Genomic DNA, 72,089 nt, shown 5'->3' on the forward strand with positions numbered 1-72,089 from the left:
TCACTGTTTCTTACATCTAGGGAGAATAAGAATTATTAAATATTTTAGTCTCCCACTAACCTCCAAATTGCCTGTAGTACACTCATTTCAGACCGTAAGCCAGGTGAAAAACAAGATCGCTTTTAACTGCATTGCCCAGTCTTTCACTATAAAGCATCAAATGTAGTCTTTGTATAGAAAAGTGCCCTCCTGAGTGGCCTAGATAATGGAAAATAGTAGGTACCCAACATTTCAGTTTCCTTTGAAAGTCTTACATTTTTCAAGTAACAGGAAATAAAAAAATACCCTTTTTCCTTACAAATATTTAGTGCAATGTAAAATGCTGTTTGTCTGCATTCTCACTGAAGGCTGGATCAGAGTCATTAAGTCTTCCTGGCTAATAAATACAAAGGCTGGATAATTTCATATCCATATTAAACAAAGGGCTCCTGACTTTAACTGAGTTCTTAGCACTGTGACAATGAAGCAATAAATGCCTTCTTTTATTTTCATTCCTCTAAGCTACTTTCTCTCTTCTTATATATCCATAATAAAAATGAGAACAAGTTTTCAGCATTTAAACTTTTCCAGATATGTTAGTGTCACAAAGAATGTGGCACAATCAACGTGCATTTGATGCTGAGCCAAATCCTCAACTAAGAAAAGCAGTAGATGGGGTTAGAGGCAGCCCATTTATTTTGTGGGCAATTCATTCCATAGTAAACAAGCTCTATTCACCAGCCCATGAACATCACATACATTTACACTCCCATTTCACACTGCAGTACATCAATCTAACACCATCTCTCAAGGGGAACTGTCTATATGCAGTCCAAATGGCTTTTCAGATGAAAAACAAGGGCAACAGCCTTCTATCTCGGGAGACTTGGTTCAAACCCTTGTTTAGGTCACAAATTAAAATTAGTTTGGTGCTCTTGTCTTTCCTCACATTTGTGCTCCTGACACAACTGCTACCCATTCAGGCACAATCAGGTGTGACTGGCAGTCCTGGCTCCAAGGCAGGCTGCCCATGGCTACAAAGGAAGAGGATACTGCCTGTGATGTGTGTTGGCATGGAGAAAAAAGGGAACCTGAAAGAGGAGGAGAAAAAAGAGGGAAGAATGGAGTTCTCGTTGGTTTGGGCAATATGCAAAGCCAGTTTCTTTCTACTATCTTGGACTATTTTTTCAAATGGGCAGTAAGCACACTGAGGCATAGCTGTCTTTCTGACTTTTGAAAGTGAAGGGCCTTCTTATGTGCCTTGGTTACCTCCAGACCACACATAACATCTGCAGTTTCTCACTGCCTACTCACACAACAAAGTGAATGGGTAAAATCATACTTTAAACATTCTTGTGACCATGATTAAAGAACCATTGTTTTTCAGACCTATATACTGAATCCTTGACATTGAGAACTACCCGACAAGGAATTACCACCTGTCAGGAATTGTGCAACAAAAACACTGTCTTGGACTATTTACCTCAGGCTCTCCCTGGTCTCCAGCTTTGAAGATTCAGTCATCTAGGAGGAAAGACAGTCTAGAATCTTGTTACTCCTGCCCAGAGCTGTCAATCCACACTAACAATGAAAAACTTCCTTTACTTTGTTGAACATAGCAGTAAATCAGTGCCATCTGCATAGAACACAGCAGCACCATCTGCATTATGAATGTCTCACTGAAGTTCATTATTGCATTATGCCAATTCAATAGCAAGAAATTGCCAGAAACTCTGTTGTACACCCAAGTACATGTTAATTTTTAGCTTATCCTACTTTCCACTGTACCAAACACTTTTCCTAGACATATGGATATATAAAACACCAACGTGCAATTATAAGCAAAGTGTGTTTTACACCTAAATCCACATAACAAGCTTATCTTAACAATATCTCCAAAGTGAAGAATTTAACCACAACATAAACCCTAATGTGTTTATTCACAACCATATTCCTCTGAGATAAAGCAGGGTTATCCCCACATTACAGATGAAAATTTAAGTGCAAGACAGAATAACTTGCCCAAACCTGACAACAGCAGTTCTATGACAAAGCACAAATTTCAACAAACTAAATTCTAGACTAGCTTCTTTTCCACATTTCTGAGATAAGCTCCTACTAAAAAATACTAAATACCTTGTTCTCAAATATTATATCATGAACAAGAAAGAAGACATGGATGACTAAATTATTTTAAATGGCAATTCAAAAGCATGCGAAATGAAAAAGAATCTGATGGCTACCATGAAGGAAAGGACAATCTCCAAGTAAATAATTTTTACAAATATTTGTGCTCTTCTCTATGATGGACATGACTTTTGGGAAGCAGGCTGTGATGGAAATATGGCATAGATATAATTTTTCCCCAAAACACATTTCCTTCAACAACTGATTTTTTTTTCACTTATATTCCCACTTGACTGGTTCGTGTCAATATATTTTTTCCTGAACAGAAGTTAGAAAAAGAATGGATGTTTGGCAGATTGGCTGACACTCAACTTTGGTAATGCTCCTACATCTAGCCAGCTGATGACTGAATGCTTAACTATTCACTGCAGGTTTGTGCATACCACTATCGAAAACATTGATATTTTAATGTGTAATCTGCAATTAATTACATGAACCACTGGATATGCCACTTACACTAATTAAACTTCAATAGGCACTACTTTGCAATACATGGCTAGGTCACATGCATTACACTTTCTTAAAGAAGGCACTACACTAAAGGATACTGCCAGGATCAGTGAAGGGTTTCATCATCAGTACTGGCTGCAATTCATAGCAAAGGGAATACCCCATGTTAATGGTTGAATACCTGGGAATGCACTCAGACTGTACAGTTGGTTACTCTCTTTATCTAGCCTGGCCTGTTAAGCACACTCAGACAAATACAAAATTCATTTGGGGCATCTAGACTGAGGTGGCAGAATTATTCCATGTACTGGGGCTTACAAAAGTTTAGGAATTCACAGTCATCCTTCATATGCTTTTGTAAGATCAGCTTGGACTTCTCTGAAACACTCTTCTGATCCTGCTTTGAAACTAAACTTCCATATTTTGATGTGTCATTTTTCTTTATTATGAACATTCAGGGACAAATTTTCCAAAAGCGTTTAGGCACCTAGTGATGCAAATAGGCAGCTTGTTATTTTTCAAAATCACTTAGGCAGGTTAGACAGCTAAATCCCTCTGAAATTAGAGAGAGTTATGCATCTGACTTAGGCACTTAGAAAAATTTAGCCAATGCTTATTTGCATTTTCAGGCTTCTAATCATTTTTGAACATCTGTGTGATAGGTTTTGATTTATTTAGGCAGGTTCCCAGTACATTACTTTCTCTCACCTGACTGAAAGAGCATACCTCATTAAGCAAGTTGCAGATTTTTCTTGCAGACCCTGTTAAGAAGACAAACAAGTGAAAGAGATGACAAGTTTTTTTCTATAATTTCATACTTTTATTATTCTTTAAATAGGTAAGGAGTCGTTGTGGAATAGTGGATAATGTAAAATGACTGTTTTATTCTAAAACCTACTCATTCACTCAATGAGTTTTTAAAGAACATTTAATTTTGTTTAGCACAAACTAGAATGAGGGTTTAAAAGCTGCCAAAATACAAAACAATCTGTGAATAACTTGATCAGATTATTTTGCTTATCTTAAAACAATAAGAAAATCAACCCCAAAACAATTCCTCCACAGCTAAATGGAGAAATAGTCAAATTTGAGTAAAATTGAAAATAAATTTGTGAAGGACATAAAAAAGACGTCATTTTATTGTGAAATATTTATCTCTCCATATCCTTGGTTTATAGTTTTCATTGAATGAGGAACTTTAGGTTATGAAACATTTCACCCCTGAATTTTTTCAAGACTGAGATGCATATGATTTCACCATGAAATTATTCATGTTCATACTTCTCACTAGAAAACAACAAAATATTTTGGCTTGTTTAGTTTTTTGGTTTTAAGATGATGTTCTATGGAAAAGGGATTAATCAGAGGGATTAATGCCACACTACGATAGGTCCTTTACACCAGTTTAACAGCTTTTAAATCCACTACCAAGTTTCTACAATATCTGATAAAACAGGTGAGATCTCAAAGAGAGGAAGTTCTGAAAGTGCCATAAAAATGTTCATCTGATTTTCTTGAGAGACTATTTTTGGTTTCAGATGTATGTTTTTTAGTCTGTGACAATTTTGATTTTTTAATTTTCATTTTCAATCAAAAATACCCTCGAGCATTTTTAAAATACCCTAAAGAATATCTGAGATTTTTTTTTCCCAAAACTGTTATTTTGCCTCTTTTATAAGAGGATTTTTTCCAGTATACAGTTCTTTTCATTAGAGAAAAGGAAATGAAAGAATTGGCTGCCTCTGATGATTCATAATTGTACATTTTGTGGCTTCAGTGACAGGATTTTTTTCTATTTTAACAGGCATTAATTTATCAAAGGAACATAAGTCTAAAGCTGTCTTCCTACACATACATGGTGCAGTTTAACTGAAGGTACAAATTTAATCTTTTCCTATCTTATGTTTACATGAAGGGAACAGTGAGGTCCAAATGGAAGACGTTATATATCATAAAATAATAATCACTCTAATGTGTGGGTGCTGAAGTTGATTACTAGCTTAGAGATTGTAGAATAGATGTACTAGAAGAGGGGAAGAAGCAAGGAAAGATACATAGAATACATCACATTTAATCAGGCAAATGCACCCCTCCAGGCTATTTAGCCCGACCTAAGCTTTCCATTGGGAAACCAGAGTTTAGAATAGGATTTCTGCAATGCAATTTCATGTGCGACAAAGTCATATTATAAAAAAAGCTTAGAAGCTATTTCTCATGCTGTGATTTGCATGGCTAGAGAAGCAAAGGGCAGGAAATATTGTCCACAACAAATCTATAGTAACATAACTTGTTTCATTCTGCTCAAAAGCCTCTAATTCCATTTGCCCACAGCTGTATAGTGTGGTCTCAAGATCCATCTTTAATTGAGTCATGTCTTTGACAGGGACAGGAAAAGCTGTCTGAAAAATTACATCATCTAGGTTTCCCCTGAAAGAGTTTAATTTGCTGGAGCCAAAGTATTTGGGTTGAAAACAAGTTTCCATATGATTTATAAAACTGCTCTCCTTCACTGCCTCTTTTCACAGGGATCCCACTTCACTAATACAAAGAGTAGAGGGACAAACCACAATTAATGCATCATTGAGGCATTATTAACTAATGTATACGAGCACGTACACGTGTATTTTTATAGATATTTATGTACACACACACATATATGTGCACGTGTGAAAAGCTGTCCCAGAACACTTCAGTGTAAAACTCCATACAAACCACTGTAAGCAGTAGGCAGGACAAATAACAGAAGACATCCTGAATTTACAGACAAGGCTTAGGAAAGGATATTCAGTGCAATAAAAGGTTGTCTTGGAGTCAGAAGTCCATGGGGTTTTCTCTTGAAAACTTGGACTGCAAAAGATCAAGACAAACTGTCCATCCAGTTTATATCTGGCAAACAGATGAGAAACCCTCACCTTATGACACAGGCATTGACAGGAACAATTCACCTCAAAGTATGAGGCACCAAGGTATTACAATGAAAGATATAAAAAACCCCATGGTGTCAGGAACTGCAGATGCCTGATGAGAAGATTCTGACAGTTCTTTTCAGTGATGAAGATTTATTTGGAAGTTCAGGTATCCATAAGTTTGGATGCTTGTCTGGACCTCCTCACTTGTGAATAAATACAGGATTTCTATCATCACATGAAAGATAACACAAAAGGATGGAGGTAAGGGAGCTGTGGTGAAGATGAGAATCTGATGCTATTTTGATATTCTGCTATTTATTTCACAAAAAATGCAGGAAACAAAGGCTGGCAGCTTGTTAAGGAAGCAGAACTTAGCAAAGACAAATTGCATTCCCTGTTGAGATTGATGAAGATTCTAAATTCAATACAAGGTTTTGGTGGAAAAATTAATTTGGCACTTATTTACTACCATCTGTTTCAGATTCCAAGTGTGAACTAACAACCTATCACTGACATGTGAAGGATTTGAAGCTGTAGAAGTAAACAGTATGGAAGATGATTCCTGCCTTCAGGAAAGACAATCTCTCTCAATATACCACATTCTAGGCCTCAACCATGAATTAAATATAGGATAAGCTGGTTAAAAACCATATCAACTAAAATTGTATAATTTCAAACTTCAGCTACAATTCTAATACTATTTGATTGCATTTGACATATTATAGTAAAATATTTTAAAATAAAGAGATTGGAAGAATGGGAATCAAGTACAGAGGAAGCATGCTTAGCTTGCCATAGGAAAAAAAATCCACATTGTGAACCTGTTTGGCTATCATGTTTAAAATTGCTATTTTCATTGAGGTTCACAGAAATTGAGAAAATGCATAATTTATCCCAGTGACAACTTCTTCAACAGATTAGAGAGCAGCACCACATTCTCCACACTAGTCTGGCTTGGTATCATGAAAAATGACAAGTCCCAGCCCAGTGTTGTGCTACGTATCAGGCACAAGAGCTTTAGTCCCACAAGGGTGAAGAAGGGAAAAGGGCTGGACACATTCTTGTCCTCCTGAGTGCTAGTGCTCCTCTTTCTCCCCCAGTACTTTACAAGCATCCCCTTAAAAAAAAAATAAAAATCCCCCCCCCAAAAAAAAACCAAAACAAACAAAAAAACCCCAAACCAAAACAACCAACAAAACAAACAAACAAACAAATAAAACAAAACAAAAACCCAAAAAACCAAAGAACCAAACTTTGCTTTGGATTCATTGGGTGTCTAACAGGTTATTGGGGTGCCAACTGCTGCTCTGGGTGCACAGAGAAGTGGTTGTCTGGAACAGGTAAGGCAGTGAGAGAAGACAAAGAAAACCCTGAGAAAGATTTCTTCCAAGGACTTCACTGACCTTCACCTTAAACATTAAATGGTATTACAAGTGGCACTTCTGTATCATGAAAAATTCAGCTGGCAAAGCCTTATCATCACACTCACTATCAGCAATTTTCATTTAAATTAGGTATCCAGGTTGATGAAATATATAAAAGCTATCCAATTTTAAAAGGAGCAGTTTTATAATTTCAGAAGACAAATTAGAGATTGCATTTGAGACTGCCTGGTGGGAGCTTGGGGAAAGGTCTTGATTGGGTAAAGGTTTTGTAGATAGCTAAAATTTTGTGTAGTGCTTGACTTAGGGCCAGAAAAAGGAAAATGAACTCTAACTACCACATGTGTGGACAGATTTCCTACTCACAGTTGGGCCTGCTTCTCAAGAAAATGCTACTTAAAGTGAGTCACAAATTTAAGAGTTGGTGTGAGTTTTGGTTTAAGAGCTCTCTGCTCTATGAGAGATAATATGTGTGCTTACTCTATTTCAGTGACCAGTACCAAAATTACACGGAGTGTAAATAGGCTGCAGTCCCATGGATTTAGAAATGAGTGTAATGAATCTGCCAACAAAGCTGAAGTTAACTGCCCGGCACATACTTAACAGGGATCTAGAGGTAACCAGATATCATATAAACCTGACAGCAATAGTCACAAGTGCCATATCTTGTAAAAGCAGCTCACAGATCACAAAAGTGAATCAAAAATTGACTTTGTTAGAATTAAGGGGGGGAATTAAAGTGGGGATATTATGATGACACTGGAAAGGCAGCTCAGAAAGTTACTTCAGATCTTATCTTACTGTCCTACTAGTAAGGCAACTTCTATTTCATTTATTTTGTTGCTTTTTTTCACTGTGTCTCACCTATTTCTTTTTACAGCACTTCCAAAAGGAGAAAGAATAAATCACCTAAAATGTCATCACTATCTGATTTTTTTGGTAAAAGACTTCTAAAAGGACGTCATTGAAGATAGACATTTTAAGACTAATAAAAATTTTGCTGCATTTAATACAATTTGATTCATGACATACACAGCATGCCTGATTGAAATATCAGGTGTTTCTATCCCTTCAGCTGAGGGGTGTCTTGTCTGTTATAGGACTACTTTTGTCCTTCAATTTTACAAGTTCCAGACACAGCTCATAGATCACATTCACTAAGGCATTCAGCCATTTAGGACTTTGCCAAACTGCACTGCTTCAATGCAGAAGTTGCTTGGTTTAGATATATCTTAGAAGTTAAGGTTCCATTGTCACATTTTTCTTTTTCACCTACAAGTAGTTTATTCCCAACTCAGCAGCCAAGCTATTGATTAAGTTGGCTTAGGTCAGTCCACCCTGCAGTTCCAGCCTCAATCCTTGCATTGTTTTCCAATAGCTTGCTTTATTGATTTAATGTTCTTGGTTTTGACTTTAGAATCTTGCTTTTAGCTTTAACTCTGTCCTGTGTTCTTTGCTCAAGTTTTATTTTAATGTTACCTCAAACTATCCAAAGAAATTGCAGTCAAATGTAAAGATATGTCTGCTGGGCTGAAAGAAAACAAACTAAATTAGGCAGTAGTAAAGAGGCACACAGGGCCTGTCACACACTAGTTTCAGAGTACATATTTTTCAATCTAAGTGCATATTATGCAATATCAAAAGCCATTTTCATAACAACCATTGAACTATCTCTTCTGCTCTACTAAAACTTTCAGGAGCCACTGATCCCCTCTGCATATCTCACTTGGTGGCCTTTGATATCTGAATTCTTAATATGTTTTTTACTTATGTGTCTTAATTAAAGACAGCAGTCCAATTTTTACCATCTCAAATTTTGTTGAATTACATTTGTCCTGAAAAAGTAGTAAAATCTCAATATTCCTCTTGGGTAGAACTTCTACTCGCTTTGTCCTGTGGGGAATCAGGCAAACAAATGAGACTTGAGGTGTTTCTGTGAGACTCCTCCCTGTGAATCTGAGGGCAGAATGGGTCCTCTACAACACAGATAGTTTCAATATATGAATTTGCATTTTGCAAAAAATCCAGTGGTAGTTACTTTTGCAGTTTTGTATTATGCTTCTGCAGCTGAAATTAACATTCTGTCAGTGCATTTACTTAGTTCTATTTATTTTACTGAAAAAACATGAGAGATTTGTATGTGAATGGTTCTAAATATATATTTTTTCATTGAACTAAAATATTGTTTGGGTTGGTCAGTAAAAGCTTTCAAGACATGTATGCTTATGAAAATGTTTACTTCTGCAAAAAGAAATATTCCATTATTTGCATAGTTGACAGTCAGCTTTGTTGTAGTTCCAAATGAAAAAGGGAGTATGTTGATTAGAGAAAATACAGCTATGTTCCATCTTCCTCCCCTGCTTCAGTAAGAGAAGAGCATTTGCATATTAATTCTAGGACTGAACAGCTGCATTCCCTAGAAAGCTCCATTCATTGCAGCACTGAGCCCCTGAAACCAGGCAGGAGGGAAAAAAAAATAAAAAGAGAAAGAAAAAAAAATAAAAGAAAGAAATGGGCATAAAGCTTAAGGTAGATAGAGACTAATTTTGCAGTTCTTTATTTCCAAAAGGAGTACTTTTCATTTTAAGGACTGAACATAGACATTTCCATATGGCCTATCACAAGAGTATTCCAGCCATCTGATGGGCAACAGGAATACTCTTATTTCCATTTCACAAAAAGGCAAACAGAGGCATAATGGGATTATTTACTAGGTTTAGAAAACTATTTACCTATAAATTTGAGTCTCTATTTTATGTGAGAGCCAGGTGATTTGCCCAGGCTTACACAAGAGCCATGGCACAGTCAGAAATAATTCCCATCTCTAGCTCTCACTTCCCTGTCTTATCCTTCACAATACAGATTCACGCTTTTGTCTTCTCTCCTGTTTTGTTATGTTACATAACTTTAAGATACACTGAAAGCAGAGACAGAGTTGTTTTGACGAGAACTGCAACCAAGGCTTTGGTTTGTTCTGCTCATCTGCAAAAATTGTGAAGACAAAGCCTTCTGTGAGGCACTGAGCATTAACAGTACCATAAGTCGCTATGTTTGAAGCACAGAATAATATTGCCAGCAAGAAAAAAAGTTATAAATTCTTGTCTTAGATGGATGCCATTCATGTGCTATGTGAACTGTGACTGCAGCTGGTGATTGGCTCTCTGATCAAGAGGTGTGAACGAAAATAGGTAGCCTCCCACAATGCTTCAGAGAGAAGGATTAGCAGGAAGCAAGAAAACCTCTCTTCACTCACAGGATATGTCATACTTTACACTTGTGATGCCAGGAAGATTAAGTCAAACCAGAAATGTTACCTTAGAACAGACTGGCAGAACTTTTCTGGATGAGGATCTATTAAAATAGTAATACTTGACATTAGAAAGCACAAAATTACTCAGCTGAAGGTCTGTCCTGGAAACACTTCAGTACCAACATCAATATGTCCAAGCAGATAAACAGGGACTGCTTTTATGAGCATTGAAGCTGCAAAATCTCACAGCATATTTATTGAGTTTAAGAAGGTCTCCTGCTTCCAAGTTACTTTGGCCACTGATATCTATTCCTACACGTACAAATGTTTCAGAGTCACTTGGAAAATTCAATTAATGCAATTAAGCAATCTAAAAATTGCTTTAAGATTAAGCAATCTAAATTTTAGATTGCTTTAAAATTAAGCAATCTAAAAATCAAAACCCTCCAAAACATTGGTTTTGATTCAGTCTGCTTGAATTCAATCATCAATGTTCTGCTTAATATCTACTAGCAATGCAAGCAATGACAAAATGCTTCATCACAATGTTTCAAAGGACTGCCATTTATCAATGGTTTAAGGAGAAAAATAAGCATTATTTGTCTTATTAAATATAATAAATGCCTCCTGACCTTAAAGTCAAGGAATTAGGAGACAGCTGTTGTCCACAAAAAGTAAGCAAAATGTCTAGCAGGTTACACGGCCTCCTCCTCAGCAGGTTCACAGCCACCAACTGTATTTGCCTAGTCTCCCAGCCAGCCCTGGAGAACTCTGTGTGCTTCACAGCCTGCAATGCATGGTAGAAAGCCATCCTTTCTACAGCTCACAGAGTCCCATGCACAGTATGTGATTATTTGTTCTCTTCAAAAATGTGTGCTATGTACTAGCAATAAAAACTAGGAGCTTGCTCAGCTGCCTTCTGGAACTTCCAACAGTGTTTTGATACAGACTTTTGCTTAGTCCTCCTCCCCCATATATTTTTCTTCTTCTAAATTAGAACTTAATGGAACTTTTGAAAGATAGAATCCTAAGTTAAAGGCAAAGTAACATTTTTAAAGCTTATTCAGCTGCAGCTATGAGATCACACGGTAAACTACCAGCAACTGAAATCATGCAGAGGAGAGATGTCAACTCTTAACAGAAAATGTATTTGAAAGAATTGTGGTTAAAAAGAAAAAGAGAGGAAGGTAAATATAAAAAGAACTCTAGCATTTCTAGAAATGCTACCATTTTATGTCAGCCTTCTAAAGACTCAGATGAGCTTCTGTCCCACAACAGATTACATGATTTGTAAAGAAAACATACTTTGTCTTGGCTTTTTTTCCTTTCCTCCCATTTTCTAACAGTTCCTGCTCAACTGGCAATTAGCAAGAGCATTAACAATGTATCATACTGTGTTTAGGAAAGCAAAACCAGCCATAGAAGAGAAAAAGCATACCTTCTGCAGCGTTCTTTCACAAATGGTTTTCATATTTGCTGGTTTTCACAATGCAGCATTCCATCTCCTGGAGCATTTTATTGTGAATAAGAATGGTTGCTGTGGAACTTCTGCCTTGTTAACCAAAGCGACCAGGAGTCAGCGGGCCTCAGCTCACTGCACCCAACAGCCATGGTGACATTTCCACAGCTCTGTTCTTCTTCAGCATTACCCCTGTAGATTTAAAAAGAGCTGTAATGATTGTGACTGTCACATTTCAAAATAATTTCTGCAAAATTCTATATTTCTGCAAAGCTCTTCCATGAATTTTCTGTACAAAACCATTTCAACAACTTCAGCCTAAGTATGACAAGTGCAGGAACTTTCATCAACACAAAACCATTTCAACAACTTGAAATGTTGTTGAGGCATCCCTAAAGTATGCCTAAGTATGACAAGTGCAGGAACTTTCATCAAAATGCCTCAGTTCTGTAGTATAAGCCCAGCTTGAAAAACTTCAGCATCAATTACACTCTAAACACACAGAATTTTAATGTCTGAAGCAAGCTTGAATTTTCATCAAACATAAGGCTCAAGTGATGTCTGACTGAGCAGTTCAAGAAGGTTTCTTTTAACTCAAATACCAAAAACATATGTTGCCAGAAATTTGGCTAGAAATACACATTTCCTACGACATTTAAATCAAAGATTTTTCTTGCCCAAAGTACCCTTTTCACAGTCACAATACCAGCCTAGGTCTAATTAACAGCATTATTTCACTATGCATTTATTGTATAACACTTTGAAGGTAAACTAATACAAAGAAAACCAGACTGATTATTTTAAATCAGATATAATGATAAAATTTTATGTATAATCAGGTTTCTACAACTACACTGATAATAGAAATTTTAAAAATACACTAATATTTAAGATCTTGAAGTAAATCTTGAAGTATTCTTCATTGGTATTAGCTTCTAGAAGTATTAATTTTACTTAGGAAGCCAAAAGGTCATAGGCAAGTTCCCAGAAGTTAATTTAGTTTGTTTTTGGGGTTTGTTATGCTTGGATTTTTTTTTTTTCTTGGAGGGGAGGACTTTCCTTATTGCCCTAAGGAAAAAAGATGTGCCACCTATTTCACAGTTCCACATCTTAAGCTTCCTGACACCTTGCAGGTATACCCTACTCCTAAAAGACAATATCAAATTTTTATGCTTTTAAATTTTTTATGGTTTTATACCTCTTCTTTCCTGGGCAATTCATGTTTAATATATGTTCCAGGTGGTTGAAAAAGAAGTATGTAGTTTGGCATAGACCTACCACACACTTTTGTCTTGCTGAAGACAAGCATACTATGTTTGTGTCCTTAGCTTAGCTGAATGGCAGATCTATATTGATGTCAGAGAATGAGCAATTAAGAGAGTTATCCTTATCAGCAGCCTTATCTGAAAGATATTAGAGAGGACCAATCACATAAACCAGGACTAAATTCCTGCCAGGCTTTTGAACTGAAGCCATTGAGCTGACTGGCTTTACGCACAGAGAAATAACTACAAACTAAACACCACTTTGCTGTTACAAAACAATATTTTACTGCTTTCCCCCAACCAATCCAGATGTCCTGTATTTACCTGTTTTGGCAGAGAGGAAAGGAACTGCTTGAAGCACTACCTTTTTCTCTGCTCTATTGCCCACTTTCATATGCAGGACAGTGTCACACAGTCCTCAAGCTAAGGGATGACTTCTGGTCAAACAAGTATAATCACACTTGCAGTTTCCACATTAAGATAGCTGGCCATAAAACAACTTGGATCTGGAAACAGCACAATTGCCAGGAGGCAGAGAGTGTTAGCTCCATCTCAGTGCTGCTCTGCTAGTTACCTGGTAACCGCAGGGTAAACATGCATCTCTCTTCAAGAAACTGCACACATACACTTGGGGTTTCTTGGTTTTTTGTTTTCCAGGCTTGAATGACAGAGTTTACACTCCTAAAACTTTGGAAAAAGGGCTTAAAAAAACTCAAACAAACCTGAAGAATCAGGAAACTATCATATATACACATACAGACATATTAGATGATAAGTAGAGCCATGGCAAAGTTTTCAATGCCAGAGTAAAGACACTCTGGGGAGCTATAAAGTCAGGAGAGATGCAGAGTCCTCAGTGTCCACATGAATAAGCCCATTCTGTTCCAAGTCTGTGTGTCAGGTACCTCACCTGTTTAACCATGCTTCATGGTACCTTAGCTGTACTGAGGAGTAAGTGCCAGGAAATCAGTTCCTGGGTTGACATGCAGATCAAACACACCCCCAGCTGACTTTATCCACCTCATTTCTGGGCTATTTGGCTCAAATTAGGGTTCTAAAGGACTCATATACTTAAATATGAAATTAATAGCAAATATCATCTGTCTTATCACAGTTTTCATCATTACACATAATTTAGTTTAATGTGTGTGTACCACAGAAATAACTGTGGTACACACACGTTAAACTAAAACCGTTCTTCTACAGGAGGCTAAGGGAAGATATGTAAAGCAAAAACTACATACAATCATATAAAGATTATAATCATATTAAGTTATATAAAGATTATAAAGTCCTGGTACTACTCATTGCATTTGTGCCACAGTCAGCAAGTCAAGGTTATGGTTGTGTAGCCCAAACTCAGATGAAACATAAAAACAAGAAAATTTACAAATATACTGGAAACTCAGACAGCTCTTGAGTTTTGATCCTGGTATGATAAAGAGATTTTAAAGTGCCGTAGAAATATAAAGGACTTTAGAGTACAGCCACACTCAGTTTACATGCTACAAATGCAAAAAAAAAAAAAAAAAAATTGGAATCCCTAGATTAGAAGAATTGTTAGCTTTGAATTTATGAAAATAATGAAGCTTGCTTAGTGCTTTAGAAGCAATCAGCCACAGCAGCAGAATTCTGACTCAGTGACTTCTGAGTCGCAAAGTGCAAAAGAGATTATATGCTGGGGCAGTGCAGAGAGGTGTTTCTCAGTGTTAATTCACTTGTAAACACTGGATATTTCTGTAAAATTTACATATTCTGATCCCTTCCAACTGATTCATTACAGCCTCAGATTGTTAAAGTTTAAGAAAAAAAACCCCAAAACTATAGCATCTATAGTTACCTCCCCCAGTTAGTTTTGTAAGGGTAGGAATATTTACTTGGAAGCAGAAATTGTCACAGGCTATATGCCTGTAAAATCAATGTGCTGTGTCTTCTCCCCAGTCACAAGTTTCAAAACCCCTATGTTCCTATTTTTCACAAATTCTTATTTACTAGAAATGAAAGATCAAACCAAACTTGCAACTGAGCAAATTACCCGGATTCTGTGTACAAGATGTAAAATTGCAAAAGGCATTCTACAGGTGAATGAATATTCTCCCTGTTATTCCACAGAGATGTGTTGAACTGTGTATGAAACTTTACATCTAACTCAGATTTTGTTTCTTAGTTTCCCTACAGCCTTTGCCAAAACATGATCAGATTTTCTTACTAGATTACATATGCTTTACATTACTGAAAGTCTCATAGAATTCTTTTTAAGCATATGAGAGTATTTTCATGCTAAATTACAGTCTCATTTAAAGTGGAAGGATTAGAACACAAAACATGGCGCAGATGCTATATAAAATTACTAAGATACATCTCAAGACAAGAATGCTTTTTCTCTTTTTCTTTTCTCCTTAAGAAAAGTGTAAGATCTCAACCTGATTTTAGGGATGCCTCAAGAATACATTTTCTGTCTGCACTCAGGTCCAGCTGCTGGGATAAATGAAAGCTGTCTAGTGCTATACTCCATTGTCCTTCCTTCTCATTTTTCCCAACATATTTTTTCCATTTCAGATAGAGAAAATGTAAAGTTAATAATTTATTTTCAATGAACTAAGTACAGATGTTTGTGGAAAAACAAAACAAATTTAAAGTCAGACTTTCAGAGCCTAATGAAACAAGGAGTAATAGAAGTTAGATGTGGGTGTTTCCCAGGTATACCATGTTATTCCTGCCTGCTTGGCTACTTATCCTCTCCTCCTGCCTGGTGTGCTGGCCTTGCCAATCCACTCCAAGTTTAAATTCAGGATCTCTTTTGCAAGAAAGATTTTAAAAATGCAAAACAGTTTATGTTTATTATTTTTATTAAAAGACAACATGTGATAAGCATTTTTCATGATACTTTGACCCAGGATTAGTTGATTTCCAATACAATAGGAGAATAAGGCAACAACATAATAAGGAACACAAAAAAGGTGAAATATAGAAGTCCTCAACATATCTGAATGTCATTGCAAGAATATATCTGCATTCCTACAGTAGGTAAGATTTAATTCTAGAATTCCTTATCAGTCACATAGTGTAGAAAGTTTAGTGATACTAAAGGAAGTCTATTACACTGAAGGGATATTACTACCTTCTGAGAACTCAAATCCAGCCTGAAAGAAGAGACAGGTCTAACTAATTTAATTCTTTTTGCCCTTACAAAGCAAGAAACTGTGATATCAAAAGGGGTAAACAGGACTCCCATGCTCTGAATTAAATCTCAGGAAGCAAAGCTGAGGGTATCTTATCACAGCTGTCAGTGACAAGGCAGAGAGAAAGCCTGTAGGCCTGGTTGTACTGCTGCTATCAACTGCAAAATATCAGCAATTTTAAATATCTGAAGTGCATGGTGTTTGTACTTTAGTACTGCATATACTACTCCTCTATAACCATTTTAGAATAAGTCTTTTATCTTTATTTACCTATCTGTAATCTGAAACAAACAATGTTGTTTGCTGTTGTATAAATAAAAAACCAAAAAAATAAAAGACCATTTAAAAAACTAATTCTTCCATCCCTAAACTTCAGGGGATGTTTACAGAAAACTCTGTATTTATATCCCTTCATAGTCCTCTGACCTAACCTGTCACAAGATAGTAACACAAATGACACTTTTTACCAAGCTTCTGAACCAAGTGATCTGTGTCACAAATAAAACTTACACTTTTCCTTCTGTCAGAACACATTTGATTGCACTCATGTGGGGCTTCCCAGGTCAATCTACATCTCTCAACATAACTAATCTAAATACCAGTGGCTTCACTGTCACCCTGTAAAGCTAATGCAAAGCAGAAAAAGAAAAAAACCTCTTGTAAGCCTGCATATAGGTTTGTAAAGGCGTCAGAGGAGTAAGATGTGCGATTCCATCACCACACAGCAGGACAACAATTCCCGCCAAGCATTCCCCACCATGGTTCCCCTCAGAAGGATACCTCATTTCCTCTTGCCATGTGGCAAAGGACAACATGATGGCAGGTGTCAGGGTGGCTCAGGACTGGGGAACAAGCTTAGACCACAACTACTTTGTGGAAATCTTGGGGAGGTCCCCCTGTCCCGAGGCCAGGCCGCGACGCGTGGTCAGCGCCACAGGTAATGGCAGCTGCCCCTCACGCCAGCCCCACCTGCAGCAGTGCCAGGGTCACCTCAGAGAGCCGTCTGGCACTTACGGGAGGAGCTATTTCCTACAGGATATTCACAATGCAGAGCTGCACTTTACTGCTGTACACTGAGGCAATTATTTGCACGCTGCACTATTATTTTCTGAAGGAACACATGGGGCTACAGCACGGCAGCATCACTTTCCCTTACATTTCAGGAAAACTTTTCCTTCTTTTTTACTAATTGATGCTCAGGCTTCTTACATTCCTTCTTATTTTTTTATTCTTCTGTTGAAGAGCACTGAGCTGGCCTTACCATCATTTCTAAAGTAGGTTTTCCTGTGTGCAATGTGGTCTAAATTACCATGCAGGGGTGGGGGAGCTGTGTGCTGGTACAGTCCTGGGCCAGCACAGCTTCAAAGGCCAGAACCAAGCGCTTCCTTTCTCTGCCCCAGAGAAAAGGGGGGAAAGACAAAAGTTGCAAAACTTGTTAAGAAACCTCTCAAACCACATATCTAGTAGTTAGATAGATCCCTTTAGGAGAATACATAAACACCAAAGTCCAGAATGACTGAGGATGGAAAAGAAAGGCATGTTACCTGTTACCTCTGCCACAAAGAAAAGACAGCAACAGGTCTTTGGCATGGATTTTAGTGCTTTAAAAACACTAAAATCATGCAGCTTAGTAAATACAATGAGGAGAGCATAGCAACAGACCATTCTTTTGCCTCAAAAGAGCAGAAAAGAAAGAGAGAGGCCCCTTTCAGGCTGCAAAGAGAGCATCTGTACAAAAAGTTTTAGTTAGCAACCAGAATATCCAACGCTTATATGGATGAAGGAAATTCCAGCTTGAAAAGCCAATTAACTTCTCTTCCTACTAATGAACTTGATCTAACCCAAACCAGATTATTTGGTTTGATGCCCAGAATTTTAATATATTGTCTTTGAAGTCTGACCTCTAACAAGTTTCTAATATGTCAGCTCATGAGGTCCATCCATACCACTTCCTAATGGTTCAAATCGATAGGATATTTTTTGCTTGTTTTAAAATGTGCTGTATGTCCATTCTTTAAAGTGCCAGATAGCTAGATCAAGTTACAGATGTCGCTCAGTGCAAAAATCCACCTCTTACAGATGACAGTCCCAATAAAAACACCTCTTCACACAAACTGAAGAACAAATAGAAACACAAATAAACCACAGTTGGAGGATATTTAAGTCTTTTAGGCCTCTCCTAATAAGAAACATTTGTGAAACATCAAAGAAATAGTTTTCACTCAGCCAGTCTTTTGTATCATTCACAGCACATGCATGCAAAGAGAGGTAAAGTATACATCTCTAAGATTTCTGCTTTATTTTACAAATCCTGTGACTTGCTCTGCATACTGTAGCACTCGAGGCATGCAGTGTCACTGACAGTGCTTCATTTATTTTTATGCTACTCCTTACCTCATCCCATCCACCTGAGACCAGAATACTATGGCTTTTATTTGTGCACATTTGTGAACAGCTGCCTGACCAGTAAAGCCAGAAGTTATTCTAGCACAGAATAACAGAGAATCTACAGAAGAGAAAAAAGGTAGCCATCTCTTCTGTTCTGTTTGGGATAGGCTGTATTTCAGATCCTTTTAGCAAGTATAATTTTGGATTAAATAGGATGGAAATTCATAATCATTAATCATTGCTGAGTTCTCAGATATCTGAACATGAACTAAACTTTGCATTGCCATTATAGGATCATAGAATACTTCAGGCTGGAAGGGATCCATACAAGGATCATTGATCATTGAGTATAACTGGAAATCTGGAATGCTTCAGTTTGTACCACAGTGCTTCACAGACCACAAAAAAAAAAAAAAAAAGGGTACAGAGTACTTCCTTAAAGTAGAGTAAGAAAACATAAATTTTTTGTTGTGTTCATTGCTCTTAGAACCACTTTCTCTGTTCCACCAAATCCATCAAATATTACTTTTGCAAAAACCATAGTGACATTGTTATTACACCCCTGAAACAGAAAATGTTTTAGCAAGTGGTAAAACCTCACTGTGAAGAGCAAACAAAAACTATGGTTCATTTCTATCATTTCCCCATCTGTCTTAAAATTTATTGCAGGTTCTCCATTTTCAGTGATAAGACCCACACCTGCAATAGCTCACTGCTATAAAGCAAGGCTTCTGTTCAAGCCACTGCTTAGATAATCCATGTTCAGGAATTAGGTAGGACTGCAAGCATGAGGACAAGAGGCAGATTGACATGCAAGATAATGGCCTGATAGCACCTTCCTTTCCCCTTTCCACTACTGCTACCATTTTTCACACTTACAAGTCTAAACTATCCCTCAAATCTGGATGTAAACTGAAGGAGAGACTCTGCTGCAAAACAAGGACAAGACCAGTGTACAGAAATTAGCAGATGGCAAAACAGAGGCAAAGGAGGGATGCACAGAGTTCTGTGGAAGGAAACTTGTTTCAAAATTTCCTTTTCTTACTGAGATGTTTATGGCTTTTGCAGTCCAAGATAAACTCCCCATCTTACACAAGCATCATGCTTGCACTGCAGCTCTGTAACAACATCTTCAAGATAAAAACCAGAAGTTATAGGAAAGAAAGTACACCACATTTCAGTTCTTAATTTAAAAAATGAAGAGAAGCTTTTGCCTCTCTTTTGTCATAGAATAAAATACCCAAACTTCGGGTTCTGACCACCTTTACTATATTTTTTCATGCTGACTAGAAAGCCATAAAATCCATGAAATCCTTTGAAACTGACCTCCTTCATCACATTAAACTTGAAAACCAAATGTTATGGAAACCTTATAAAAGAAAAATCAGAGCTTTGTATTTCCTCATTCAAATGGATACCAAAAAAACAACATTGCTGATTCTAAACAATAACTAAAGTGAAAATTTAAAAAATACCTGCCAATACTTGTCAGAAATCAAAAGCAGCTACAGTATCTCTGTATTGGGCAAAAAGAAATAATAAAAACAGATGTGAGAGCAGACAAAATATCCTGGGTTTTGGAAATGAGACACAGCAGGGATCACAATATTTTAATCGGTCACTACTTCTTTCCTTATTTTTTATTTTTATTTAAATAATGCATTCTGATATTTGCAATCTCCCTCCCTTTGCCTTGGTGCACACACAGACAAATCATAATTTTTTTGTCTTAATTAGTGCCTTCAAACGAATTTACAGAGGGACATTATACCAGCAACAACCCAGCTGCTAACACCAGAGTCCTCAAAAACATTTAGAAGGAACACTTTGGACTTGCTAATTTATTTATTTTTGCCAAAAGACATCTAGAACCAGCAGTTCTTCCTATTCAAGCTTTCCTTTTCTCCTGTGAACAAGTACATGAAAACCAATGAGACTGGAGAGAAATGCAGTCTGAGTGGAGGACATACAAGTGACTAGAGACTAATCAAATGGTACAACTGTACCCATTTCAGTGATTTTCTGCATCATTGTAATCCTCTCCTCCCCCCTGATGCAGCATTACAACAGTTTCCCCATATTACTTTCTTCTTTGCACATAGCTGGTACCTCCTGTAACAGGTTTTATAAAATAAGATCTCTGAGTTACTGCACCAATTTTCTTTCTATTGGAGAGGTATCATCTTCCAGGGGTACATATATGCCCACCACAGGAGTACACAGAATATGAAAGCAAGCAGTAGATTCTGATAGAACAGGAGTGGAAAAAAATGCACAGAAAAACATTCTCAGAAGAATCCAATTAGCAATTTTTTCCCCTTCTGATTAACCTAAGGAGAGCCAATTAAGCATCAGAAGTAAGACTAATAATTGAACTTACTGGAATACCTACGTACTAAAGAAACATTCACTTCTGTCAGCAGAAGACTACAACCAATTAGATTTGCAAAAATAGCTTTGAATTCCAGCCCTTTCCCCCTTGAATAAGTCCAGTATACTCGTTGGAGCCTCTTGAGACATATAGGTACATGGAGCAAACTTTCCTGACGTGTAATTAAATTAACTGAAATAAATTACAGGTTTAAACTCTTAATAAAATAAAATAAATCCCAAACTAAAACCATTTTTAGGGTTCCATTCTTTCTTTGTATCATCATCTGAGGGGCTTTCTCCTCTGAGCATCTGGGAGCCATCATGTCAAGCTCCGGATATTAAATGTACATGTAGTTCTCTGCAGGCCTAATGAGTTACAACAGAGGTCACATTCTCCACTGCCCAAATGTAATTTGAACAGTTCCTCACAACAAGAATTGTGACACACCTGTGTACAAACACTTCTGACAGTAAAAATGACAGTAAATTTTGCCCTTTCTCTTCTTTTCTACAGCAGAAAGATCCAGAACAGCTATGTAGTTTCCTTATCACTGCTACTATCTTCCACATTTACTGCTCCAAGTAAATTTTTCTGAGAAAGTTTCATATGTTTTCATAGTAAAAACATAAGATACGAGATGTGAAATATATTTTGAGAGCTTGGAAACAATCCAGCTGCTTCTAAGTAGTACTCTTAAGTCTTGAGATAACAATGGGTTTCTTTAAACTAAAAACAGTGTGTTGCTTTTCAAGTAACTATTTTTTTCTCTGCTATAACAGTGAAATTAAGATCACCCCCCATATTTCAGGGAAAAGAAGGAAACATATTCAAATATTGTTAAATTAAATAAAACATTTCACATATGGATAAATGCTAACTTTCTAGCATGGCAGGAAGACAAGCTGAACAGGATCATTTCTGCCAAAATCATTAGCAAATTGCCTTACGGTGATTGGCTTGGCTGTGAGTCTTAGGTTTTATGGGTTTGGGATTTTTTTTTTCCCTCCTCTGTTTTGTTTTGATTTTGACTTTCTTTGAGGATGGAGATATTGGTAGGGGGAGGATCAGGGAGTTACATTAATCCACACATAGCTTGTAAGTTAAGTCATTTCTTCTGGATATTTTGCTACTTAAGTACATCTGGCTTTGTTTAATGTCATTTTTTTAACTGAACCACATTTTTGCTGCAGTAACCCACAATACAGTAACGAAAAGCTTGAAGGAAGCACAGGCTAAACGCAATTCATCCATTTCTGCCCATTTCACACTGCTGCCACAGTCACTGACTGTGTAAAAGTGTTCTTGTCTCTTACTACTTGCCTGGAAACAGGCAAGCCAGAAATGTTATAAACATGCATGCATGTACATACAACACATTTCCACACCACCTATCTCTTTCTGGTTTTCAGCAAGTGCCCTGGTTTTTTGCTCTTTAAAGAATTTTTGTGCATTCTCAACTACGTGACATCATTTGCCATTGTGTATATTCCCTCCTGGAAAGCAGCCAGCACAGACTTTTCTGAGCCCCCTTTCTCCATCTTGCCACAAACTCAGTTTCAAGCCCTTCCTTGAAATGCTTAATCCTTCTGCTATTGTGAACTGAACGTTAGGGAGGAATCTGAAGCCATGACAACAGCTTGCTTCCTGAAGACTCTGCTCTGGGCCACTCTGGAGGCATCCCCACTGCCCAGGCCAAACAGTTCAATGCACTCAATTACACAGCTTCTCCTCTCTATGGAGCACTGGATTTAATGCCCTTCATTTAACGAAGGAATCTCAAAGTGGCTGAAATTTGGGCCCACCTCTGTTAAATGCATGGATGTTCAGCAGTTTCTTTGGAGTTTCACAAAGCCTGTAAAAGTTCCACCCATCTTTCCAATCTGGGTAAGAAAAATCGGTATTTCTGACATTGTAAATTCTATAGAATGAAGACTTGTACAGAATTGTCTATTTGCAGCATTCTGTTTTGTCAATTTCTAAATGGTTCAAATTGTATAAACTTAATCATATTTGACCAGAACAAAAGCAATCCACAAAATTCAGGCAAACAGCAGCTTTAAAATAATGATAATAAAAATAAAAACTGCAAAAAAAACATAACAAGGAAGACTGTCACCTCAGGTTCTAATTCCAGTGGCAGTATGACAATAGTCCAGAATACTGCACATTAACAGATGACAGGAAATTCTTGGATATACAACATGTGATTTAACCTGTAGAAGCCATCAACGTATGGTTTCATTAAGACAGTTGGCTTTTCTGAAAGGATCATATACATGTAAATCCCAAGGAACACATAGGGTAAAAGTTTAAGAATATGGCAAAATACACACATCATCATGAATAGAGACCCAATTTTTTTTTTCTAGTAAACGCAGTCTTTGTCTAACCCACTGAATATTTTGGATAGTAGGTGTTTGACTTCCCATTCCCCCCTCCCACCCCATGGGCTACAATAAACCACAAAGTGGACAAGAGCTATTTTGTGAGAACTTTCATGGGTTTAAATCAGTTAAACACAAAATAGAAACTTTGATCTAGATTCATGGGGTCACCAACTCGAAGATTCTGCACCTAAATATGATATTTGAGCTACTGAACTAACAAGACAACATACAAAGCCCTGTCAGTCAGCAAGAACATTCCTTTTAAAAATAATGAAAAAATAAACACTCCTTCAGGAGGGGAGATTGGCAGAAAGCTGGGTATCCCAGGACTAATGACTTGGCATTGAAATCCAAACAGAAGTGGAGAGGCAGTTCACTTCTTCAGACCCTGACTCTGGGCAGCATGAGACTGAGGCATGCACAGGGTGTTCTGCAAACTCTGCTGGCTGCCTGGATTGTTTGTTCTCCCTGTGTAAGCAGCACTGAAATGAACACTCAGGAAACACAAGGTACAGGGAGTTGGTCAGGGAGAGAGCAAAATCAGGATATGTAAACAAACTAATGAGATCAGTGCAAACAGCAATAGCACACTGTGTTTCAAGATGTGTGTAACTTATTTGGTAATTTCAGGCTGCGCTCACAGCCTGGTCTCCTCCTCCTCACTGGGGCTTCTGCGTCCTAAGCAGCACAAGTAGCCCTCACAGCATCCCTGGTCTCCTCCTCCTCACTGGGGCTTCTGGGTCCTAAGCAGCACAAGTAGCTGAAATATTTTGGTTACAAAACCACTCCTCGATAAATCTCATAAGTTAAAAACATGTCAGCATTAAAAGTTGTCTGTCACACTCTATAATTGTAAGTGCATCCTGCAATGATTTCGGTGCTTAGCGAACAAATATTTTTACATATTTTTGCATGTGTGGATTGAAAAAGGTATTCCTTGACATTCCATCTCCTTTTCCCAAAACTAGGATGCCAATGATAAGGGGGTTTCATTACATACTCTCTTGCCTCCACTGACCAAGACTTCACATAATATTTTATGAAGACCAGAGGACTGGAGAAAGTTTCTGACTACAGAAGGAATGGCATATCACTGTAGAAAATGTCTTGAAGGAAAAAAAAAAAGGACAAAATACAAAAAGAAAAAAAGCACAACAAGTCAGCCAAACCCCACAAAACCTACCAGACCCCTAACATTTGGGTGCTGCTGTAGCTGTTCATACAGTTGTGCCATCTTCCCAGGGCCCCTGTCTAAAAGCAGCAAGATCACACTGTAAAGGTATTTTTTTTTTCCTGTATATTTTGCTAGTGGATCATATGACACAATGAATAAATAGAGCCTGTGGGACCAACAGCAGCCAGAGAAGAGCTTCAGTCATTCTTCCCTGAGTAAGGGACATGACTAAGCCCATTCCACCCATCAACTCCACTTCTCCAGAGACCCAAGCACACAGAAATAAAAGGTGCAATGACATCTACTGTTTCTAGTTAAAAGTGATTTTCTTTTCCCAAGAACAGGCACATTTACAGGCATAGAACAGCAACATTTCAGCTCACTATGGGGAAACTGAGGTTTACTTATAACCATCTGCATAATTATTAGAAGAAAATTATTTTCAGATTTTTTTTTCTTGTGGTATACAATCATGCTACCCATGGAAAAGCATTTCCATTTACAATATTTTGCTAATTTTGAATTACAGCTTAATTTCTACCCCACATGCAGACACGTGCACTGTCACTCATACTGGAAAAAAAGCAAAAAAAAAAAAAATTACTGCATCTGAAATACTTGCCAGTCAGAAATTTATTTCAAAATACTAACATAATATTTAAATTATTAGTTTGTGGACTCAGTTCTCTCTGAAACTAACTTCTTTAGAAAAAGAACTCCCTGCATTTCTTTCTTTTTTTTTAATTCATAAAAATTGTATCTAAGTTGTCAATTTGAAGCGACTTGAACTTATTTACATGCACACAGCAGAGAAGAGAGTGTTTATAATGGCTCAATACAGGCAGCCCCATGAAGCAAGCCAAGCATTCCTGCTGGTCTTACATATAATCAATGAGCCTGCAGTGCATTCACTGATGAATTGGACAATGAGACTGAGGGTCTGAGTCATATTCAATCAACTCCATTTCCAGCAGCCTGTCAGGGATGATGGCAGATCTATTTTGCAATGCTGTACACATCAACCCAGATGGGAGAATGTGTTTTTATGTGTGTGTCTGTGTATATAAATGTGTGTACACATACAAAATAAGCATGTTGGTGTATATATAAAGTTAAATTGATAGATTTGTTCAAGAGTACATTTCAATGCAGCTCCTTGGTTTGTCTTTTCTTAGCGACTGCATGTCGACCCAGAAGCTTTTTTCCAGCAACAAGAAAATTAAAGTACAGAGAAGCATATTCATAAAGCTGTGGCTATTCAGACTGAAGATAAAAACATTACAAGAAGATGGTAGATGCTCAGCTAAAGAGATGTGTCTCAGGGGCAGACCTCTAAATGGTCTATTAGATAGGATGAGATAGTAAATCTAATTTGCCAAAACGCAGGCGTGCTCATCAACGTTTCATGCTGTCAATATTCCATGCTAGCTTGCAGCCTTGATGGAGTTCCCATAGTAATGAGCCCGAGAGCTTGGGAGGATTTGGCTATTCTGTAGCCAGTCACCCTTTGTCTCACCAGTGAATTAGAACTCCAGAATGTGCTCCACACACTGGCTGAGCAAACAGCCCTTCAGGTGGCAGAGCTATGGCAACTGACCACTGACGTAAAATGCAGGAACAGCTCCAAGAAACACATGCTTCCTAGATTTTCTGTGCTGGAAGAAAAAGGGATGAAAGTAACATTTCTTTTTTTTTACTTTTCAAAGTTCCAAAAATGGTTTCATTTGGAAAATGGACTGTGCCTCGAAAAAAAGTAGGCTGCATTCTAAAAAACAAGCATTAAGGAAAGTAGTGCTGAGGTTTTCATTTTTTTAACTTGTGGATTCTCCTCTCTTCCTTAACATTTCTTAAACTGAAGTTTTAATTTCTTAAGCTTAAGCCTTCTCCAAATTCAGATCTTCGGCAGACCTGTTTATCAGACTTCAGGATTCTGATCTCACACTGTTTAAGGCAGCATCTACTTCAACAGAATATTCTGAGAAATATTTAACACAAATTTAAACAAATGCTTCTGGCAGAACAAAAGCAGAAGCAAAACAAAAAAATAAAAAACCAGAGGGAGTACACAGGGTACTGGAGTGATATATGGTACACTGACCAGCTCTTTATTTTGTTTCTGAAGGATGTTTTTCCATTTCCTTTTGAGAATCAGAAGTGTGTGCTTCTGTGGGCCACACTAACAATGCACCGGTACCAAAGTGGGAGAAAAACTCTGGAGCACAATATCCCTTCTTCAATTCTACCTTCTCCAATGCCCATGAAATTCCCTAGTGAACTTACATAACCCATTAATCCAGCAATTAACTAACCCAATGCCAAAAAAGTAGATAGTAGGGGCAATGGAGGAGTGTGGCCAGAAGCAGACATATGTAGTCATAAACTCTCATAACCAATCACTCATTTTTTACAGACCACTATCCATAATCTGTTTTATCTCATTTCCTAAGGCAAATCTGGAGAAAGAGGGCACCTGGATGATAATATTGTAGCCTTCTGGTTATCAGAATAGGAATCCTTTTCTTACCATTATTTGACCCAGATGCAAATGATGGGCCTGGTGCAAAGTGAGTGGTTTTCTCTATCCCACACAGGAATAAAGAGTAATGACAAAACCCCTTCGGGGAAGAAGAACGGGTAAAAAAAAAGTCTCTACCTGGACAAATCCAGAGACTGGACATTCTGATGCCAGATATCCAAGAAGTGGATGCAAATTGAATTCCCTGCACTCAGTAAAGAGAGGTTTGTGCTGCACAAGATACTCAGCTGACAGCATCTGTAGGTGTCACCACAGGATTTTCCTGTGAGGAGCACCACTCAGTAAGGTTCAGTGTAGGGCTGTTCTGAGGGTTTTTTCACCTTCTGCATAACATCAGATATTAGCTTGCAGGCCTGTTTTAGAACAGCAACTTCCAAATTTGTTGCCACTCAACAGAAATCAGACTTTGAACAGAAGTGGTCCAATGACTTAAAACAACAAAGGTCCAAGCCCTGTCAGTAAAAGGGAAGCAAGTTACAGGGTACTAAGGCAAAACTGACATCTATAATGCTACAACGTCATACATTAATTGTCATACATTGTCCAAACTGCTTCCAATAGCTACTGCAAATGGCTGATCTTAGCCTACTGTTACAGAGAGCTATAATATCATTAAAAATGTATAGTCCTAGTGAAACCTGTACAGTCACAGTAGCTTTTATGGACGTGTTGAGTACCTAACATTGACTGACAATTAAGTTGAAATGAAAAAAAAACAACAACTTTCTGGTGTTGACAAACTCCTTGAAAATTTGTACTTTATGTATCAAGACGACATTTTTTTCCAGTAAAGACAGCAATCAACTTGATATAAAATCTAAAAGAAAACAGCAGCAATAAGCTTATGGTGTGAAATAAAAATCACCTGTGTTTCACACTTACTGAAGGAATAAAAAAAATTTTCCTTCCACCTCTGAGACTTTTGCAGGACTGAGTCAGCACAGAGCCTATACTAAATGCTGTGAAATGTTCTTTAAGGAAGAACTTTCACCAGGATGCTGTGGTAAAAGATCAGAAAGATGGCTATTTCAGCAATGACCTGCTCAAGGCACTTGGAAAAAGCAGCTCACACATCTGTATTCTCCTAATTACATTTTAACCACACAATACGTGCTCACTTCACATTCTTTTAAGCTAATACAGATTTTTCAGATTCTACTGGGGTAGATTGAGAGCTTAATAATGTATCAGAAAATCCAGATTCTGCATGCCGAAAAATATGAGATACCAGAAAAACATGAGATATTACAAACAAAACAGTATTTCTAAATATGAAATCCTAACCATAAGGAGAAGGTGGGTTTTACTCTGTTTGATGCTGAAATCAACAGTTGGAATTTTGCTGGTATTTCCAAAGCCAATAGTGTTTTATAAAACCAGTATGCTTTTTAATGCCTTCTTATATCCAAATGGAGCACACAATATTTTCTCACTGGGAAACCAGCAGAGAAGCCCTTAAATACAAAAACACTTCCTGTACTTTGGTTAGGGTCACCTCAGCAAAGAAAGTTGATACAGATTTTCCTAAGAGATATCCGAACAGTGGGGAAATAATGGTTCATACTTACAATATTTCAAAGCAAGAAGCATGAGCCACAGAAGGAGAATTAAATAAGGAGGTAGCTAACATACATTTCTCGGTGAGCCACAAAAAGAAAAGTTAGGTCAGACAAACTGTGGAAAGGTGGTAACAAGGAACTGTTTAGAAGCTACCTGAGGCAGTGAATAAGGTATGGATTTCAACTTGAAAGGTTTATCTTCAAACAAAACTTTAGGGTATGTGCAATAAACATGAGGTTCTAATGTTGAAATCCATTCAAAGGGCATTTAAAAACATCTGATATTCATATTTCAGTTTTCAGCAAGGCTCTGAAGTTTAGATCCTGCACTTTTATCTTTACCTGTTCTGCACTGAGTTTGTAAGAGCCCTCATTTTTGTAGTGTACAGTTCTCTGCCTTGTTTCTTTCATTGGGTAGCTGACTCCTGCACTTGGATTGAACCATTTCTTATTATTGGCTGAATAGAGTTTGCAGTTTGTCCTTTTCTAGCACAAAGCAGTGGCTCTTGTGTATGTTCATTGGTTTGCAGGCTACCCAAGCCTAATACGTCCACCACGCTGCTTTTTTATCCCCATTTTGGATTGTGTCACAGTTAACACAGGTACAGCAAATTTGTTTCAGAATTATAAAAAATTTACGAAGCCAAATTACCCCAAATAAATTATCACTGAAACCAATGTATAAATAAGTGAAATTGTATGTAACTAGCCCTGAATTCCCAGTGTTCCTAAATACCTGGGATAATGTTTATTAATTTTGTGATCTACATGTCTAATTAGATTTGTTTTCTAATTAGATTCTCTAGCCCTAGACCCATAGCTTGTTGGGGAATTGCTGGTTATGTAGGCAAACACAAAACTCTGCCACCATTCCCATTATACCTAGAACACGATATTCCATGATTCACAATGAATGACGCCTCAGAACTAAAACTTGCCTGAAATGAGTTTTCATTTCAGGGAATTTCCTTTTCACCTCTTCCCCTTCCTGAATTACAGCTAAAGAAACAGATCTATTTGATTTTTTTCGATAGAAAAATAGTTTTAAAAAAAGTTAATGTGACCAGTAAGTCACAGTTTTGAAATATTAAAATTTCTTTACTAATTCTTCACACAGTGAAATTTCACAGAATACACCTGGTTTGTTTAACTGTAGCTACCACCTTTGTAAAAAGATAATCCTGGACGAATTTCAGCAATCCTGTAACAGACTTGATGTTTGGACTGTTATTCTGCAGGAGGCAAAATGAGGCATTCTGCCCCTGTGAGAACTGTGGACATGGTAACCAACAGCTGTAGCATCAGGAACATCATCTGCAGAATAAGAAAACCTGGATGCTGCAAGTGTTACAGCCTCAGAACTGACATCCAGGGAAGTCTAAGATGAAGGAAATAAAAGTGCATTTCACAGTTGTGTAGTCCCAAACACATTAATACTTTCAGCTTCAATAAATACAAACTTGCTGCCTATATCCACCAAAATGTTGTGGTTTGGTTTGCAAATAACTCCCTTATTTTACATGAGACCATAAAAGAACAAAATTTATCATGTGGCTCCCTAAGGACAGGGCAGAAATCTCAACAAAACCTAAATATTTCCCCTCCCTTGATAACAGACATCTCTGACTGCTATCTATAGATAGCACTGTCAATAGTGTATTTCTACACTTTGCAAGTATCCTTTTTCTTATGACAGGAAGTCATAGGAAGGAAAAGTCCTAAAAAGAGATGCAGGAGATATTGTTAACATCTCTGGCAGGTAAGCCTGATGCCCAATGGAAAAAGAAATGTAAAATATTTTGTTGAAAGATACGTAACTAATCATATTTGTCAGTATAGCAAAAGCAGAGAGCCTTCACCAAGAACAGAAATGACTCCCCAATCATCAGAGTAGAAAGCAGAAGGGTTTAATGGTGTCAAGAAGCTATAGATCCTGTCACACAAACTGATCTGAGAGTAAATGATAGACATTTGATTTAACTACTCCATCTACTGGCAAATAATTATGGCTAGTGTAGAGATACAGGAGTTGCTTATATAAAGCTTAGTCCACAGAAAAGACTCAAAGAGGTATTTTTCTCTTCTTTGAACAAGTAGCAAATATGTTATCATCAGTGTAGTTCCTTTCCAGTTTCCAGACCCTGGGGTTTATATTAACACCGTGTCCCAAATGACACAGTTTCAAGCTGAATTTACTTGAAAGTGTGAAATTTTTTTCAGTATAGCTCATAAACACATGAGATTTATGTGATATGTATCATGATATACTTAACTTTTATTTGTAGTCCATCCAGTTGATTCTTACTTTGATTGCCTGGGAACACAGTAAATCTTATGGCAGATTACACAAAGCTTCTCCTAAGCACTCTTCATCAAGCCAGTGTGTTAAGCTACAGTGACTTCACAAAACACAGATTTTAATTTCTTTTCTCTTAGAGGCAGTACACAGTTGCAGAGGTCTGCAGGAACACATACCAAAGACCAAAGATCTACAAGATACAATCTGAACACAGGACCTGGAAACTTTCCTTCAAATAAAAGTCTCCTAATACTTCACCTTCTCCAAGATGCAACATCTCTGAAACCTCATCTTTCCTACTCTAAACATCAGGGCATTCCTAATTTTATGTGTTATATTTTTACATAATGACTATTATAGAATGGCAGTAAGTCTGCAATGCCACATGCAATTAGTAAAATTACCTGTTTAGTCGTTTCTGCCTTTATTTTCTAAGAGTCCTTTGCGTTCCTAATTTTTGAGTTGACTAAGGTAAATTCAACACAACAACAAAACAGGAAATTTCCTTCACCCCCATGGAGGAATAAAATTTGTGAACCAGACCAAACTCGCTTCTGCATCCCTGTCTAGCCTCCCAGGGGAATATTGCCTGGGTATAGATACCACAAACACACTATCATGCTCCTCTCAAAGGCCCAGAAAAGGTTTTCCAGAGTTAGGGGAGCAGGTTTTGGGAGGAGAGGGGGTAACAGCTGAAGCACTCTATAGGTCATTAGTTGTGAAGTTAAAACCAACAGCCCACTCCAAGACAACTGCTGGAAACGTGGAACAGCAGGTAACAATGAGGTTCTACCACTTCTGGGAAATTTCAGCTCTTGCAGAAGCATGGAAATAGAGCATGAACAATAACAGAATGAGCTTTTATCTTCTATATCATCTCTGGAGACATTTCTGCAAGTCCTGGAGCTGCAGCAGAGATAGCAGAATTAGACCTTATAAACACAAAATATAGTTCTAGATGCACACACCATAATCTGCACTCTTTCTTGTAGATTTGGTCCATGAAATCAAAGTTTCTAGTTACAAAATTGTTTATCTTATTCACTGTCCAACAATTTTCCCTAAAGCTCCTTACTATAGATAAGTACATACTTGATAAGACAATTGCAATTTGGAACAGATTCACCGTTACCTCCAAGGGGACAAAGCTGATCGATTAAGACCACGAAGCACCAACTCAGTTATGTATTTTATTTCACAGCCATGCTCAACACAGATGAAAAACATTGGTATAATAGGATTCAAATAGCAGTAAGAGCAGGGACTGCAGTCTGATTGCCAAAATTCTTCAAAGTTAAGCAAATATGATGGCTTTTATGAACACTGTTGGACAAAGAATAAATAACAATGATCAACAAATATACTTCCTATAGCTTTGTCAATTATTGTTTCATCAGGGTTTATAAGTCTGCAGTTGAACACTTTCTGTGTGATGATTCTGGAGGGTTTAATCTGTGTGTCAAATTTGTAGTTTTACTTCACATCTCTCAGGGTCAAAAGAAACTCTGGTATATGTTTGGTTGCAATAGTAAGTACTGATGTGTTTTACATAATGAAAGGTTTCACAATATAAATTGGGATTACTGTCAAAAAAAGTGGTGTTGGTTTTTTTATTAAAGTAAAAAAAGGTTTTGAAAGCTTTGCTGGATGTTGCCACAGGAGAGAAAAAAGTTGTGTAATAAAACAACAAGCTTTCCCCTTTTCCATAGCTCAGATATAGACAGGGAATGTGGTGAAGCTCCCTCCTCCTCTCACAGTGCACCCAGCAGGGAGCTGTACATTTATATGGAAGCTTCAGCCCTGCTCCTGGGTCTCTGCTTAGAGCATTACACTCATGTGCCAAGTTCTGTGTTTAAACAAAACACTGGTTTGTTCCTTTAGCAAAAACTATTCAACAGGATAAGAAAAAAGCGTGCTGATTTTCAGTGATGGTTTAAATAGCCACATATGTTTTCAATGTTTACTCTTCTGGGGAAAATTTTTGCACTGGAATATTGGCAGCTCAGACTCTGACCTCAGGAATATCTCTCACGGTTTCAGAAGGGATCTCTGCACCTCTAGTGTTTAAACAAGACAGAAATCTTGTCCACATTTCAGGTGTTTCCCACTGCTTTAAGAAGATGAGTGAAAGTCTGTTCCACTGAAATCAACAGTAATTGTTTTAACAGAGATGGGACAGGGGTTTTGCTGAATTTCACTAAATTGTTCCTACCACCTGCAGGCTCAGTGGTTATGAACATCAACATCAAAAGGAGTACATTCAGATCCTCTAAGTTTAATACAAAGGAGATAGACACCTAAGTGACTTTGGCATTTTAAAAAAAAAAAATCACCCATTCTTCTCATACAAGTGTATGTTATAGACAACCTTCTCCTCTAACTTCTGAAAAAAACTAATCAGCCACATGCCTCATCCCTCTGTTAGTACATCGGATTTTAAGTGAAAATACAAAAACTGACCAAAGCATTAGCATTGTTAAATTAATCATGTGAGAGTTCATGGATCTACATTTTTTCCTAAATATATTCAGAAAAAATCTTTAGGCACCCTGAATCTGGATTTGAACATGGATTCATTTGAATGGAGAATGCAGACAGTCTGGACTGGTTTCCCTCTCAGGAGCCAGAGGATGTCCCTGATCTCTGAGTGTGAACACAATCAATTCTTTGTGCACTCTCCCTTGGAGATTTCAGGCTGATTCTTTGTTCAGATTCAACAATTTTTCAGTAGTCTCTTTCTCTGGTGGTCTCTGAAAATAATACTATTTAAAATTACAGCATTTTACCTTACCTAGTGCCTCCAGGCAGAGGAAGCAATTGTCAACAAATATCATTGTTAATTAATTGGTAGAGGTGGAGAAAGACGAACACAGGCCATGTCAAGATTTATATCAGACACAGCCGTACATCTCCTCTTCAACCTTTATTTGTTTGGTCAATATGTAAGTGTCTAAAATGTGCAAGTCTATAGCTCCCAGCTAGGGAAAAAACTGTACAGAATAATATATCAACACAGCACCTTTAGGAACTTTAAAAAATTTTATCAGGAAATCTTTACAGATTCCTGAGAGTCCCCCACACTTGTGCACTATCTGATTCAAATTAGCCTCTCGAACAGCACACAGAACTTGAGCTCTAAAAAGCAGCTTTATAGAAGTCAAGAGCAACAGTCAAATACAAACTGCACAGTGTGCCATCCACACTGTGCATAATTATATTATGAATTACTATTAACTGTTAACACACAATTGTCAGCTATTAGGCTAACTGTATTGCAAGAAAATTATCATATATGAAAGAAATTAACCCTCTCGAATCATTCCAGTGACTACTGGAGTAGCTGTACTGCCTCTTTACTCTTCTGCCATGGTCAGAGCACCACTATACCTTTTGTCCTTTTGGCCAATGTGCCTTTGGGTCAGGGCCCTGTTTCTACCTGTGTCAGTCTAAACAGGGTAAAGGCCAGAAAAAAAGAGTGCAAGAAATAAGGGCAATTGTCTGTACACACTTACAGACCACTAACTACAATTACATCATTTTTATGCATCCTGTTGTTAACAAAATACTTAATTTTGGAAAACATATTTTAAAATAAGGTACTTTTCCCTATTTTTTACTTTCCTATTTTATTGAGAGTTATGACAAAAAAGCAGAATTTTAAAAGAAATAAGATTATTCCACAATAAAGAAAACAATATCTCAGATATGTTTTATGCCTCACTTTTTTGAAGTGTTTTGCAAGATCTTATGCATGCACAGAACGCTATGAATTTCAGCTAGTGCAAAACTGCTCTTGGAGACCAGAAAGAGGTGTTTCAACTAGCTATTCTGCTCTCTCACATCACACAAGAGACAGGTCTCCACCAGTAGTTTCTATATCAAGATCAAACTTCAAATTGAACAGCATTTATTTCAAAAAGACAGTCAAGCTTTAAAGAACTCAGCAATACGCGGTAAAGGAAAACACCAAAACCACAACCAGAAGCAGAAAATTAAAGGAGTGCTATTACAGACCTCAGAACATGCAGTTCATTCCTGTACCCTCAAGGCAGCATTTACTTTTACCCAAGCAGCTTGGGGTTTATGCTTATCTAGTTGGTTCTTCAATTCCCTGTGGGATGTTACTTCCACAGTCTCCACTCCTTAGCTTAGGAGACACATAGATAGCTGTTTTTTTCTAAACAAACAGCTGAACATGACCTCTATCAATGGCATCAAACACATTCCTTTGGTGTGCATATAAAAAGAACATGTCCTTAACTTAAAATGTTGAGGGATTTGGAGCTAAGTCTTTTGGTTTTAATTATTCAGATATCCTTAAAATATTTAAATTGATGACATTTCTTATGAAAGACTGAAGGTAGACGGGACAGAATAGTGCTTTCCCCCCCCCTCATTTTGCACAAGACTCTGGTAAGTTATTTATTGTTGCAACTTACCAGTAATTCTCATTTAAAAATTAGAATGTGTCTGAGCAAACAGCTCAGGATTTCTCATAAGGCAGTTCAAAGCCATCAACATTTGAAATATCACCATTCCACACCAAATTTCTGAAATAATTCTATGATACTAGAAACATGCTCTACCATAAAAACCTATTTCCAAACTAAGTTGTCATCTTATGTTGTGAATTATTCAAATTTTGTTTTACATGCATCATGGTATTTTGCACATATATTAATTGCAGACAGTAGGCAACACTTGGTGGAGGAAATGCCAAGGCAGAGTTCAGAAAGCCTTGTGCCATTGTTGGCCCATGGAAGGATCAAACAGGCCTCATTTACCCTACCTCATTTCCCCACTGGCGATAGTAATGCTTCATAAAGCACAACTTTCCAAGCAGAGAGGAAAACAAAAAACAGCAGCTGTTTTACCTTAAATATGGAAATTTTTCTTCCTGCCACTCAAGCAGACTCCAAATACACCTCCCCCTTCTCCCAGATAAAGGTTTTATCTATGCATTGCATCACTCAAACTGAGATTTGTCTTCTTGTTTTTTTTTTCTTCAGAGCTGCCCCAGACAAGCGGGAACATTATAACTTTCAAAGGGAATGTTTGTATTTTAAGCTCAGCTGTATGCTTCAATCTTTTTAGGTCAGGTCAGTTCGAACAGGGGCTATGCATGGAGGGGGGAACAACAAACATATTTTAACTGTCAGTTGGAACTGAAAGAAACAGCATGAAAAGAGGCAGCTTAGCTATTGGTTTTGAAGCAGTGGCATTTGTCTGTGAGCACATAGCCTACGAAAGGCGACAGGTTCTAAAATAATGGTACTGGAGCAGGCACTGAAATGTAAAACATATGTCACACTTTTCCCTGCTCGCAGAGAGGTTTAAAATATTTATAATGCTGCACCTTTCCCTGAAAGGTTTCTGCAGCGTTCTTGGGTTCACGGGTAGGTGAATCATCTCCCTAGAACTGCAAAGCTTATGCAGATTTGTTCCTCTGCATAAAGAGAAAGGCACAAAATTTAGGGTGCAAAGGCACGGCTAAGCAGCAGTCCTCAAAGAGCTATTTTGTCAATATGTATTCATCCTGATGCAATGTTTTTTCCCTCAACTGAATTTTTTGTTTTAAACTACTGCTTCATTCACAACACAAGCTGAAGCAATGATATTATTACTTCCTTATCTGAGAATATGACAAATTTGTCAGGAAGGTGGTTTTAAATTAGGTAAAAAGGAACACAGAGCATTTGTGTGTGTCTGCATCCATAGACAAGGACACAAAGGCAGGTGATATGCTTTGTTTCTTTATCGATGTTCTGTAGTGTGCATTTGATTAGCATTGCAGGGGAAATTTTTTAAGAGTAAAACTAAAAGGGACATAATCTACTTTTTCATCTAAGGAATTAGAGGGTCTTAAGAACCATCTGCTCACAAGAGATTTGAACTGTCGACAAACACATCTCTGTAACCCCAAGCTGCAAGAAACTAAAGGGTTAGCCTCTATTCACCAGGCATGTAGAAAGGCTCAGATTTCCAAATTAAAAAGCTTTTTAGCAGCTGATGTAACAATCTTTCGGTATCCAAAAACCCTGGAAGTCAGTTAAACAGAGGCAGATGGGATGTATGTGCAGTGTGCAAAATGAAGCAGACCCAGTCAAACACATGTATCCTGCTAAAGACCTGTCTGAAACAACACATTGTAGACACATTAGTCAAACTTGTGTGAAAAAAAAATGTCTGAAGGCATGTTCTCGTCCCACATTCACACAGTGATTTGGAGGATGTATGGATCTTACTAAGAATAAAGGACAAAATATTTCTGTGATTCCTTGTTCTGCTCTGCCTTCTCTTACAGCAAGGGCACTAGCAAAATTTGTAGAAGTTTCTTTAGAGTGGCACTAAAGCACCTCTAGAAGTTACTGCATAGTTAGAAGCGCAGTATTACAAGTATGATCAGCTTTATGACTGAGATAAAACTCAAATTAGTTTAAAAGAAATTGTAGCTGAGTACATCACATCATATTTTACACAATTTTGCAGCTCTCAAGATGGCATGATACTTCCCAGACAGGCCAGAGATGCAGCTGAAGCAGAGCTTCCTGCTGCCACAGTGGACCTGGATGTCACCCATTGTCCCAAACTGAGGTGATACCATTTCAGTTCCCAGACAGCCTCTGCAGGTTTCCTTTCACTTCCTTCTTGCCTGCAATCAAATAGTACTTCCATGCTCTGAGACACCAATAAAATAGTCAAAATAAGAATATGAGAATGAAACAAAAGTGTGGCCCAGAAACTGGAATTGGGAATATTTTACTATGAGAAACAGGGAAAAACTACAGGAAACTCTGTATGAAGATTGGTTTGGACTGTGCACATTAGACTCAGAGATAAAGGAGTAGTATTAACACAGATATTAAAAATACATGGTACATTCTTGTCTGAAATCCTTCGAGTAGGGTCCTAAGCAATTCCTCTTTAATTCTTACTACTGCCAAGGGGGTTGACTTCTCAGGTTTTATGAGCAAAAGTAGGATTACATGCATGTAAGGAAAATTGCATATTAAATGCAATGTTTCCAAAATAAAATGCACAGCAAGGGAGTAAATTATGAGCTGTCCTAATGTAGGTTTCTAAATATGATCATCAAGAAAAACTTAGGTCTCTCCCTTGGTACAGCAAATTATGCTCACCAGGCCTCCTATTAGTGACAGTTTTGTTCCTCACAGATTTACAGGTGTCAGCCTGTAAAAAAGGGTAATGGCTTCCTCTTAAAATGTTCTGGATTTGAAAAAGGGAAAAAAACAGCATCATTGCTGTGCTCCCCCACACAAGACTAAATGGGTGGAAAAGGAAGTTGCACAGATTTAAAAAAACTCTTTAAGCTTATTCACTGTATGAGCACAATTCAATACTGTTCTAGTCTGTAAATTTCTAGTGTATACAAATTTGACAGCATGAACTGAAATTTCAACATTGTATATAGTTCTGTGCAAAATTCTGAACATTGAGACAGGTATGAAAACTCAAGTATCACGGATATAAGAAAACACCTGATAGGCATTTAAACATGTAAAAATAGTTAATTGTCTTCATCTGCTCATATCCTACTTCTGCCTAAATTCTACCAGACTGGAAGTTAGAAAACACATTCCAATAAAAAAACAGTTTCTCATAATAATTCTTATCTTTTAATCAGAAAACATTTTTACATTTTTAGGCACCGCTTTTTCTTGGGCCCCAACAGTAGCAAAGTTATGGAAATATCACCAGAAAAGCATATTCAAAGATGAGCTGGGACACATTCAGTGAAGTATTTATCACAGTCAAGATTCTAAATTATTTTTAGCCTTGTGCAACTCATTTAAGTTTTTATTAAACTTAGCCAAGCATCTAAAATGTTATGTATCAGAACCAAGCCCATGCAAATCTGCTCTTATGTGATGCTAATCATCATTTGAGAGCAATAGGCACTCCGTACACAGATACAGGCTATTAGCAGCCTCTAGCTTTCTAATTGAGGGAAAAAAAACCCACCAAAAAAACCACCTCACCTCAACGCTTTTCCCTGTTTCTTCATTCCAGTATGCTCCCTGCTTTTTTAATGTTCTTCACACAGTGCTTATATGAGCACCCACTTCCTTTTTTAAATAATACTTTGCTTCATCTAAGAATCAAGTACCTGAAGATCTTTTAAAGTATCTGGTTCTGTAATAACATTTACCAAACCATTTCCTTCTTTCCACAGTGAATTACTTCTGGTGCATGGTAGCAATTTGGACAGCAGGCTATGCAGACGAATTTTTGTAGATAATTAGCTGAGAGGATATTCAGCAGAAGTGGGTCATACTGTACTTGTTCACAGATGGTTCAATAGAATGGATTTCAGCACATCCACTTCTCTAAATGCATAACATTTTGAAAGAGGAAAAATAAATACTTTTTTATGGTTTAGGAAATGCTAAAGAAGGTATCCTTTTAGTGTAATAGATAATAGGTAGACAAAGGATTTGACGTGTGCAGTGAATACACTGCATTGGGAATAAGTAGAGAAAGAATGGCACTTCTAGAAGAAACTTACCAGTCACTGCACCTATAGACTCTGCTGTGTTACCCATGTCAGTGAAGTGTGACCAAAACTGTCATTTCTCTCCACACCCATACTCAGCTACAGGTACTGCTGACTGATTGGATGGCACCATGGTTAGACAGTGCACTCATGGACACTGGCCGCACTGTGGCTTGGGCAGAAACTGGTGCTTCCAGTGCCATTTCCTACTGCAGCAGGACTGCATCACCAACCAACCCTCCTCTGAAGCCCAGCAAAAAGAGTCACTACAGAATCCTTACAAATTCAAAAGCACAACTCTTGATTATCTTAGGATAACTCCACATGTGGATAAAACATCCTATAGGGCCCAGTAACAAACAGCACAGAGCTACTGAATCCTTCAAGAGTTATTGCCAGTCTTTAAAACCACCAGTGGAAATCCTCAGCACAGAGATACCAGGAGAGAAGATACGCATAACTGAGCTACTAAATCCTTCAAGAGTTATTGCCAGTCTTTAAAACCACCAGTGGAAATCCAAGAACTTCACAACACTTTGGTGTTGTGAGTCCAATCTCTTTAGTAACTTATTACATTTCTCCACAAATGTGATTATATCAGCAGCATTAAAAGATGAGGAAATCTTTCTGTGGCATTTGTTGTAGAAACATAGTAAACCTATTTTCTCCTAGCAACAAGCAGCTGACATAAAATTATCACACACTGAAAAATATTTACCTCCAGATGATGAGACACCCCCATAAACAGTAGGCTAAATGTGCCCTCAGAGTTTACAGTGGTCACTGATGTTCAATCTGCAGTTTTCTGTTTCAGAGCTCAGACTGTGGTGAAGACTGTTTGCAGAGCAGATACCATAGAGAGAAACTAAAGATATTTTCATGTTTTCCAAAACATGCAACTAATCAGATACTCTATCATGAAGGGAACATGAGAACTCAAATGTTAGTGTCAGGTGTTAAATCACTTTTTGCCTTAAAAGATATACCTCTAACAACTGTATTTACTTGGTTTATATTTAGGTACACAAACATGACAGAATTCTCTTGCTTGATGGTGGCTCTCAAGATTTTGATGTACTTATCAAAAAGTACTCCCCAAAAAAGGGTATATATGCAAAATGCTGAATATAATTTGTCTGTAGTATCACTTACAAAGTATCACACAAGTAGTGAACACATTCACAGACGTTAGATTTTGTCCTACATGATTTAAAAAGGTGGTCCAAATTCTAATAAATAATTAACATGCAGTTTAGCTATCTGTATTAACTGCCATTAAGTCCTTGATCATTATGCTTATTTATTTTTTCACTATACCTTTCCTGATTAAAGGCCATTGCTACATAATAGCTACCTTACATCCCAGAGCTTTATCCCAGACAACATCCTGTCCTACTAACGAAAGCTCATCTGACAACATACTCTTCTCAGGTACATGCAGTGTCAAAAATTAGTGTGTAAGGTGGGACTGAGCACTTTCATAGTGTGTGCATTCAGAAGTTACAACTTCACTGTTTGACATTTCACTGTTCTTACATTTAAATATTTAAAAAATTACCCTTTCCAACATAACTGCTAAAACACAAAAGATTGAAACACATGGGGAGGGAGGAGAGAGCATGTGTACCTTCCAGATCAGCAATTTCAGTTCCAGGAAAATAAGACTGAGCTTTAGAGCTGCACACAGAGTGAAGCCCTTAAAAATCTATAAACCAGTGATTTAACAAACCACTAACTAAAAGGAGGCATCTGATTATATAAAATTACTAAGCAGATGCCAAGAATGCTGTTATGGTTTCCAATCATTTACTGCCTGAACTTTGCTCCAAAAGCTCTCCTAAGCAGCTTCAAAATCTAGCCAGCATGGTGGTTGGGAAAAAATCTAGGCAAGCAGGGGGACATCACATGACACCAAACAAAATCAGAAAAAAACACCACACCCAACTTATTGTTTCTTTCCAGTACTTTCCACTCTTACCTTTCAAGAAACAAGATATTTTAGCAACTGAAAGAACCAACACTTAAATCAGAAAGAACTGTTTCAAGAAGGTAGGAATTAATTAAACCTTATTTGTCACTCAAGTTTAAAAAAGGAAGGCAGCAAATTAACAAAAAATCCTAACATGCTTACAATCCCTTGAACAGTTTCACTATTAAACTTAGTAATAATGCTTAAAATTCACCAGTCATTCATTTATACAAATCTTAGCAGAACATGGATAAGAACCTAAGATTTAAATAAAATCAGCTTTCAGTGAAACATCAATCCATAATCACCTATAATTGTTTCAAATATTACGCTCTAAATTGTTTTAGAGATGGCTAAGATGCAATAAGGCTGACAGGTTGCAAAACAAATGATCAGTGTATGCATTAGGCCTGGAAGTTGTGACTTGCAGTATAAAATGTACATAAAAGCAGGAAGAATTTAATCATTCACCATTGCATAATTCACAGCATTTTTCTGCCTTTTTTTGTCATGGTGTGCATCCTGTATAAGACCTTGCATAATTACATACATACTACAACATGATGAAGTTGCTATTCTGAATTATAGGTTGATGCATTTTGTATGTGTACTTGATAAATAGAAACAGCCATAGTAAGCCACAATCAGTACAAAGAATATCAGAGAGTGAATGCAGTATGTTACACCTCAAGGAGGAGTAAGTATCTACAGTGACATTCTTACTGCCTTGGGAAAAATCAGACCTTCATGGACTGCTCTTTCCCAAGTAGTCATTTGAGCTTAATTTTCAAAAGGCATTAACCAAAACTTTGCTGAATTGGGCTATTCCACTTGGGTGCACATAAAAAATTATGAGAGAATATTGTGTATTTTCTTCCAGAAAACAACTAGCTGATTCATTCTAACAATGTCCCTGCATGGTCATTCAGGATTTAGTGAATGTGTTCCATCTTACATTCTACCACTAGAAATAAAGGTACGTGCTATTTTCAGTTTAATTCTGACTCACCTCACTTTTACTTTTTGCAACCCTTCACACTTCATCCTGACAACTAAAAAACAGGAAACATATACAACCGGATGTAAAGTGCCAGCTGGTATATTTTAAACACTGTTCCTCATTGTCACAAAGAGAGGGGAAGAGAATTGTCCTCCTTTCAGTTCTATTCCTTTATGCAGGCAGAATGGAACATATTATGAAGTTAAAGGGAACAAACTGAAGACCTGATAAAATGATTTGTGGCTTGCATGATACACAGAATCAACTTGCCAAGTCTTAAAAGTAATCAAGTCAAGCAGTAGGAACAAATTTTACTTAGAAGCATTTCAGAGTTTTACAAGTGGCAACATCTGATAGACAGCGAAGAGATGCAATCCAAGCTGGCCAGGATAATTTAGAGCTCAGAAGCCTCAACTCTCTCATGGGTCAGAAAGAAAATTCCTCTCTATTATGAGATACTTCAAAATAGTGCAAGAATTATGCCAAGGGAATGGAAAGGAGGGAGGAAGATTATCTCGTCTTGTGTTCACAGACAAATAGGAATGGACTGCAGTTATTCCAAAGGGGCTCTGTAAAAGTATGTGGAAGTATTCTATTTTTTCACAGCTAGTCCTCACGCCCCTGTGTCCATTATACATGAAGTGCACAAGTTCCAAACCCACCAATGCTCAGAGAACACAGAGTGCTCACTGCTGCTGCTGCTCCATGAAGATGCCATTCAGTGTGCACAACTGCACACCTGCTTTCTTATTTAATGCTTCCCTGTTCTTTCAGCTCTGCTGCTGCAGTTTGCTGCTGAGTGATGTCAACTACCTGGAGTGAATTCCATCACAAATAGCCCATTCTCCTGTTGCTTAATGCAAAGCCAACAAAAATGCAAACACTTGATTTCCCACTGTTCTCAGCTGCTGTTCTGGGGAGCAGTATGAGTAAGCCAGATCACTTCCCAAAGGATAAGAACTCCATTGCCAGATTTTTCTGAGGCTTTAGGGATCCACTGAAGTCAAGGGAGGTGGAAAAGGAAGAATATGAGAAAAGATTAATGGAATTATATATTTCCTTATAGTTTTATGCCTTTCAAGAACAGTAGAAAGTATCATGTCTTGAACTGACCCATTATATGAAATGCCATTATATGTCACCCAGTCATCCCCTGCTACTCATGCTTTGTTAGCTTATCTTCCAATTTTGATATAAGAACACATCAATTCTCATGGCATTCTATTCAAAGGGATAATCACGTTATCTGAATGACAGATAGGCATGGATCTCTATAGTCAATGTATACAAGCCAACTCCAAGCCAGACTTCTCTTCATATTAGCCATTATTTCTACAGTGCCTTCAACACATTTCACAACCTCCTACAGGCTGCCTCTGCATTCTGTTAACTGCCCATTACAACACCGATGTAGCCAGGCACCCATCCAGAGGCACAGAGGAGGAATTGTTAATTGCAGAACTATAGGAGATACCAAAAAAACAAATGCCACCTGCCACCACCATGTCCACTGAAATGCCGTGCAGTAACAGCAGTTTACTTTGGGAATTCCTTGCTCTAATTTCCCTCCCTGATGTTCACATAAGTAGCTACTTCAGGAATGATCTGCTACACTCAGCATAGATTTGCTGTACAAAGACACTGAACGCATCTTTATTTAAAATTAACACATTGATGCCTGTAATTCAATTTCAAGGCTGCAATTTAAATATATGCAGTCATATGCAAAACTAATACAGATTAATAACTTGGAATAAAGCCAAACAAAATTAATGTCTGCAAAGTTTGCCATCTCACATGGGGAGGATTCACACAGAAGACAGGTGTCAATGGATATATGTAACATGTACAGTTACAGAACGAATCATTTTGTTTCCTAGGTTTGCAACAAGATGCTTTTTTACCTCAGAGTCATGGGGTTTCCACAGCATTTCTAGGATATGCTGTTTCCAATTTTCTCAGTGGAACCATGCACTGCCAGGTGCACGGCTAACACGCTACTCAGCATCCTCAGGCAGTATCAAAGATGCTACTTCTCTTACTCTGCAGTTTGCCCCAGATTTCTCAGTGCAAGGTGGAACCATTTACATGGAAACCAGAAGAGTAGTAAAAACCAGCAAGCTAAAATTTAGCTCCGTTTTTTAATACACATCTAATAGCACTAACAATTTGAGAAGAACTGTTAACAAAATTATTCTGAAAAATACGAATAGCTTCACTAATTAATCCATCATCTCTTCAATTAATAATTACCTTGTTGTTTCATGGTACAAAAATATAACTGTATTTGAGTAAGGTCCTGGAAAGAAAAAAGCTGCTGAGGATTGTTCATTAATGGTTAAAACTCTCGAATCCCTGCACATCTACTTCAGTCATATTCAGAGTCCCTAACTGACTGCTGCACTGTATTTACTGCTATGTAATATTTCATCTGGAAGTTGCTTTTTAACAATGTAAATGCATTTCTGTTTCAAAAGGATAACACGGTACTTTTTTAATGTTTTTTTGCTGTCAAAAAAAAACCAACAAAACCACAAAACAAAGGAAAACAGGAAGTCCAGGAGACAGATTTGATTATAGTCAGGAAGAACGAAGGCACAGTCTTTGATTATCATAAAAACAATGACAGAGGCCTGTGACAACTTTGACTTAAAAGTAATTGTTTAAGCCAGCAGCAACCAAAAGACATGAGTACACTAAAATGCATTGACTGTAATCTGATTTTAGCTAAGTAAAGAAGGTTGGGTTGGTTTTGGGGTGGTTTTGTTTGTTTTGTTTTTGTTTCAAGAAAATATTTACTGTGTGCAAAGAATGAATTTAATCTTAATTAACATGTACCAAAATGAAGTTGTCATTGGATTTTTTCTCAAACATTTTATACCAATAATGGAAAAGGCAAATACACACCTTTTACAAGCACTGCCCTTACGGAATAGAGTTCAAACAGAAGAGAGAAATGAATTGGAAGAAAGATATTTCAATTCTTTTCAAAAGCACAGGAAATGAATGAGAAAAACCTGGATGCTCATGTATTCCAGCAATTAAAAGACACAGTGATTAGGAGCTATTTCTCTAACTCATGGCTGTGGAGAAGCTTGGCAGAACTATTCTGAAATAATAAAAATACCTTAGATTAAAAAGAAGTCTATGCCCAAGAAGAGTTTGCAAAAAGGTTGCTAAATGTCACAGCCCATGGTACAGCTGAGACGGCCACAATACACAGAGCACCACCATAAAATATCTGAAGGTTTCAGCCCATACAGAGTAACACCAGATCCCATCAGAAGGCTGCAGGCATTGGCCCACACAGAGTAACACCATTCCACTCCAGAAGGCTGCAAGCTTCTGCAGCTCTTGTTCCTCAGCCCAACCTTTATCCCCTCATGCTGATGCCCTGCCCGTGTGTGCCCTCTGCTCCCTTTGGTGGTTGGTCAGTGCCCCTGGGCACTCCCTGGCTCATTGCTGTCAGTGCTGCTCACCTGCTGCTCACAGCTGTGCCCACTGGGGATGAGGCTCAGCCCCACCCCAATCACCACAAACTGTGTGCCTACACATAATATTACTTAGGTTTATTCCAAGTGATTGGTGAAGACTTCCCCCATCAATCTTTCCATATCCACTCAGAGAAAAATGCAGCATCACATAGTAGGAGTATCAGAGGGGACAGAACTCAGAGCTGTTTAGATTCACCCATCAAGTAGCCGATATGTAAAAAACCTTGCAAAGTCTTTTGCTTTGTGAGCAGCTTCATAGCCTGGGATTGTTAATGCAACAGCAAGTTTAGTTTTGCAGGTCCTAAAATGAAAACGTTGCAAACAGTGTGATGCGGCATCCTTCAGAGTCATCTCATGCTACTGTGTCTCTTGGTCAGTCTCAAAGCCCAGCAAAACTGAGTGGGAATCTGCTGCTATTCTTATCCCACGTTTTCTGCCCTTCTAATTGTATGTGTATATTCTGGATTTTTTGTGCCACAACAACAACTGGAAATTTTAAAATTACTAAGAAGAATTTCAAACTTTCTGTTTATTGTAAAGACAAGCTTATGACAATCAAAAGCAGTGTCTGAATTCAAATGGGAAATCTCTGATCATCCTTCTCCCTGTACACACTTCTGCCCTGCAACTTACAGTACATGGAAAAAAATTGGGAAACTTTAATCCCCACCTGAGGTGTTTTCCTTAACACTAGTAAAGGTAGAATTGCTGCCACAAGCACTGAGGACAGGAAAGCTGCACAAATTAATAGAAATATGTTTTAATCCATAAAATCATCTGGATAATTTTTGTGATTTTTCATTCTTCTTTCATCTCTAACCTTTCCTGGTTTTCAACATCTCCTGCTTCAATTCATTTATTCCATCAGGAACCACAGCAGAAGCTTGGATAACTACAAAGCAGTGAACAAGTCTCCACACTCCTCAGGGACAGCTTAGGGCAGAAGGTACACGGAAGGCCTGTTGGCATGTCAGCTAACAGGCTAAAGCCTCAGTTTCATCAGTGAGAAAACAGAGTGCCTGCAAAACTGAAAGCAGCTTTAGAATCACAGCTGCATGCACACTCACACAAAACACTATTCAGAAGCCCAGAGTGGAGCTGCAAAGGAAAGAACTTCAGCATCACATTTCATATTACTTCTGCTTACTCAAGAACAGTCTGCAAAAGCTTTACCATCACTTTTCTGAAGAAAAAAGTGCTGATAAATCCAGGACAGAAACAGCTACAGGAGAACAATGATTTGGTTCAACCACTTATTTTTTCACCCACATATAGAAAGCATGGATACAGTCATCCACAAGAATCAAAACCAATACCAACTATTACTGAATCCAATAAACAATTGCTCAAAGGCAAAAAAAAAAGTTACCTTGGGCAAGCTGCCTTACATCAGCTTGCACCTCCTTGGGCTACAGCTAGAGCCAACCAAAGCTCACATACAGAAATTAGTGGGAGTTCCTGTTGGATACAGCCAGATGGCAGAAGACAGAAGGCCAAGATAATTTGGCTAGAAATGAAACCTCTAACATTCATTTTGCAAGTATCATTCAGCATTTTGTGCCTCCCTTAACAAACTGAACAACCACCCTGCAGCAGAGTGTGATGCACTGAGTGCCACTGGCTGCACAGGGAGGGCCAGCACACATAGAGCTGCAAACTCAGGATCTGAGGATCTACAACCAAAACATATATGACAAAAAAGAAACCACTGCTCCTTCAAAGAATCATCACACCAGAGTCAAGGAGTGAGCAATGGTGCTTCCTGCAGAAGACAAGGGATTTTCTCAGAATCCATGCAATTTCCAGTATGCTGCAGAACTCCAAGCATACAAAGAAAACTAAGTTAAATATCTATATAAAAGTTTGGCAACATAGAACACATGGGGAATTATATGAGCCTGTATACCAATAGCTCACTTTTTAATATGTGAAAAGAATCCAAATGTTAGAAAATAAAATCTATTTTGATCTGTTACATACATGTAGTAAGACCTCCTTGAAATCTTTTACACAGTGCAATACATATTAAATGTACATTGCATCACCAAAGTAGCTTTTCTCAAATATTTTAAGTTTTCAATGAATGGTCATATTCCTGATATAGAAACTTGTACTAAGAAACCACAGACCTGTACATCCAGACACACAGTTTCTAGTATTGCCTTAGCACACATTAAGAATTTTAAAAGTTCATGAGAATTGGCCTAATGAGGAATTCATTCAAACTGCAGTGACCACAGCCAGTTTTCCATGTACTAAGCATGAGCCCTGTAAAGCAATAAAATTAAATGTCTTGCAATATTGAGCAGGACCTCCCCAGAATTCACCCAGCTCTGCACTGGCTGTCACAAGCTTTGGCTGTGGATCTGATTGTAGGATGGACAGGTATGGGCCCAAGGTACCAGCCTAAGACACAAACTGCTCTTACTCCCTGCAGCTTCACTAGACAGTTGGTCAGAAATATCTAATTTATATACATATGATGCAAAACATAATGTCAAATCACAACAGTGTAAATTATTATTTTTACCAAATCTTTCTTTTAAAGGCATATGGATAATTATAAATCTATTCTGCTGATATTACTAATTAAATCATGTCAATATGAAGGCTTAGATTTGCTTTCTTATTTTATGAGATTGGTTTTCTCTTTGACCTAGAGCTTATGGAAATACATCTCAAGCAAGATTGAAATACAATCTCAAGCAGCTCTAAATGGCACAGTTAGTTATAAACGTATTACAGTGGTAAGTAAAGGCAAGTGGTTATTCCAATTTAATACATGCTGATGTGGACATGTTACAACTAAGTCTGCATATGTATATATACACATCAAGCATACAATTTTTCTTAATCTACAATTTAATTCTTATTTTGTTTCTACTCGTTTATGATTCTTTTGTTAGAAGAGTAATACTGGCCAACACTTACAATAGTTAAGCTACAGTGATGAAGGATTTTAGTACCTGGAATGAAAACTGGCAATACTGTAAATCTATTTTGTAATTTAAACTTAACAATAGAAGTTACAAGACCACACACTCATTTGCTCTGACTTTTGGGAAATCACTGGTTATGTTACCATACTGGGCACTTAATTGATAGTTGTGATCTCAGTTAAACAAGAGGCAGACACCACAGAGTGTTAAATACAGTGGTGTGCACTTTTTTTTTATTGTCTTCGTAGGAATAATAGTTCAATCTCTCTGGATTGTTATTGTGCTTACTGAGCCAAGTAGCATTCCTGAGTTTAGAAAGACTTTCCAGATTAAAAAAACAGAAATCTCTTGCATGGCTGGGAGAATACATTGTCCAGGGAGAAGGAAGGGAAAGAGAAATCATCTACAATTTAGAACCAATTTATTTACCAAAGGGAAAATAGATAGATGTGAGACTTTCAGTTCTAATCCACTTTGTATTTGCCAAATCTATTTGAAACATGCCTGATGTGCTATCAATGAGTCCTTTTTTCCCCTCTACCTTGCTCCTCCCTGCATAAAACCACCACTGCCATGCTGTGCACTCTGTGGGTCTCCTTATCCTCTGGCCCTGCTTGGAAATGCTGCTTCTGCTTACAAACATTCGAAGCCACCCTTCTGCACCCATTCACCTCTCAGAAAATACACCTCACTACTGAGCTGGGTGGACAGAACCAAGACACCTTCAGCAGGAACCTTCAGTCCCTTCCTTTATTTGGAGAAAGTAACATCAAACAAACCCTGCAATCACAGCCCTGTTTTGCAATGAATTAGCAACTTTTGCTGCCAGTTTAGGGTATGAGGGTGGAAGTTAGGATGCCCAGGAAAAGGTGAAAAGAAACAAACCCTATTTAGATTCCAAGTGTATGCACACATTGGGAAACAAAAAAAAAAAAAAAAATCCTTTGCTAAGTTGCCACAATGGCTCTGCATGACTTGGCCCCACGCTGTTAACGCTGAGCCTCGGAGAAGACTCATGCTGGACTTCATTTCCATCATTTGCTCATCTTTCTGGAGATCACCAGCATCTAAAAGGATTAGAATAATGATGTAAAGTATCCTTTACCTAAACACTGTACCTATGCAGCTTTATTTACCTTCACCCTCCTGTTATACATGCCCAATTAGTTACAGCAGGCACGCCAGTACAACAGGAATGTTTCCTATGCAGTTTCATTTGTTAAATAACCTTTGTGACAGTTTCTTGGCAAGAACTGCAGCAGAGAGGTTAACATATGTTAAGAATACATACAGCAGGCATTCCTAGTTAGAATGCAAGTAAATAGGAAACATCACAGCAGTAGCATTTCCCATGCTCACCATCCAAGTGAGTTTGCTTCAGAAGTTCAAGGCAGATTTCAACAGCAGAATTTGCCACTACAAAAAGGGATCTTTGTCCACAGATTTATACTCAAGAAGTTTGCTCATTAGTGATCCTAATCCCTATCCATCCTCTTATTTCAGAGACAGTGGTATGAAAAGTAAAATTACAGGTTGGGAGAGGTAAAAATGAAATCTACTTAGAGCATAAGAGTAAAAGAAAAAAAAATCCTTTTTAACATAAGGTCTAGAACTGCAAAAAAATAAAAGTCTTCAGTTCTTTAAGGCATATAAAAGATACCATTTGCTTAGAAATTGCTTCTCTGTTAGCACCAGGAACATCAATGTTCAAGGTTTTTCTCCTGTTCTTGTCACAACCATGTCCTTTCTTTTTTCACACTGGAAAATGCTCAAGTTGTCCTTCAACACTGGCAGGGCAGTACAAGCATCACTGTGTACCGATGTCAAAAAGAGTGAAAGGCTTAACAATGGAAGCTTCTTAGAGGCTGGAAAAGTTTCTCAGTCCCCTGAGAGCTGCCTGGAAGAAAGCCAGGTGAAAGGTGTGAGGAAGGGAGCTCTTGGTCCCATATGCAGTGCTCAGAATCATCTCTTTATTTTTTGCCATTATAAAACTGTTGGAACGACCATAACCTTCCCCACAGTCTTACACAGAGAAACCCTGACAGTGCTTTTCTTACCAGGATCATGCAAACTACCTCAACTCCTCCAAAATCCCCTTTCTCTTGGCTACTACAGCAACAGACACCCTCCTTCCAACTCCTTACCTTATCCCAAATCCCTGTGGACTCATTCCTGACCAGTGACTCCAGTCATTGTTTTCTCTTTCTATACATTCCAGTCATACCACAAACGTGCATTTTATCACTCTAAGGGCAGTAAGCCTTGAGTTGATTGAGGTCCCAGGTTCAGTCCTTTAAGATAGGACTCCAGAGGTGAGGCCAAACACATTTCTCCAGAAAATGTCAGCTGTAAGTGCTCATTCTAAAGCCAAAATTAAAATAAAAATTAGAAACCATACATATTTCAAGTTTGCTACTCTGCATTTTTGGAACATATCATAATTGGTCACTCAACTGTGCTACATACTGTGTCACAGGGAAAAAAAAATACCACTGCCAGCATAGCAGAGTGAAATTTACGTAACCATCACAGAAGGAAAAAAAAAGCACTAACTTAAGGAAGAATTTGAGGGAGACAAGAAGTTATTGGAGGAAAAGTAGGAAACACTTACTAGAAAATATAACAAGTGGGTGATTAAGTAGGACATAAGAGGCCAATTAGAGGCCAGTCTTAAAAATCTCAACAGAATGAGAGACTGGGAAGTAAAGCAGGGAGTGGATGTGAAAGGTCTTTGATACCAAGACAACTGTCCTTTTTTTGATACAGGTACTTTTCCTGTGCTGTCATTCTTGCATGTTTAATGAAACCTGAAATTTTCACTTTAGCAATTGTTTTCTGGCCCTAAGCAAAACATGTACACGGATAGTGCCCAAGATCCAGGGCTTTCCTGGACTAATCCAACAACCTGTACACAGGGCAATTAGCTTTTTTTATACAGCTTTTTATTTAAGTTGAGAGTTACATCTAGCTAACATGTAATTAATTTGTAATGGAAAATGACCACTGAAAACTTTCAAGGCTGAAAAGGAGAGATACAATTTGAATGTATAAGCCACAAAAGCATGTTACAGAAGAGTATTTGTGAGGATCATGTGTAAAAAACACACGGAATGAGAAAAATCCCCCAATGTTAACTAAAAGAACATATAAAGGAGTGTTCCTTAACCATTACAGATTTGTGCTTTATTCTATATTTCATATTGGAAGTGTAGTCTAGACAAATTGATTTCTTGTCATTACCCATGCAAGCACGGGAAAAAAATGGATCTCTTGAGAAAGATCTGGGCCAAGTTTGGATTTTCCTGGGCTACTCTGAAAAATCTACTATCTTCTGCAAAAACATCAGGAAATGAGCAGAAAATGAATCATGACAGATATCTGCTCTGAATGTTTTCCAGAATTTTCCATTTTATGATGGCATAATGCTGGCATTTGGACTGAAAATTGGCTCTTTCCACAGCTTTTCTACATGATTCAGCTGCTAACTTCCTAAAGGAAAAAACCTCAAATCCTTACCAGAATATTCTAAAAATCCCACCAACAGAATCCTTCCTTCTCAATCACCGTTTGAGGCTACAGACACATGCACATTTTATATTGGCATAAACTAGCTCCTATTACCATTAAGAATGCTGCTGTTCACCCCATTATCCATTCATTGCTATTGCATCACCCCAACCTATTCATTGCTGCAAGGCTTTGAGCAGTCAGCCTGTGAACTGGATTTGAGCTAAAGCTGCACACACTTTTGGAAAATGGAAGGAGTGGAGATGATTTTTGTATTGCTGTCCTTCCCTGGATGGCCTCACACCCAAATCCTGCTCACTCAGCCTGTTTAAACATCACAGAGGTGGCAGGGAAATGACAGGAGTTGAGTTGTCTTCTCACAATACATTTGCTCAGATTTTTGGAGCTCTGGGGGACGTGCATAAAACTCAACATCATCCAAAATCACCAGGCTAAGCACAGATGCAGCTATTTCCTAAGAGATCTGAACTTGCTCCCTAAGAGCTAGATGAGTTATGACTACAGATACCTTGATTTTTTTCTATCCATTCATTGCTATTGCATCACCCCAACCTATTCATTGCTGCAAGGCTTTGAGCAGTCAGCCTCTGAACTGCTTGGAGCTGGATTTGAGCTAAAGCTGCACACACTTTTGGAAAATGGAAGGAGTGGAGATGATTTTTGTATTGCTGTCCTTCCCTGGATGGCCTCACACCCAAATCCTGCTCACTCAGCCTGTTTAAACATCACAGAGGTGGCAGGGAAATGACAGGAGTTGAGTTGTCTTCTCACAATACATTTGCTCAGATTTTTGGAGCTCTGGGGGACGTGCATAAAACTCAACATCATCCAAAATCACCAGGCTAAGCACAGATGCAGCTATTTCCTAAGAGATCTGAACTTGCTCCCTAAGAGCTAGATGAGTTATGACTACAGATACCTTGATTTTTTTCTGATCTGGCTGCAAGTGTTACACAGCAAGTCACACAATAATAGCCCCCACAGAGCTGTTTCCTTATTTGCTCTGCTCCAGGGAACCTCTCACCCCCTTGCCCAGCCTCCTTCCTTTATTCTTGTTACTCCCTTTCAATCATTCCCTCTGGTTCCCTTACGCAGTTAATAATTTGATTTCCCCCTTTTCCTGAAGGCTAAATTTGTTAATTTTTGTTTGTTCTTTCCCCAGTATCTGCTAGTTTGTTTCACTATCCGTATAAGTTCCTTCTAGTGCTACTTTTAGTCTCCTCTAAATCCTCAGATGCACTTGTGTTTGCTGCTCCCTATTCCCCGATCATCTTCTCCAGCTTTTCTTTACAAACATTTCCCTTGCTGCTTTTTTTCACTAACTACCACATAAACAAGTAGTCTGCAAACAGAATGTTCTGTGGTATTTTCCTGGAAGTATTGTATCATCTATTCTCACTACAGAGGGCTGATGCCAAAAAATGAAATCGCTCTACCAGAAGGGACAAAAACCACTTTACTGATAAATTCAGACACAGTAGAAGAGATAAACTCCCAAGTGACTACGACCTCCCATCAGGTATTTCTAGGGAGAAATGAGGACCCCACCCCCCTTTCTCCAAACTAAATCACCAGAATTCCCTCAGCTGCTGCTCACAGAACACATTTTCTAAACCCTTCACCAGCTTCACTGCCCTTATTTACCTGATTTGTCTCGTTCTCATTTTAGGAGATGAAGGGAGAACCCTTAACATTCAAGCCAGGGTTTTTAGAGAATACAGGACGCTTCACTACCAGAATATTTGGTGGAGAGAATTCGGAACTAGTCAGGTAACTTTGTATTTAAATACTACAGCAATCGAATAAAACATAAGTACTAGAAATTCTAAATAAATAAGAAAAGAAGGAACAGTATTTTATGTGTATTAACATCTACTGAGTCAAAGTTCATAGAATACATTTATAATAACACATAAATACATAGAATATTTTTATAATAACATGTGAAGCTATATAATCACTTTGGGGATACTTGTAGAAGTGCTTTTGGGCTTCAAGAATCAGATCCTTTCAATCTACCTGTGCAAAACCATTTTAAGTTACACAGGAAACTGTACTAATACACAGTAGAATGTGTAAATTTGTCCTAAACTGTGATATGAGCTCTAGATATGAGCCCATTTTCACAAATTTCAGGAAAAACAATCTCCTGAGGAGTATCAAAGATTTCCTCTTCCTGGAGTTGAAATGAAGGAAAAGAGCTGAACCTGAGTATTGATTCATTGAGACAGGACAGCTGGCCTCACTACTTCAAACAAACTCAGAAGCAAGAAGGGAGCGAGGCAGAATGGCCTCTATCTGGAGCCTCCTACTGTCTACAAGCCAGCACATGGAGCTCTGGGAGGCAAGAACTTGCATTTTACAACGACAATGTTTGCTGTGACGACTTTTTAATTCTGTTCCCTTGATCAGCAGATATATATATACATACGCACTGAGGATCTGAAATCCAATAACATATATATTTTTAAATATAGCCTGTAAATACAACTAGAATGCCAGCGGTTCTTTCAATTGGATTCCTGGTGAATACTTCTCTCAAGCTGCACTGACCTCAAGGTCTTTTGTGGGCCTTTCTTGAAAAAGAAAATAAATTAAATTATTCTCCCAGATGGTGAGCCCAGCAACTCAGACGCTAATCCCCCAAGCTCACATCAGCCCATTCACAACACATCAAAGCACAGATCTTTTTTCACTCCCTAGAAAACATTCAAGCAAGTGGAAGAGCTAATACATGCTTTAAGAAAAAGAAAATTGTCAATCAAAATGTAAAACATTAAAAGAGATATTTGAAGAGTGGCAGAAAACAGCCTGTTTCTTTCATAGCTAACAACAGGAAACAGAAAACACCCCAAATTCTGAAGCTGCTGCAAACTACTTCTGTTGTTAAAATAATACTGTAATATATAGTACAAGCAGTGTGAATCATATGGAATTTCTGTACACACATTGCTATAAAATTCCAAATCACAAATATTTTGCAAGCTGTTTTTCTAGTAACTTTCCTGAAGCATCTGCTGCACAGCAACCAGAGGTTAACCAGGCCTTCAAGGAGGCTCAGGGCAGAAAGCACATTCTGCAGATGACATCAGGACTAATAGTGAACCCATCAACAAGATTGTTACAGCTAACTGGTTTTCATTTAGAAGTGTGGTTTTGCTTCCTTTCCTCTCAGCACCCTTCAGCAAGTGGGAAGTCAGGCTGTTCATTTTATTGCTATGTGCTACAAAGAACACTTATGGTTAAGGTGAACACACACACAGAGTGTGGCTCGTTACTGAATATTTATTGTTATTGAGAAGGGAGATTTTATCATACTACAGATCTTTAAACAGCCTTCCTAGAAAAAGAGATTTGAAGAGTTTTTTTAGGTAAGCAAACATAGCTCCTCTGAACTTATGCCACTGCAAAATAGTAATGGATTTGACAAACTCCAGTTCTCAGCAGCTTCAACCCAATATTTACATTTCACTGTTGTTCTAATACAGAACAAGGCTCACTCAAAGAATTAAATACCGGTTACAAAATATCTTATTAGGCTAGAGTAAGATGCCTTCATTTCCTAAAATATGCATTGAGCGCTAAAATCAGAATCATGATGAAGGTATCCATATGTTTTCTAAATACAGCTAAGAAACAATGGCAATGAGAGTTAAAAGCACTTTGTTGGATTCTTTTTACCTACACAGAAAAATTATGGCTATCAGACATTACTAATGCAGGAACAAAGCAATTTAAGCAGCTACAATCATCAAGGGTGGTGAGATTTTGATACTTAGTAAGTTCCATCTTATTAATGGAGATAAGGCCTAACCAGAAGGACAACTTGTCATTTTGGGTACCAGTTAGAGTGTAGTGGAGCAGATCAAGCCACAGGAACTGGTACCAGTGATGCTGGTTTGTACAATCTGCTGCAGACCTCTTGATGTGAAGGGAGACATTAAGGACAAAACGCGTTGAGAGGGAATTTTCGTCTCATCCTTTAAAGAGAATTCTTGCTGGGTCTTCCAGTGGGAGCAGTGGGTTAGCACTGCTGGGATACTTGGAGGAAGATTACTAGTGGGAGAAGAGCTGTAAGAAAAGGGAACAATGAGATTAAAGGGCCTAAAATGACAGGTAAGAGCTGAAGGTGCACCTGCACAGGAAATGTTCTACCTTTTCACTAAAAAGTCATCACAGTACTGAGATCTTTCTGCAGTTATTCCCCCAGAAAAGAAGTATTTTCTCACTACCTTATTTTTTGATTCAATATTGATTTCTTCAGTGTTGCCAAAGTCTGAGGCGAGCCAGACTTAGAGACTGAACACAGTGGCTTCAAGACAGAACTTCCATTCGTTCTTTTACATAGTGGGGGGTAAAAAGAAAAGGAAAAAAAAAAAAAAAGATCATCCAGTGCACCCCAGATCGCAGAAGTAAAACAGAGAGAGCCAGGGCTGCTGGGGATTCCAGCTTCACGGGATCATCCAGACAACGAATCAAAAGCACATGGGTTAGAAACAAAAACAAATCCATATGCTGCCTAAGGGAGGAGTGCTAAGCAAACACACAGCAATACATTAGCTTCTTTTTCTCTCCTCTCAGCCAAGATGCACTTCACTAGAAAATGTCACTATGTTAGACAATGATAAGATTATTTTTAAAAGCCCTTAAAAATTAACTTTCTAAAAATTAAAAATCTGTTGCTTCAAAATTATTTCCTAACTCTTTTGATGATTTTATTGTTGACAAAAGAGGACAACATTTTTGCATCTCAGGACTCCTCAGTAAGCACACAGTCTCAAGAGTGGCAGGAAGAGCAGCAGCTTTCCTCTCAGTTTCTGGAGGTTGGATTCTCATACAGGTTCCAATGCCTATATAAACACTGCTGCCCAAGCAGGGTGCACATCAGCATTAGCTCATAGCAAAGCCAAGTGACAGACTCTGCCCTTCACTGACAGCAACAGGGAACAAGGAACCTGCCCTCCAACATTCAGGGAAAACAAATATCCCTGGCTTCCATACTATTTCTCACCTTGAATTCTTTGGGTCAGCACCTCCTGATGCCATTTCACTGCTGAGTTCCCTAATCTGCTTTAAACCTCCACTGACCCTTCATCCCACCTCAGTAAAACCATTCCAAAGGAAATCCCTTACAGGCATGCCTACCATCAGCGCAATATGCCAGCTATATCACCTGTAAAATGCTTTGTTCCACCACACCTTGATTTATATTGAAATTTGAACGTCTTTGATGTGCAACTGTGAACCCACTACAAGGATCAAGCAAAAGAGTATTCATAGAGGTGACTATTTGCAGCTTCTTTGCTTTTCTTTGTTCCACAGAGTACCAACAACCAGAAATATATCCCTTATATAACTGAAGACTAGTTGGTAACCTACTGTGTAACACTAAAACAGGTGTTAAATTCAAAGACTATCAACTGTTTGGGCTTTCATTTAGGAGTAGGCAACTTAAATTAATATTAGGCAGTAAAAAAGTAGTAAATGTACTGCAAGAAGCAAGACTATGCCACAACAAGACTGAAGCAACAGAATGAAGTCTCTTCACTCAGGCAGTGCAGCTCCCTGGGTCTGCATTGATGGAATTACAGCTCCATCTCAAGACTCAATAAACCCTCCTCCAAGGCATTATATTATATATACATTGAAATGTGATGCTTATTAAAGCATAATTCAAGAAGTTCACTGCTATTACTTGAGACCCACACCTATCACCCCCAAATCAGTCAGCATGTTAACTGCCCTTAGGGGTCATAAGAAATCAAATAAATGGCTTGGTGAGACAATTTCTGTACATATTCACATTTAATGGATGTTCTTGCTGAGTGCAACTGGAACCTCTTCCAAGGTCAGGAGGGGGAAGGAACAGAAATGGATGTGGGGAGCCACATATCTGAGCATCGTGTGCAAACACACTTTCCAACAACATACCATTACCTTGGTACTGACCAAAAACCCTAAAAAGCACAAAGGGAATTCCACCTTAAGCAGCAAGTCTACTATTCCGTCATTTGTTCTTCTCACTGCCAAGCAGCTGACTAAAATGCTGGTTTGAAGTTTTTTTGGGTTTTTTTGGCTATTTGGATTTGGAGAAAATTATGTTTCTTCAGGTTGTAGTAACCAGGAAACATGCAGCTGAACCCTCAGGTCAGAACTGACCAGTACAATCAATTTCTATGCTACACATATTTTACAGAGATTTCTAGTTCCCTCATTTTATTAGCTTTTTATCACTCAATGATTAGTTTTTTATCACTCATTTGATGTACAATGGATTATACTTTCATAATGCAAAAAGGCAGATTAGGAGTCTTGCTATTCTGTAAGCTCCAATGTCCAGAAAAAGCAACCACCATATCTCACTGTCACAAAATTTAATTAGGTTCCATGACAAGATTTTGGTCTTGGCCTTGCTAGAGGGGCAGCTGCTATGAAAAGCTGCCAGGAGCTTCCCCCATGTCCTATGGAGCCAATTCCAGCCAGCTCCAAGATGGAGCTGCTGCTGACCAAGGCCAAGCCCACGCCTGATGGTGGTAGTGCCTCTGGGACAACATATTTAGGAAGGCAGGAAAGTCAGTGTATAACTGAAACAACAGCCAGAGAGAGAGTAGAGAAAATACGTGAGACCCCAGGGTCAGTAGAGCAGGAGGGGGAGGGGGTGGTTCCCCTGCAGCCCATGGTGGTCCATGGGGACAGAGATCCACCTGAAGTCATGGAGGAGCCTCATGCTGGAGCAAGTGGATGCCTGAGGGAGGCTGTCACCTGATGGAGAGCCCACGCTGCGGCAGGACCGTGGCTGGACCTGAGGCCCATGGAGGGAGAACCCAGGCCTGAGCAGGGCAAGAGTGGAGGAATCCTCCCTGAGGAGGAAGGAGCAGCGGAGAATGTGCGATGCACTGACTGCAGCCCCCATTCCCTGTCCCCATGCACTGCTGGAGAGGAGACAGTAGAGGAAACATGGAGTAAAACTGAGCCAAAGAAGAAGGGAAGGGTGGGAAGGAAGGTGCTTTTAAGATTTGGCTTAATTTCTCATTATCTAACTCTGATTTGATTGGCAATAAATTAAACTAATTTCCCCAAGTCATTTCTGTTTTCCTCAGTAATCAGTGAGTGATGTCTCCCTGTCCTCATATCAACCCACAAGCCTCTAATTATGTTTTTTCTCCTCTGACCAGTTAAGGAGGGGAGTGTTACAGCAGCTTTCATGGACACCTGACATCCAGCCAGGGTCAATTCACCACAAAAACGGATTCTCTAGCTTCCATCTCCAAAGCTCTCTTAAGAAATAGAAAGTTTATTACATTTACTATGCTGGTTTCCCACATACATAACAAAATCCTGTATCATATTTTACTTCACCTTCAGCAATGTTGGAACAAAATTTCCTTTTCCCTTTAGAGAACAAGTCTACTCAAGAGAGAAATCATATTACAACAGCATCTTCTTCAAGTGTAACTCTATGTGCAGACAAGCTTACTTAATGGAAAAGAGATTTCCACCATGCTTCCCAACCTCACATACTGCAAAATTAACACACCCAGGAACATGAGGTGAATTCCCTGATCAAACGCTTTGTTCTTTAAGTTTCAGCCATTAGCTAATGGCAGAGCCCAGAATGGAGCTGGCTGGCATAGGCTCCATAGGACATGGGAGAAGCTTCTGGCATGGATCTAAGTTCCCATGTATGTTACTGGAATCACAAAGATGAACTATTTCTGTACTCCAGGCTCCCTTACTGGTGGTGACACAGAGAGGATTCAGAAGTACTCAGCATAATTTTCAGATTTACATTAGCATCAGGTTTTTCAAAAATGTATTTGTTAAGCTTTTAGGGGATAGAAGTGGGAAAAAAGCCATCACATTGTGCCCTTTCTCCTACATTAAGACTGTCAATTGGCTTCAGACAGAGGAAGCTTATTTTCTGATGGTGTCTTGCCCCATTTGGCTATTGGTCTTCAGGCACTGGACAGAGGACATGAGGTCATGTCACACAAGAACATTTCATGACCCTCCTGCAGCATTGCTGTTCCCTGTTCTTACACAGTCCAAGAGCTCAGGGGGCCAGTATGTCCTCACTGGGGAAACCCCAACCACGATAAAGGTGTTACTGTCTGCAGGTAGCACTTCTGCCATTTGCAAATTAAATCATGAGATCCTGAGAAGTTACAAATGCTTGCTTCTACCTTAGAGTTTTTCCTCCCAATTCTGAGCTCTTATAATCTGATTAGTCATTTAAGGCATTTTCATCAGCTCAGTGTCTGTTCAGGGCACAACACCCCCACACAGCTCACCAGAATTTCTCTGTCTTCTCTAGGGCACTATTCCTAAGTAAGAACCTTTTAACTGTGATCATTAGCTATCATATTTTCTCAGTGCTGGTTTTGACATTTGACATATATAAGGAGAACACAGCATAGAAAACACAAATGGAAAACAATTGTCAATAGCTTGTCAAAAGCATACTCTTCTAAAAGCCAGAAAGATCACTAGGATTCATTCCCAAAGGGAAAAAACAGGAGTCTAGGTGAAAGGCAAGTAGGCAGGACAGTACTAGATATGAAATGCAATCTCTGAGCTGACTTGATAATTCTCCTGTTCAGTATGTACAATATTAATTGGTCCCAAAAACATTAACCCAGAGGAAGGAAAAAAATCCTGTGTTCACTCATCATTTCTGCTGTCTTGGTTTTCCATTTACTGCTGCTGCTGTTACACTTTCCTCTTCCTTTACTTGTCATCTCACAACTGACTTACAAGAGTAAGTCAATTGTATTGCTCTGATTAAACATTCACTCCCTCTCCCTCCCCATATTTATTTAACATAAATATTTCTTTTCCTCATTGTACTTTTTCTTGTTATTTTCTTTTTCAGTAGTCCATCTTAATTGCAATTGTAGTGAATTCTCCAAAGTGCAGTCTCTGAGATCACAATAGGAATCTCTGCATGAAGAACATGACATAAAATTGTCCATTATCACCACTTACCTTTCAGTCAAACCACCTCATGCTTGTCCAGAGTCACCACACCAGTCATCTTTTTCTAGCTGACTCAGTAACAGTCCTACAGAATCTCAGACAAAGCAGAAGCCTGCGTGACTAATACCCTCGACCACTTTCACCTTCTTGTCTTTGCTGTTCCATCTCTGTTGGAGCCTGCTAGCATTACAGTTTCTTTACAGAGGAATCTGCCACCAATGTTTCTTCACTGATACTTGTAAGAGTAAGCTGGAATATATTTCAGCTATACCAGATTTCTTAAAGGTTACAGCCCTCCTTTCCACAGCAAACAGCAGCAAAAAACCAAGTCATCAAAGCCATATTTGTTTGAGACTAGATATATACATATAACCAGCATTTAAGGGAAACCACTTCTTTGTTTAACTATATATTCTTTCTTTTTAACTAAGACAGTCATACTATTTACAGGGAATATGGCAGCTTCCATCTCACCATGGCTCAGTTTATAATGTCTACTGACTATACGCAAGTCCAATATTTTCCCCTTTTCAGTATGCTTCCTTAAGCAGATTCTCCAAATATTTCCTGGAAAGAAGAAAAAAAAAACTGGAGGAGGAGGGAGGGGTGGAACAGGACCAGGCTAGCAAGCCAAAGTTATTTTCCAGCAGATGGTGCAACAGGGAACTGAAAACACTTGGCAGTAACAAATGGCTTTCTGAAAGTTCTACCAACTAGTTCAGATACATTCTTCAGAATCACCCTGGCAGCAGCCTAAGAGTTCAGATTTTTTGGTGAAGTCACTTAAGTTATGAAAAAAGGCTTGAGTTATTGCAAGAAGTTCAGGCCATCTGCCCCTCATATGTTTACACATAATCATTCAGGTGCAAACAAGAGCCATTAACACAGGAAGAATTACATCCCTTGCAAACACATTCAAACTGTCAGAGTCAAAATAATGCAACAAGAGCTATAAACGTTAATGTGAAAGGTCAAGGGCAAGAAAGCAATTTCCTTTTTCAGAAGTTCAGGACGACAATCATACAGTCAAATCTTAGCCAAACATCTTGACTGGTTTTTTTCCAGATGGGATCATTAGTCTCTTTTTAAGATCTGAAAGCAGTGAACAGCCCAAGGATCAGCCAACAAATAAGTCAGCAGCTAACAACAATTTGAAATAAGTCAAGAGGTGTGATGAACTTCAAGACTGACCATTTCTAGCTCAAGCAGTTTTACATCAAGATGTGCAAGGAAACCTTCTGAAAGAGCAATAGGATAGTTTCAGTCTCATACTGTTACACTGTTGAACAGTATTTTTCCAAGTGGCTGGAAAATTGTTGTTGGGCAGAGAGGCTGCATCTCACACAGCAAAGATTCCAACTCGTTCTTAGCTGGTTTTGCAGATATCCCAACAAACTAATCTCTTCATTGAAAAGCTAGGACAATTTTATAGTTAGCTGAAGATAAGGAGAAGCAGTCTCAAAACTGCTAATAGAAGCAGAGCTGTCAATTGGCAACTATAGCACCAGGAAACAGCAGTGACAAAAGCACTGCAGAGAAAGAAGCAGCAATGTGTTTAGGGAGCCAGCACAGCATGTGAAAGGCTAAATGAAAGAGCAGATAGAAGGTATAAGTGGATGAGAACGAATCTCTTTGAAAAAGCATTTTTCCAATAAATTGTTTGCAACCTGCAAACTGGGAATAGTGAGAATGTCTGTCTGTGTCTCTCCTCTTTAGCACAATCTCTGCTCTCAGGACTGGGAAATTTCTTTCTGTGAAGGACTGTGCCATCTTGCTTTCTTTGGGTCATTTCAAACTGGGACAGGTCTCTTTATTACAGCATGTATACTGGTGCCACACAAGTGAAAATATTTAAAACACAGAATTTCTTCTCTCTCTGCATTGAGCATCAATCAGGGCTGATTAACAAGGGCTGCATTCCTTGATTCGTACTCTGAAAGCACTCAGGAGAAATGGAAGGCTTAGATGATATTCAGGCAAATGAAGTTACAGATGCAAGAGCTGACATTTTTGCTGTCATGGAATGTTTCATGGAAGGAGAGTTGTTATTTTGCAGGCTGTTTTTAAGCCACCAACAACAAGTTATAACTTTCAATATTTAGTTTCCAGAAGATGATATTTGCACTAAAGGATAGACAAGGAGACAGGAAAACACAATTCTAACTAATCCCAGACAAGGGCCCCGCTGTCTGTGGAAACCTCCTTTGCCACAGTTTCTCTGTAGAACTTAAACAATGGTACTGATATTGGTAAATCACAGCCTACTGAACAAGAGGGAACTAGAATTAGATGCTACTACATTATAGTATCTAGAATGAAGCAAACAATTGATCTGTAAAGATTGGGGGTGGGGGAATCAAAGTTCCAAATCTTGATTTTAGTGATATCAAAAGATTTTTTTTTTATAATTTAATAAATGGCTTTGGATTTAGATGTAGATCTAGGGAACTATCACTGCATGAGAAGTGAAAATAAATAATAGCTGTTTTTCTACTATTGTTACAGTTTAATAAAGTACAAAAATAAACTACCTTCAAAATAAGTAAGACATCATTGAAAATTGTAGGAAGCACAAATATTTTTTTTAATTGCTGTCAGTTTAGACAATTTACCATCCTATAATTAAAATATCATACCCCATATATTAATCATTATATGAACCATGCTTATTTATGGATATACTAACTGCCCAGACAACCAAGAGGATTTTTTCCTGTTCTCCCAGTAAGTGAACTATGTTAAATTTGTTTGGCAAGCATTTAACCTGAAAGATAGCTAAAAGTAGAGTATTAATGATATTATTTATATTAGCAAAAGCAGGGGCTATCTGGTCCATATTTGATTTGCATTTGGATATGGGCCAAAGCAATCAGAGCCAATAGCTGCTATGTGAGGCTAAGACCACTCAGTTTGCCTTCTGTTCCCAGAAAAGTGCAAATAAACAAAAAATGAAACACTATTTATAAGTTATGTGAACACAAAACTCAAAGATTAGTAAGAAAAAACAAGCCAATCTTAATTCTTTTTACAATAGGGAAAGAGACCTAAAAAATGGGAACAATATGGTAATTACTGCATCCCATCTTTACAATACTTTCATCACTGCTTCTTGAAAAAGATTTTGGGAAACAAGGACTAAACATGAAATTATGAAAAGACATGTGCAAAGCTGACTGGATCCTGCATCAATTGAGAGTAGTTTATAACAAAATCTATTAGCTGGGGCTGTTCATACATGTGTCCTGGAGCTGTTACAACTTAATTATTATCACAAGGTATAAAAGTAATAGTTAGAGAATATATATGTTCCTTTTTGCCTGTCTGACTGACTACACAGAAAGCAGAAAGAGCAAAGACAAACCTCTTTGGCTGTCAGTTTGTTGCACTGGGGAGAGTGAAAAATGAGGTGAATCAGTGCTCCAGGCTTTCATCTGGACACTTCTTCCCACTTCAGGCCACAGGGTTGTAAAGCTTACCACAAATTGAACTGCCTTAAAGGAAGGTTTGAGGGCTCCTTTGTACAACTTAATTATTATCACAAGATATAAAAGTAATAGAGAATATACATGTTCCTTTTTGCCTGTCTGACTGACTACACAGAAAGCAGAAAGAGCAAAGACAAACCTCTTTGGCTGTCAGTTTGTTGCACTGGGGAGAGTGAAAAATGAGGTGAATCAGTGCTCCAGGCTTTCATCTGGACACTTCTTCCCACTTCAGGCCACAGGGTTGTAAAGCTTACCACAAATTGAACTGCCTTAAAGGAAGGTTTGAGGGCTCCTTTTCCTTCTTCAGCCTTTCATAAAAGTTATGACAAAACTGCAACACAGTGACCTCAGAGACAAACACTTAAGCAGCCCTGCCCAGTCAAACCACAGATCTATTGAACAATGCTGAGTACACTTGCAAGCCTACAGTCTTCAGTCATCTTTTATTGTAAGACTAATATGACTTTTGACCAAATAATACCTTGTTCTCCAAACCCAAGATACACTGCAAAATCTGTGTCCAGTTTATTTAATAGTATTTGTATAGTAAATTGCATTATTTTGTATATTTCATATATTATTTTCAGGAAGGTGTTTTCAAACAAAGAGGTAAGGATCAGTTCCTTCATCATTCAATTCAAGTCTTATTGTCATTTATCTCTACACTAATTTAAACTTTTTATTCAGTAGAGAAATGTCACTTCAAAACCTCTGTCCTGGAAATAAGAGCAGTCTGTACCTCCTCACAACATTTTACAGGAATCCCCACTGTACTTCCTCCCACTCTAGGCTGTGACATCTCTCTAAAGCTTTCAACTCACTTTGTTCAAGTGTTCAAAATTTAAAAATGTACTGATACATAAAGAAAAAAGTTAAGCTATATTATGAACATATATATGTGTGTGTGAGGGCATATATATATATATATAAATTTTAAAACATTACTGGTGACTTTGAGCTTTTACACAAATTTGGAACTTTCTGAGCTGTCCTGCAATGCCTGCTCCTAGCAGAACTTTAGTTCACAGGAATCCCTCCCTAACAGCTTCTCTGTGATCCCAGATTGCACTGTGACAGCCTAGAATACAAGGACAGATCACATTAAGCTTCCACCAAAGCTGCTGCAAGTAAGCAAGTTCCTCACTAATACTATCTCTGCAACAACAAAGTAGTTTCAGTCTCCTCAGTATTTGCTGTGCAAGAATTAAAAAGGAATGAAAAATGGATATGCTTAATTTTACACTGGCTTTCAATAGAGAAAAAGCATTCAGAATGACCAAGTGTAAATTAAAAGACATTATCTTAAGGTATAACCAAAACAATTATGACATAAAATTGACAAATACTAAACCACTATCACCTCTTGAAGGAGTTCAATCATTTACCATTCAATTTTCCTATATGCTGGAAAATCCCAAGTGACAAGAGACATTAACAGCAATTTAGATGTACCTACAATTACAAACTAAGAGGAAATTTCATTTAAGTTATCTAAGCTGTATTCTTCATAACAACACCGAAGGTCAAATCCTGCATTGATTTTCAATGTTAGAAGTTCTGGAAGAATAAAACCACAATTCAGAAAAGAATTTCAAAGCTACTAGTGCTTCAAAAGAAATAATAAAAATTGATTGTCACAAATCAAGTAATTTTATGAGTATAATATTAATTTAGAATAAGTCCCACTCTTCTCCACAGTAAACCACTACTGTATACAAATTTCCAAACACATGGAGACAAATGACATCGTCTTGTTTTCCTGACAGCATCGTGACTTTACATTCGTGGCTGTGCATTCTCCTTCACTAGCTGCATCCTAAAAGCAATGACTGATCAGTCAAATGTAGGCTGTGCAATACAGAGACAAAAAATTATATTTTGTAGGTCTAATATGTTTAGTTTTTTTATCTGGGACATCATCAGCAACAGTCCTTTTGACTCTAACAGGACTATGTAAGTAAAGAAAATCACAGACCTGTTGGTGAGCAGGGGTCACAGGTGGCCTTATTTCAGTTCTCCAAAGTCCTACTGACTATAAAACGGGCAGACAACAACTCTGCTTCTAATACAATATTGTTATTCTTACAGTTAATTCTACCAACACAGTGATGGTGGAGGTTTTGAAGAAACAGACACTTTCCACTCATGAAAAATATATATCCAAGAGCTAACCACAGGAATCATCACTGAAGGCTAAAGTTCTTAATTCTGCAGCTTTCCCCAGGTTTCCTACACAGGTTCCTTTTCCATGCTGTGTATTTAAGACCTTCCAATAGCTACGCAGAACATAAAAAAGTTCATCACTATGTGAAACACAGCAGGTAAACAGCTGCCAGTGTCAAGGGCTTTTTTAAAACAACAATATGTTATGGGATTTTGATACTTCTGTTTCAGTGTGTTTTTTAAGACTAAGAAAAATTTCAGACATGATCTGTTTTAAGACTAGAGGTACAAAAGAACTGAACATTATAACACCTGTTCTCCTGTTAATGCACTACATTTTTACATATAAAAATTGACAAGACAGGTGCAGACAATGCAGGCTGATACAGACTGCAGAGACACAGATAATTTCTATAATTTTAGTCATCTCACTGTGGTCTAGTGTTTACAGAGCCAAGTTTTTCCCTTCTGCTGACTGCCTAGTGACTGCTGGCGTGCCACTCCAGCTTGCCATGCTTTCATCCTTCAGCTACAAAGAAAGATACTGAAAGTTTGTTTCTTTGCATTTTAAATGTGTAAGAGTTGGACAGTGTCACTGACACAAAATCAACCATCAAAAAACTCTTCGAAGGCCCAGTGCAAAACTCCTAGAAGTCAATATTTATTCCTAATTATTTCAATTGTCTTTGAAACAGGTGATAAATTATCTTGGAGTTTAATACGGAGCTGGGATAACACTTAAAAATACAAGCCAAATGTTTTTTAAAAACAAAAAACCTTTAGAATAACTGTATGCAAAAAGAATAACATGTCACTAAAAGAATGCACTTCTTCACTTAGAACATAATTTAGAACCTATTTCCATTTAATTAAAAAAGTGCTATATTGTTTTTATGCAAAAAAATTTAACATTAGTGTTTGCCTTATATTTTGTTCAAAATATTTGCATTGCAAAGTTTTCCGAGTTTTACATTTGGAATCCCACAAATTATGGCACTATTTTTCTCCCATAGATCAACATATCTACAGTACGGATTTACATGGATCTAAAAGAAATCAGGGAAGCAATCATTCTAAGCATTTTGAAATGCACCAAAATTTTGCAGATTCAAGATAGGGCATAAATTAGTAATCTCATTTTTTCTGTTTTCTTGGTCTTTTATTCTACCTTCTGGCCTTTTCTGACTTCCCTTGAGACAAGCATGATTATGTGCTACCACTGCAAGAATACCGCTGAACATTAAAAAGATTGTAAGCATGATAACACAGGTGATGGGAGAGTATAAATGGAAGAACTTTCTTATACAGTTAGAAAAAAAAATATCAAAGAGGTATTTACCCATGAAATTTGTTCCTCCTATTTTCCTTTTTTCCATTCAAGCCCGTAGGGTTGATTGGCACAGGGATTCATTATTACTCCCTTTCTGATAAAAGGCATCATACTACTTGAAGGCAACACAGTATAGTTGGTTTATACCAGGCATAAAGCTGATCTTTTAATTTGACATTTGCACTGCTGTCCTTATTATCATGTGTGAACAGCCTAAAGAAATCAAATACACCATGTGGGTAATTTTGTGCTTTTGCTTGAAACTCTTTTAAAAGCTTATATGGAAACTGGAGATGGAAATGGATGACAGACCTTACTTTGGAGACAGACTCAACTCAGTAATTAAAAACATACATTAAGTAAAAACTTCACTGTAAAGGTATTAAGGGAAAAGGAATACTTTACTGAGTAACAAAAAAATTTGCCTTAAAGATGCAAATATTGTGTTGGATAGATCTCCTTTTGGTATAAATCAAGCAAAGTTATTTTGATTGCAATGCAGGTAAAATAAGCTCTCTGGTCAAAAGGAAAAGCCCAATCATACTGTGAGCCAAAGATCCCTGAAGTCCATGACTTTGCAGTGAATGCTCATATAGAGTCCCAAAAGCAGAACTTGATCTCTCCTGTGGATCTTAGTGCCTTCTGAAAGGTCAAGAACTCGGGGGTTTTGTAACCTAGGTAAAACATCCAGATTTTTGTATTTAACAGCTTGCTATGAACCTTTCTGTAAAATTCTTTAGGTGTTGACAGCATCACGTGAGTTGGGTTACAAAACATAACACTTACACACTGCATGGGAAAAAGCCCCAAATTATTTCAGTCATATAATCATTCTCTAATCATTTCCCCAAGGTTGGATTAAGCTCTCATGTAGTCTGTATTCTACCACTTGAAGGAAAACAATTTTTCTACCTCACCCTTTTTAACCCTTCTCTGTGAAGTGTATTGTTTCTTCAGATGCTTTATTCCTTCTTCCTTGGGAAAATTAAAACCGAAAGACAATTCAGAAAATGCGTGCACCTTTTAATGATATAATATGGGTGTGGGGTTTTTCTGGAGTATTTAATGGAATAAAATTAACTTTGGTATCAGGTTATTGGACATTTGACAGAATGATGAGCTGATGTTGTCAGAAAACTGTTCATAAGAGCCTTGTCTAAGCTGTGGGACCAAAAGAAGGATTTTCTTAGGGGTTGGTGAGAATCCTCACCAGCTACACACAAAACCAAGATCTAGGTTCCCACCTTTGCCTGTCAAAACACATGTGTGTAAGCAGGTGAAGTAGAGAAATGTGCTCCAGTAATACAGTTTATACTCCTAAAGAATCACAGCCTTTGGCACAATATAAAGAGCTACCCCATAATTAATATGGAAGAAAAAATCTCTACCATCACTTCCCTCAGTATGAATTGGTTTATATGCATATGCATAGAGACACAGAGAAGATTGTATTTTTACCTGAATATGTTTGTTTGCTCTCAGCAGAATTAACTTCATCACTCATTTTTTGATTCAGTCACAGTATTAGGATCTTTCAGATCTGGCCCCAATACACATTTTTATCCTAATAAGAAATATTATTTGAGGGGTGAATTCCATAATTTTGAATACAGGTTATAATCCTCTCAGAAACATGGAGGAAAACCAAGACAATCACCCAGCTAACAGATCCATTGAATCAAAGGCAATGAATTCTGTATGTACACAGAAATATGCCTAAGCTGATCTAACTGCAGGATCTAGTATTAAAAACCACTGCTTCAATAGCACAGTTCTTCAATATTAGCTACTGTTCATTTGATACACTTGCCTATTTTTATCCAGATAAAATAATCAATCTACACTTTCAGATCATTTTACTTGAGAGTATTGATATTAGGGAAAATTAAAATAACTGTCAGTTAGGGAAGCTGAAACAATCAGCCAAGGAAGTAGGAGTTAGGGAATCTCTTCCCAAAAGGCTCATCTCATGGGATGACAGTATCCACATGCCACAGTTTCTACACTAGTCAACTCTGCATCCAGCTCTCTGTTAAGCATATCTACGAGAAACACATCCAGGGTTGACTGGAAGACTGCAAGAGGCAGACACCCACTACAGCATTAGGTACACTGTTCTACTGATTAATTGCTCTCGCTTTTAAAAGTTCACATCTATTCTTAAGCTTATTTATCTTGCCTCAGCTTCTAGCCTTTTTGTACTGGATTTAATAACAAGTTAGGAGAATACACGGATAGACTACAGGAGAGTAGACAGGAAAAAGCAAATAAATAGGAACACTATTTACTTCACTTTGCAGCTCATAGTTCCAGGCTTTCCTCCAAATTATCATAATTTAAAAAAAGCCCTACACACTCAGCTACCTTCCACAGTCCCCAAGCATGCTGACAAAACTTCTATGTTTATTTTCCTGCTGTATTTCTGCTGATGTTTAGTACACCTCTTCCCAGCTTTTAAAAGAGGAATTGCAAGAAGTACCTAAATTATGCCAATGGGATGACCTAACACAGATCAGCACCTGGGGCTGCTGTCTTTTGCTCATTTCCCAGAGTAGTCTTTCCTTGAGGAAAAAATGCCTCCTTCTCAAATCAAGCATGCTTAGGGGCCCAGCTGGGTCTGCACTGCTGTGTTCTGAAAACCTCCCACACCCAACTTGCTGCTCCCAACCCATTGCAACCCAATCAATAATGCCAGAGTTACAGTGCAAGAGATCGAAATTCTGAGGAAGAAAACAACCACAAATTTGCTAGCTTGTCAAAATAAAGTGTCACAGTGATAGTGTAACACAGCCTATGCCCATCTACAAATATGTCTTTTGCTATCTTTGATGCTTCAGAGGTTCATGAATTACTGAGATCTTGCTTGCATTACTGAGTTTGATTTGTTTGCTGCCTGACAGGTTAGGAATGGCACTTCACTGTTATGAAGCGAGCCCTTTAGATCTGCAGTAGGAAGTGAAGTGTCAAAGCACTAGCTGTAGTCATGCAAGGAGGTGACTGGAGGAGACTACCCCAGTGACAAATCAAAGCAGCAGTTGTGAAAGAAGCATGGGGAGGCTGCAGGAGGGAACAGTTCACTTGTCACTTCTGTACTAAATAACACGACCTTTACAACCCTATGTGTGTTCTCTTGAGAAAACAGAAAAAGGAGAAACAGCAGAGGGACTCTGCCAGCAGATTTCTGCCAGTTTTGCATGCCAGAATAAACGTGCAACCAGAAGGAATTTGGTAAATGATGCATAACTTAAATCTATATGATACAATGTGATAGTCCAAGGTGCCAATAAATGAGAGAATTCAGGTGTCAGGATTGTGCATGCTGTGGCTCAGCCAAATTAACTACACTTAACAGTGATGGAGTACTGCACCAAAAAAGCTACACTAGTATTCCAGAGCTAATTCATGTATATTGACACTACACACTCCAGTACACTACAGAGCTAATTCATGTATATTGACACTACATTATTTTGTAGCTTAGCAATATAATAATAGAGCTTGTAATAAAAAAATTTTAAAAAAACCACAAAACCAAAGAAAAACTACAAAACAAAACCACAAAAAAACCCATGATACTGAAATATTAAAATATAAGACAATACCTTAGTGTGTTTTACCAAGGACCAGAAAAATAATTTTGCATGCACTGAACAGCAGTGAACTCAGAACTAGAGCTTCCATATGTTTTGTGACAAGAATGAATCAAAATACAACATTCCAGTCTGCAGAAATCAAGTGCACATTGTTTTCAAAATTCATTAAGAGGCATCTGAGGTATTAACAGTCTCCATGGCAGCTTCTGAACAGGCTGCAAATTAACACTCTCTGACAACTGAGCCCCTTACCTATTTGAATTCTTCATTGACTGGTTGAATTGTTAGGAGCTAGAGTTCTATCTATTCTATCTTCA

Source organism: Passer montanus, unplaced genomic scaffold (assembly GCF_014805655.1).
Source record: "Passer montanus isolate IOZ18808 unplaced genomic scaffold, ASM1480565v1 scaffold61, whole genome shotgun sequence".
Taxonomy (NCBI): domain Eukaryota; kingdom Metazoa; phylum Chordata; class Aves; order Passeriformes; family Passeridae; genus Passer; species Passer montanus.